Here is a 72,089-nt window from a genome sequence, read left to right as displayed (position 1 = left end):
ACCTTTTCTCTTTCCCATGCAGACTCTTGTATCAAATAACAGTCTGGTCTTGAAAACCTCTCCCATAGGAGGAATTGCATTGTCTGCAAACTACAGTGATTGTAGCGACCGAATTGCGCCAAAAATCCCCTTATAGTCTCTTTGGGGAGTTTCACAGATAGCCATGTGGAAAAGAGACTAGACTCGTATAATCCTAAACATCCGTCTATTTGAAAGATCTTGAGATCATATATATTGACTCACACATCCAGGATCACTTGACATTTCAATTTTACAACCTGCCCATATCTTCATTCATTTTCGACCCGTCCTGCCAAAAGAATAGAGATAAATAGACGGGCTATTGAATCACGGACACAATGGAGCACATCCTCTGCGGCCGGACCCCTAATGTGCGAATTCCTCCTACGCTTTCACTGTTACAGCCCAGCCAAGCCCATGTTAAACACTGGCAACATAAATCACGGATTCAAAAGAAAAGGCACAGCTGCTCCTCGCACAGGTGCACGAAATTCCCAACCTCGGAACAGGACAAAGTGTCGGAAGAGGAAATGAGGTCGTGGCTTTCTTTCCGGCTGCGTGTGGGTGAGTCCACATGTGCATTAGTGTGCGAAATAGACAATTACTGCCCCAGGTAATAATAATACATAACCAAATCTGTGCACAACCGACTAGTTTGCTGCAAACGTCATTGCACTGTTTTCCGGGGGAACAAAACTAGAGTCATCAAAAAGTTAACCATGATTATTTGTGTTTCATGTCCCAAGCTATTGATCAGGGCTTTTCCGTGACTACACCTTAAGATGACCCGTTTGAGGTTTGCATTACTTCATTTATAGAAAGCAGGACATGTGAATGAGTAATGAGGGGTGAAAAAAAAAAAGCTTGTGCCAGGGACTTTCCACCCGGAGTTTCTAATGCGTTTCTCAGAACACTTGAGCTATAGGCTGTGAAAGTGCAAATGCATTTAATTTGACCTCAGAGAGATTTTGCTTTACTTTCATTCTCTCTCTGTGGCTTTCTAGACAGCTGCAGAATATGATGCATTATTATGTAGATTTCTAACAGATGTTATTAAAAATTACCACATTTCCAGACAGGAGAGTCACCCTAAAAGATCTGGACACTTAAAGGGATAGTTCACTTTGAAATTAATTTTGGGTATGTTTTAGCTTACCTCAAGGGCATCCAAGATGTAGGTGTCTTTGTTTCCGCAGAAGTTTCAATTTTGATATTTTTAGGTCAAACCGTTCTTGTCTGTCAGTCATATAATGCAGGTCTATGGTCACCACCTCAAAGAGCATGCACAGAGAAGTCCAAATTAAACATGATTTAATGACTCGTAAATGTAAGTACACATTGATGGCCTAAGACACGAAACGAGCGGTTTGTGTGAGAAAACGAACAGTGTTTATATAGTTTTTACCTCTTGTAACCACAGCCACGTCCAAGTGATCTGAGGGTGCCGGCGCTTCGGTCTGTGCGTTACAAGAGGTAAAAACTATATAAACACTGTTCGTTTTCTCACACAAACCGCTCGTTTCGTGTCTTAGGCCATCAATGTGTACTTACATTTACGAGTCATTAAATCATGTTTAATTTGGACTTCTCTGTGCATGCTCTTTGAGGTGGTGACCATAGACCTGCATTATATGACTGACAGACAAGAACGGTTTGACCTAAAAATATCAAAATTTAAACTTCTGCGGAAACAAAGACACCTACATCTTGGATGCCCTTAAGGTAAGCTAAAACATACCAAAAATTAATTTCAAAGTGAACTATCCCTTTAAGCAGTTTGAACAATTGTGGTTTACAATTCAATATAAAATTTGGATTTGTGAATTTGTGTTTTATTTTGTCATTCAGGGTGTGATATATATGTAATGTCATATGTAACTATCTTTTTATATAGATATTTCTTTAATATATATATATTCTGTAAGATATCTATGGCACCAGGGAAGCCCATTCTTTCATTTCAACTGATTTTACTTTGTGCTTTTTTTAAAACCTGATTTTGAAATTTGATCTCACAGGAAGGAACTTGTCAAAGTCTTTGTCAAACCAAGTTTAATTACCAGACGGCATCTAAGTGTGTCTTTAAATGTTTAGAATGCCTGAAGCCAAACATTCAGGTTATATGCCCATTGAGGCGCTGCTTAAAAAAACGGATATGGTGCATTATAACTGAATACCACACACACACACACATGTCACAACTACAATAGATGAATGACTCCATTTGTCAGCACATTTGAATGCCATTTTAGGAGTCTGTTCTTTCACGGGGTCTATGACTGGCTCTTTTTGTTACGTTGCGCGGTCACGGGTGAAAAATGTGAGGTATGACTCAGGTGAGGGCTTACCTGACTGTGAGGGCAAATTCCAAAAAAAGATCAAATATGATATTGACACAAGCATATTACGATGTCATACAAGCGGGCTCGTCAATGGAAAAAAGTACTAATTATTTTTCTTTTTTTACCCTACAGGTGTTTGTGCTCAATTTATTGATGTTCTCAGAACATTCTGGGACTTTATTTTGTTATTTTATTTTTTGTAATTTAATAGTGAGTATAAGTCTAAACTATAGAATAAAGATAATGAATAATACTGGCATGATTTTGTAAAAAATAAATGGAAGTTCAAATGAAAGGAAAAAGGTGGTATCAAAAGTAATGGCAGGTAAAGTTGTCTCAAGAATCAGTCATATGATTGAGCACTATATGACTGTGGAACTTTAAATGCACAGTCATATTTATGAATATGACTTTATGAATCATTAAGGCAGTAATGATTCATAAAGGTATGTCAATTTTAAGATCAAACAAGTGACTTTGTGGGTGCAGCTTATCTTTTAGATATGGTGCGAAAGACGTTTCCGTTGTAAACCCAGCCCTGAGTATACAACACTCTCCGGTTCCTCCTGCGGGACTGTGGAGTTTGATGGGCTCGCACAAATTTCTAGTGTTTGTTTGAGACACCGAAAGTAAATACTGTTGATTGCATTGTGTCTCTGTGTAAACCATAACAACCATGAGGTCTTACAGGAAGGATTACACTTATATATAAATATTTAAAGGAATTGTGTCCTTTTTTTTATTTAAATAATCGTAATAAAAAAAAAAATTATATATATTTTTTTTAAATTAAATACACTCAATAAAATGCTTAAAAATAGATTGAATTGAAAATGTGTGTCATTGATATGTTTTAATAAATACACATAATTAAATACTTTATAAAAAATTGTATCCTAATTTTTCTAAAATATGCTAAATGTAATGCTTAATAGAAAAATATTTAACAGAAGAAATTGTCCAATTTTTCTTTATTAAACTAAATGCTTAATAAATTAGTAAAAAAAAACACATATCAATGAAAATTAATAATTCAAACAATCGTAATAGAATAATAAAACAATTATGAAAACAATAATATGAAAAATGTCCAAAAATGGGTGTTTTATTTATTGAATAGACTAAAATTCTTAATAATAAAAACATTGAAATGAAAATTTGTGTCCTAAATAGGTTTCATTAAATAAACACATAATTAAATATTTCATTAAAAATAATTTTTTAATTAATCTAAATGCTTAATAAATGTATTTAAATAAATGTGTAAATAAAAACAATTGTGTACTGAATATTTTTTTTATTAAAAAATCTTAATTATATATATATGTATTTATATATTATATATGTGTATTATTATAATATCTTAATTATAAGATATATAATTAATTATAATATCTTTATTTTTATATATTAATTATAATATCTATCTTAATTATACTATCTTAATTATAATTTATATATTTTTGTGATAAATACAAACATAAAAAAACCTAATAAATAAAACTAATAAAAACATTTAAAGGAAAATTTGTGTCCTAAATATCTTTTATTAAATACACATAATAAAATGCTTCATAAAACTCATAATTTTACTAAAATATGCTAAATTAAATGCTTGATAAAAACCATTTAACTGAAAAATGTGTCAATTTTTATTTTATTAAACTAAATTAATAAATAAATAAATAATAAAAAATTAAAATTGTGTCCTAATTTTTTTTTTGTAAATACACTTCCTATGCTACACACGGATCCTATGATAAATGAAATGCTTATAATAATAAAAATAACCCCAAAATGTCTCCAGTTCTGTTTTATGAAACATTTACTTAATGAAATGCATAAAAAACATTGAAATTTAATGTGTGCCCTAAATTATATAAAAGCAATAATGGACAGGAGGCCAAGCTCTATTGTGAATGTAACTGTGGCTTATGAGTAATGTACCCTTATCTGAAATCAGTGAATTTATATTTCATAAAAAAGTAGCATAACACATTTCATAATAAAAACAAGCCCTTTAAGTAATCCCAAGTCATAGCTGATAGTAACAAAAAAAATTGGGATATCAATGCCAACAAATGTGTTTGAAACAAAAAGAGTGAGAAAGAAATCCAAGTACAAATATTTTGTTAATCAACACATCTCTTGTCTTTTCTCTTTTTTTTTTAATGACTCATAAACAATAAAACTCAATAAGATGATACAAAACTTTAAATAGTTATGTCATATGCTGTGTTAATGGTGAGTTATAAGTGTCTATCCGGGACACATCCAGACCTCCAGGCCCTCAGAAGAGAATACAGTGAAACTGAGCCTTCAGGGGCCGTCAGGAGCCCACAAGGGGCCAAATGAGCGAGACATACTTCTTGACTGGATGCTTCTCCTTAGATCAGTGTGTCCCTTTGATCCATAAACAACTTCAAAGCCGAGCGCTCAATAATCTGTAAAGCTGCGTAATACCAGCGAGAGCTTGTGCTCTCTCACTCTACACTGACACATGCACTTCAACTGCAACAAAGGGCCAGATACTGCTGAGTCTGTTTAACCTCAATGCATTATATCCAACAAAAAACTATGAAAATAGCATTTTGCCCATTGCCCATTATTTCTTAAAGGGATAGTTCACTTTGAAATTAATTTTTGGTATGTTTTAGCTTACCTCAAGGGCATCTAAGATGTAGGTGTCTTTGTTTCCGCAGAAGTTTCAATTTTGATATTTTTAGGTCAAACCGTTCTTGTCTGTCAGTCATATAATGCAGGTCTATGGTCACCACCTCAAAGAGCATACACAGAGAAGTCCAAATTAAACATGATTTAATGACTCGTAAATGTAAGTACACATTGATGGCCTAAGACACGAAACGAGTGGTTTGTGTGAGAAAACGAACAGTATTTATATCGTTTTTACCTCTTGTAACCACAGCCACGTCCAAGTGATCTGAGGGCGCGGGCGCTTCGGTCTGTGCGTTACAAGAGGTAAAAACGATATAAATACTGTTCGTTTTCTCACACAAACCGCTTGTTTCATGTCTTAGGCCATCAATGTGCACTTACATTTACGAGTCATTAAATCATGTTTAATCTGGACTTCTCTGTGCATGCTCTTTGAGGTGGTGACCATAGACCTGCATTATATGACTGACAGACAAGAACGGTTTGACCTAAAAATATCAAAATTGAAACTACTGCGGAAACAAAGACACCTACATCTTGGATGCCCTTGAGGTAAGCTAAAAAATACCAAAAATTAATTTCAAAGTGAACTATCCCTTTAAGTCAGCATTACAACTCCTATACAAAGATGTATAGGAGTTGTAATGCTGACTTAAGAAATGACACACATTTACATCCCGAAATGATGAGCGGTTTCCTGTCATCACGTGACTTATTGGCTCTTAGCTTGATAAGGCGGCAGAGTTTATTGTACTTTGGGTGGATCACTCGTTTTATCATCGGATCTATACGCCTACACCTGTTCAGAAGGGCAAGTGTGAAGGTTATAGCCTCAATAAAGCATTATAGGGATTGGCTTGTGTCTTTTTTTTTTTTTATACACATTTTTGAAGTCAAATATTCTACAATTTTTTGTGTTCTCAGTGGGTGCGGCGCACAACATAAGCGTGTTGCTATGCTATACAACAGGTCTATTGAGCTATCTATCTGACGCATGATCGCATGATCACATTTCTGAATGAACAAGTCACTTCCACGACGGGGACTTTCCCCTCCCTCAAGAAACGCCTGCTTATGACAAAAGACACTAAATAACTTCGGCAAATATGTAAACGATATTCCTTTTAAAATGATGGTGCTGTACTAGTGCACAACCAGATTATGATATGAAAAGTTATGAGTTTTGATAAAACTTTACAATAAGGTCAATTTGTTAGTTAATACAAATACTACTAGTTTAGGTCCATTGAATAATATTAACTGATATAACTTTTGATTTTAGCAATGTAGTAAATCTTGAAATTGAGACAGCAACACAGTGTCGGCCCAGATCCGGTACATGTGGATTCAACGCGTACCAGATGTGGGCCGGATCTGGGTTGTCTGGGATATTAACTCAGATTACTAAATGGAGTCCCACTTTATATTAAGAATCTTTAACTAGAAGTAACATTAAACAAGGGTGGAATTACTAAATTTATTATACTCAAATCAACTCAATTTAATCGAGCTGAGGTACTAAATACAAGTAAGTACATTCAACTAGATGTGTATCAAATGATTAATTTAAATGTTAGTACACAGTACACATAGTTCTAACATTTACATTAATCAATATATACAGTGCTTATTATGTACATGCATGTTTTTACATTGTACTTATTTTTTGAAGTATAATAAAAACACAGAATTTAAATTGTGACCATAATTCTTTACTGTATAACTAATACCAAAGAACCTTATTGTAAAGTGTTACCCTTTTTTTTTACGGAACTATTTTAATATAAATAATGAAGTCCAAATACAAACTCAGTTTTATGCAAATTTATTTAAATAAATACATCATGAAATAACTTAATACAACATTGGTATTCGCAGCGTTCCTTTGGAAAAATAAATAAGATGCATTTACACGTAGGCTACATATCCAGAGCCTTATCGAGGCGGTTAAGAAAGTCCAAGGATTCAGTCTTGAGTGTTTTTTGAGGGTTTTGCTTGTTGAAATCATTGCAGGTTTATTCTTCCGAAGACCTTCACAGACCAGCTCAACCACAGTCCTTATTCTGAGCACATGGGCTCCTTTCAGACATGCTTTGGTCCAAACTTCAAGATTCAGTTCGCTGTATCTCTAAACGAAACAAAGGGGAGAATGAGTTTTCCTAAATACTGTATAGCATTACTGAACTAGAAAGCCTACTCAACTATAGACTACTGATTATGTCAAACAATTGAAAAATAAAAGTTCTTTATTGGCATTATGAAGCAACTTTAACCTCCATTGAATCTTTCCATTCCAGAAAAGGTTCTGTAGAATGGAATAAGGTTCTTTAGATACGAACAAAAGTGCTATTTTAAGAACTGTTGACTGGAAGGTTCTGGAAGGTTTCATTGCTGCGAAAAACCAATTTTGGAACCTTTATTTTTAAGACAAATACATCATTTCTTTCTCACCGTGTGTGTGTTGGATTGGTCGCATCTCACGGTGCTCTAGCCTCGCATCTCTCTTGCTGTCCCAGAGAAGGGTTCTCCGATTCCTGTCGTGTTTTAAAGTCCTGAATGGCTTTTCTGTTCTGAAAGTCAATCAGAGCCATTGTGATCACGGCATTCCAGCAGTTCTCCTCGCCCGAGCACCTAAAGTCAATCTCCTTATTGTCTGTGGTAACGATCGTGAAGTAGACGAACTTCCCAGTGCGCTCCACACAGTCCACCTTCTTAATGGACTGCAGCTTGAGCTCTTTGCTCCTGTTCTTCTTCTGGTTATCGGTGTAGATGTTCAGGCTGTCCGTGGTGAGAACGCACGTCTTCCTCTTCCAGAACTGGAGGAGATTATCGCTCCTCTTTTCCAGCTCTCCTTCCTTCAGGACGTGGGAGATATCAGAGCCCGTCATGTCGGTGGCGTTTTGAGTGAGCTTCGGGTTTTGGACGAAAAGACAAGAATACGAATGTCCAAGAGCTTCGTATAATCTCCGCTGAAGTCTCCGGCCGACTGTGTGCTTCTTCATGCGTGCGTAAGATCCAGACAGACTCGAGTAGGTTTGAGGAGGAGAACGGGACCTTTTTTAAGCCTCCGCAGCCCGGCCCACATGACGTCACGTCAACTGTTGCTCGAGTATCAATGAAAGCGCGTGGGCGACAGCGAACTCGACGTGTCAGAACTCAACGAGACCATTAAAACCACATCTGTAGAAGCGGAATCAAACTGTTAATCAAAAACGTCAATATTTTTTTTAAATATTATAATAAACAATTATATTCGAATAAATAATGAATCAAGAATAATGAATTTATATGGTAATTATTTACAATATTATAATGAATATATATTTTTTTATTTTACTTTATTTTATCATTTTATTTTTATTTTTTATTTTTGTAAAGCCAACAAGTGTCCAGCATAGGCTACTATACATTATAGGAACTCCTGCAGTCCTAATTACTGTAAAAAGTATCCCAGGATGCACCTCGTGAAATTGGTCCAGACTGCAGAGATAGAATTTAAACAAAGAAGTCAAATATAAGAAATTTTATATATATTGTAATAAAATATATGTAGGCCTATATATTATATTCCACTATTCGCTTCACTTGTGATTGGTCATAATGTTTTGGATCATCCGTGTATATAGGCCTATATAAATATGCTTTAAGAATAAGAGAAAATTACCTCTAAAATTATTATAAAAAATAAAAACTTCTGGCAAATACATGTAAAATAAATCATTTTACTATACATAATTCCCATAATTCCATTTTTTGTTATTTCAGTTTTATAAAATAGTAGAGTCTTTTAGTATAATCATAACTACAGATAACAGAGTTGAGAAGATAGATAGATAGATAGATAGATAGATAGATAGATAGATAGATAGATAGATAGATAGATAGATAGATAGATAGATAGATAGATAGATAGATAGATAGATAGATAGATAGATAGATTATGTTAGCTGTTTATGGGTGAAGGCCTTCTGTTTATTGCATATCATGCATGGTTATAAATATGGATAATATGAACATAGTTTGTATAATAAGGGTTTTATTAAGGATGGGTGTGATGCATATATGACATTTTACAACTATTCCTCAAATAAACCAGAGTTGAGTAACTTATTAATGAAGTGATATAAAGTGTGACTCTTCATTTTGATGAAGTGTGTTTATGGATATTAAGTCATTTCCGCTACATTTCGTCTTAGAAAACAGCAGTTCCAAAATCCAACCTGGAGTAACAGACTGACAGTGCTATCAGACGCGCTTTGATGAAACATCTTACCCTCTCCTTTCATTTACTCCAAGTGGGATGTTTTATGGAAACGGCCAGGGTGTGTGTGTGTGTGTGAAGAGTCATCAAGGAGAGCAGTAAAGTGAGGGCATGTCTGCCGGATGACTCACACTGATAACAGAGGGAGGAGTCCTGCCTAACAAGGAGTTCTGGGATTTTACACACCCCATTCCAGCTCTGTCCATAGGTCGCTTTCGGATCTGATCATAGCCATATATTCTAGTGTGATCCATTATAACAAGATCAGAGGAAAACCCGCGGCTAGCGTCTGCTTTTTTTTTTTCTGGTTCATTGTCTAACCTCATATCCAAGAAAGGCATTTTGTCCTCTAGAACCCAATATGGTTTCCAGTGGGTGGGTGTTGATTCCAGGCAGTGACCTCATTATCTGTGGGAAGTCATATCAAGGTTTTGGGACATAAGTGGGATGATGGTTTGGATCTGAGAAAGGAAGTTTAGACTGGTTCAGAAGAAGAAACACATTTCACCTCGTTGATTGATTTACAGAGAACTGAAAGAGGTTGTTGCCTCATAGACTGAATGATTTGTGTTTTAATCCGGTTTAGCCAATCAAGTCTGTTCAAGTTCATGGCTGTCCGGTTTATGAATAACCACAATGATGTGATTCATACTGTAATCAGTCTCCACCTTCACTTCACAAAAGCTTCTTAAGTTTAATAAATCAAGCCACTGTTGAATAAGTATGTCACTGTGTATAGTGTAAAAAATAATCTAGTGTAACCCTAGAATGCATAAAGGGGGTCAAATTGACCCGTATTCATTTCCTATGGAATTCTGACTCAACAGTATTTTTGGATACATTTCAATATTTATATATATATATATATATATATATATATATATATATATATATTAACTCAAAGATTTTGTGAAATTTTTTTTGTTGTTGCTCTGAGCCAAGAATTTGTCTTAGACACAATGTGCATAGGTGAAAAGCAGCCGTGATTCTGAAGTTCACATTCCAATGGACTCTTTACTACAGTATGGTAGAGGAGTCGTGAATGGCAGGGGAATTAGCTCAATGCTAACATGCTGGCGGATGTAGAACTGCATTCATACACACATTCATGCTTGATAATATTCATACTATACGCATGCATAATATTCAGCAATATTATTGATCTGACTTTACTGACGCTGTATGAGGATTGAATGAGTTGGACAATGGCCATCATTTGCAGAACTGCTTTATAGATGAAATGAACTAATTTAATAATTGATAATCTTTATAATGAAACTGAATCAACACTGAACTGACTTCAACAGCCGGAATGCATCATTTTCCTGTTATCATTGTAAAGCTGCCTTGAACAATCTGTATTGTATAAAGCACTATGAAGTTGACTTTAAGTTGTAATACATTTTTTCATCAAAGGTGTAAATCTGATGTGAAATGTCTCTGTCTGAAAAGATCATGTTCACATGCTCTGTGGGAGAAATGTGGGAACTGAAGTTCAAACTTGAATAATTGTAAATATTTAAATAATTTAATATTCAGTGAAATATAATTTTTTAAAGTTTTACAATTCCATTCACGAGCAGCCCTGACTGAAAAAGCTGTTTCACCAAGTGCACTCTTCCTCAACGGGACAATACAGTCACCTCTTGCTGCACTCCTTGTAGATCTGTAAGCATCTGGTGCTGTGTTTACAAACTGGCGCAATACAGGAGGAACCAGTCCATGTACAATTTTGTATATAAGACAGAGATCTGTATATGTAATCAAGTTTTCGAAATTTGAAAGATTATATTTTTTTTAAACATGACAATGATGGTAGTAAATAGATTTCCTATCAAGTACTTTAAGAGTTTTTTATATATATATTTAGGGAGAGTAGGGGTTTGAGAGAAGTGTTACTAGCTTGTGACCAGGTTGTCAAACAATAAGTGATATAGGATCAAATCATTGAGTGCATGAACATCATAGCGGCCCATTTTGACATGCAGCTACGGACATATCTAAAATTTGCCAGTTTTTTTTTTATGTAAAAGTAAGATTGTTATCAATGTATACTCTAAGGTATTTAAAATCTGAGACGACTTGTAGTCTCTCCCCAGCTACCACTACATCTGGTTCTGCACAGCGGCTTTTAGATTTACTAAAAAACATACATACAGTTTTGGACATTTACAGCAATTGTGATTTAACCATGCTGTAATCTTTTGCATCGAGTTTGATAGCAGATCAGCAGCTTGAGCTGCACTGTTAGCATGTACAAAGATTACTGTAATCTGCATACAATTAGGTGTTGGCACTGGGACAAACATTTGACAAGTCATTTACATATAAAGAAAATAAAAGTGGACCCAAAATAGAGCCCTGTGGGACACCTGCAGACAAGGAAATAACACCTGATTGATGATTCCTAACAAACTGAGTCCGATGTGTTAAGTAAGATTCTACCCATTTAAAGCAACACCAAGGAACTTTTCCTCTGCGGTCGCCCTACAGGTTGGAAGCGGAATTGTCCATTACTGCTGTCGTAAATAATTTAACCTACCGCAGCCTACTGTCGCACGCGCGCGCTCGCTGTTTATCCAGCGCCGGCTTTGGAATCAACAATGGCAGACATCCCAACCTGCAAGAAGTCATTTCAGGGAGGTATATCTTGGTGACTGGATTGTTGACGGTTGACTAGCTTTCGTGAGGCACACTCGCAAGGTCTCTCGCTCTCTCCCGTGCTCGCGCTATGTGTGTTATGCGCGCAGTATGTTCTGTCTCACATGCGTGCTCTAGATTCCGGCAGATTTGAACTAATTTGCGGGCATCAGGGAGACGCTATCAATATGCGGGAGACTCCCAGGCCACAGACAATTTGAGGAAGTGGTGGGGGAAGTGACGTATGCCGTAAAGCAGTCGAATTTTGTAGTTCTTTTTGTGCTCGGGTTACTACCCGAAACCCGAAGTTACATAGTGCGAGTAAAAGTGATACAGACCACGTCAGGCTATGGCAGACGTGTCATTTAACCTATTGTAAGTCGATGTACCATCACAAGGGTCTTGGAAATATATTATGAAGGTTGAAAAACTACATGGTGTTACTTTAATAGTGCCGGACAATTTTCGTAATTGGGTATACTAATGATTCAGAGAGCTCTTTCAGCATAACAGTGTTCATACCAATGACATCTTTCGCTTGAGATGGCCTCAGAGATCGAATCCCTCACAACATCTGCCTCAGTGATATATTCTATGTTAAAAGCTGGCTCTGTCTGTCCGAGGAGTGTTCTTATATTCAGAGGAAAGACACTTGATGATATTTTCTACTGAGTCAATGAAATGATTATTGAGAGCATCAGCTACTTTAGTTGGCTTGTCTCTTAATTTTCCACCAACAACAAGTTCAATTGATTTGGCATTGTTAACATTATTTCCAGTTAGTTTTCTTAACTGGCTCCAACTAGTTTTAGTATTACCTCCTGCTTTTTCAATTATGGTCAAAAAGAAGTTTACTTTGGCTATCCATATCTCTTTGACTACTCTATTCCGTTTTTTCATTAGATTTAAGATTTTTGTTGTTATCCAAGGAATGGTGTTCTTTTCCCCCCTATGCCGTTGTCTGGATGTGAATGCATCAATTGATCTCTGCAGTTGTTGTGTAAATCTTTGACTGTCTTCTTCCAAAGATCTTCCTAAAAGTGCGTTATCCCAGATGATGCTCTGGACAGCACTCATAAACTGACCCTGCATATTTTTGCAGATATTTAAAGATTCTTGTTCTTGGACAAATGGAGTGAAACGCTAGTTAGTTAGCTTCCTGGCTATCAGGATCATATTGTGGTCTGATATATCCAGTCAGCATATTAAAGGATTTAACAATTCGCTTTGGCCTATTGCTAAATATTAGATCTATTTGTGTTCTTGTAGAATGTCTCTGGTAGGCCCATTTATCAACTGGGTAAGATCACGATCTGTCTTAATGTGATCTGTTTTAAAGACAGTGATCTGTCTTGAATTTCATCAGATGTTTCCAGAATATTTGACACATGATGTTGCAAAATACAGTGGAGAATAAGTCCAACACAACACAAAAAAACATGTGTTCTTTGAATCACCTTGAAGTACATCTACAACAGTTTATATCAAAATATATCATTACCATTTTATACATCACTGTACTGCAGTATCGTTGCAGTAATTGTCCTAGGAAAACCAAAATGAGAAAATATGCCAGTGAAACCAAGCTGAACTGGACACAGTTATGAGATGGCATTATTGATGATGAAACCAGTGAAAGGCCAGAGCCACAAAAACACTGCAGCTGTTACCTGACGCTTCTCCGGCAGGATTCCTCGCCTGTCAAACCCCTATCTCTCTCAAGAGCTCTCCTCTACAATTGTTTGGGAGACCTATTTTTGGCAGCTTGATCTCTCAGGGAAAAAAAAAAAGCTTCAGCTCTTTCCTCGCACTCATAAACGTATGTAGCCCTCTTGGCCAGGACGCACAGCGATGAGTCCCGGTAGTTATTTGAAGCATTGTTCAGATAAGCCAGAGCAAGTGTTGCCATATCGTGGGAAAAAGAACAAATGGCGCAAACGTCCAAGAGAGGCATGAGCAACTATTGTGAAACAATGCACAGGGATGAGAAGTGCTGACACGTTTGGTTCAGGAAGCCAAGCGCCTTAACAAAGCCTGAGACCTTTTAATACAAATCTGCCACAAACAAACCAGTGGGACTATAAAAATCCAAAATGCATGAACAAATTATAATAGCACTTTTGATAAATATATACATTGCCAGTTGGATCTTTATTAAACAAATCGCTTGTTCGAGTCGAAAACGAAGTTTGTTCAAGTGGGCTGTACGTAAATACCTATGCGTATAGTTCTTTCAAATAAAAAAAGTATACTTTCAGCCTACTTTTTATGTACTTCTCAGAAATTGCACTTAAGTATACTTGACTTATACTGACAGAAAAGTCTTAGTATATTTGCTTCATACTTTTAAGTATATCTCGATCAAAAGATTAAGTATTCAAAGTATGGTTTGTAGTTGTGTTTAATCTTTTGATTGAGTAGCCTATTAAATACTTTGTTTCACATTTTGTTCACTTAAAGAAAACTTACAAGTATACATGCAGTATAAAATTACTTAGCCCGTAGTTTACTGAGAGTAGGCTATACTTCAAAGTGTACATTCATAAACAAAAAAATGTGTTACAAGTATATGACTAGTAAACTACAGCTATAAGTTCACTTGTTTAGCTGCAAACGAAAAACTTAGTTGTAAACTAGTTGTTTACTCAAAGCTTTTCTGTCAGTCTTTAGTTTCCCGTCCCTCTTGTTACCTAGCTATTAGTTTATTTACTCCACTGTTCTCCCTTGTTACCTGTCTACATAAATAGTGGGTGAGCGGGGCACAACCTAACGGGGGGCTAGTAGCACACATCCCAGACAGTGTCGGCCCAGATCTGGCCCACATCTGGTACACGTGGATTCCAAACGGTTTAAAACTTTCCACACATGCTAGCATGACAAAACTTAGTGTATTTACTAGTTGCTATATCAACACTATACACAGATTTTTTTTTTGCTAAAATTAAAAAATAAATCTTTGGAAGATATCATTGAACATTACTAACCATAGCAATAGTAAATTTCTTACTTGATTTAAGGTGTGTCTCAGTATCCTGCACAACATTTTACTATACCATGCATAAACTTAGAGAATGATCATTAGCATTAAAAAATACCATTAGATTAGTTGTACGTGGCAGTTATAACAATTCACACTGACAGCATATTATGTTTATGTAGCCGCATAACTGTGCTTTTTTATAGGTTCTTGTTTTACTTTTTTACAATCCAAACAAGCTTCGCATACTTAGCATCTTACATACTGAACAGCAATGACATTGCAGGATCGTTAAAGCTGTTGTTTTTGTTTTTTTTTGTTATGTTTTATTCCCAGGTAGGAGTGACTTGTGAACCAGTGTGGTAAACCCATAATTCCTAGTATAAAGCTCGGAAGGCCTGTTCCTCGAATTGTATTGTGAGCTGCTTTGTATACAGAGCTTGACAAGCAAGTAATATAACTACTTAACTATTGTTTCAAAATGAGCATATAATAAGCCCTGACATTTTCATGAATGAGCTAACATGATCAACTGACTCAATGTTTATATCTGAGATTAGCTGTTCCAGTCGGTTCAGATATTATGTAAGTCTAATTAATGATGTCTGTCTAATCCATTTACATAAACAAACAAAAAAAGAATTATTAAGATTGATATTACCTAAAGGGATGATTCACCCAAAAATGAAAGTTCGGTCATCATTTAGTCAGCAGCGTCACTCCAAACCTGTGCTTTCTTCTTCTTCCTCTTCTTCCTCTTCTTCTGCAGAACACAAAATAGATATTTTAAACAATGTTTCAACTGTTTTTTGACCATACAGTTAAAGCCAACGGGGAGCAAAATGCATGATCACGATCAATATGCATGATATTGGAAAAACATAGCATTGAGATACTGTATTTAGTTTTTCTGCAATATAAATTGTGATATGAAACAATGCAGGTGTTTTCACTAGAATACTATACTGTATAATGTGTGTCAAAATGTCATTCAAATGACCAAACATTTTTTGGTCCCCATGAGGAAAACAGTTTATGAATCATACTAAGTGATGTTTTTTGAAAATGTAAAAATGCAGAAAGTTTTGTGTGATGGGTTTAGTGGTTGGGTTAGTGTAAGAGGAGAGAATAGTTTGTACAGTATAAAAAATCATGTCTAAGGAAAGTCCCCATAAAACATGAAAACACAACATGAGTGTGTGTGCGTGTGTGTACCATCCTTGTAGGACTGACCAGTTAAGGCAAAACTTGAACAATGTGGGTGTTTTTGACTTAATCAATACAACTATAAAAAAATAATAATAGTTATTATTTGTTTTGTGTATTATTGTATTATTTGTACCGTACAAATAATACATAGAGTATTAAATAATTTTTTTATAGTACAGCTATACAATTACAATACTATTATTTACATCTTAATTACTTTTTCAAACATTAAACCTAAGCTGATGATGCAGTATTTCAATGTATCAGATCAGGTTTGTTCATTTACAGAGACCAAAGATGCTGAAACACTGTATATTTGCATGTGTTTATGAGCACTTCCCTCTGAAATCCACAGTCAATTTATTTAATTGAATCACACCCTTCACGATTTAATAATTGCATTAGCCAAATTGCGATATTTATTTCGATATACACTATTTTGCATCCAACCCGATCTCACGGAAATTCGTACGTATTTTACAAGGTGGCTAATTCGTACGATCAATCTTACGTATTTTACGAGATGACCAATGAATTCGTACCCCGTGACCCCGCCCCTAAACCAACCCGTCACTGGGGTTTAGACAAATCGTACAAATTGGGCAACTCGTAAAATACGTACGATTAAGAAAAAATCGTACGACTCGTATGAATTAGCCACCTCGAAATACGTACGAATTGGTCGTGAGATAGATTGGCCGTGCATCCCTACGTTGAAATTATCTGTATGGACAAAAAACAGCCTGAAACTGCCTCTATAGTCAACACAATGTCAATTCTAGTAATCAATTTCAATATGTCAAATACCGGGGCCCTGGGCTTAAACCCAGGTAAGCCTGTGCATTAATGTGGCCCTGGATGGAAACCAAAAAAGCACTGAAATAATCAGACAGATGTTTGTTGTGTTTAGATCTGTGGGAGCATACTGTACACAGTAGTAATATATTTTTATACCCAGTGACGGCAACTGTCAGCGGAGATTAAACGGCGTCATCCGCGGCAGCTGTGTGCGGTAATACGCTGGGATAAAGATTTACGTAAACTACCAGATGGAGACAAACTGAATAACTGGTATATCGTTTTCCATAACAGAGATCTTAATAGCACTTCATTGTGTTTTGCATTACAGTATTGCAGTCATTTCCCGTTAATTATGAGCGCAGCTTGAGTTAAGGCGCCTCCTTGCATTATCAGACATCTAGATGCCACAATAAAGCACTTATTTTAGTGCCGCCCATCCGAGACAGAACACAAATCTCTCTGTTGAGCTCTTAGTGACGGTTGTTTCCGCTGTGGGACATTACAGGACCTCACACAAGGGGTTCAGTGGTTCTAGTGGTCAAGCAAACCGGCCAGCCATAAAAGACAAAGGCAGTTTGCTGGGGAAGAAACGTAGGGGTTCTTGTAAAGTGTGACTTGAAGGAAGGATTTAGGACTTCAAACTTGAAGCTCTTGAATGTGTGTGGTGTTAAGTGGTGTTAATCCACTGAGAACAAACACATCAAACTCAAAGACAAACACAAGGCGTTGTGGGATAACAAAGGGGTTCCACTTTTCATGAATAAGGTACAAATTTGGGGTTCCATTACAGTAAAGCAATAAAAAAATGTTAGATAATTAACATAAGACTAACATAGTATGAAAAAGTTTCACATAACCATGTTAAAAAATCAACCCTGTTACTGCATGATTCTTCCGCCCCTTAATTAATAAATAATGCAAAGTCTGTAAAATTGTGACACAGGAAGTCTCATAATTTGGATAAACAATTATCTTACATAAACTGCGTCTAAAAGTGTCAACAATAATAAAACAATGTTAAGATCAACACTGTTACCGCATGATTTTTTTTTTCACACTAATTCTATAAAACTGAGACATCCAGAAAGTAACATAATGTGCATAAACAATTATTTAATGTATAAATGAACACAGGATGAAAAGTGGCTTTATCATATAACAGTATTGAATTCAACCCAGTTACTGTTTAATTTCCCCTTATTAAAAATAGATTCCACAAAAATTCGACACCCAGGAAGTAACATAATTTAGATAAACAATAATCTAACATAAAATTTACATGGCATGTAAAGTAGCAACAAAAATATAACAGTGTGTTACAATCTGTTACCGCATAATTTTTCCCATAATTCTGTAAAACTGACACCCAGAAAGTGACATCATTTGTATAAACATTTGTATTTATGATCACAGCATGAAACAGCATTAAATTCAACCCATGTTACCGCATAATTTTCCGCCTTATTAAAAGTGGATCATTCCGTAAAATGTTGACACCTAGGAAGTAAAAATTTGGATAAACAATTATTACATAAAATTGACAGTGGCAGCAATAATATGTTATATGATACTTATTATATATATATTAATATGTTATGTTATACTTATATATACTGTATATAAGTGGATAAACGCCACTTTCTGAAGGCACCTCCTTGTACTGAAATATTATATCACATTATTTAACATATTATATTCTATTTTGTACCCTATTTGTGGACAGATCCAGTACAGTGAAAGTGACATAATTTGAGAGAAATGGAGACGAAGCCACAATGAATGTGACATTTAAAACTATGGGGGTGTTTGAACTTTCTCCGAGTCAACAGAGCAAACTGGATAACAGATTCTTTGTTCGGTCTTTATATGAAGTTGTTCGGTCTGTTATAATACATTTATAGATATAAAAATGGAGAAAAGGTCAATTTAGTGTAGTGCAAAGTAGACTCTTTAATTTAAAGGTGCAATGTGTAATATTTCTGAGGATCTATTGACAGAAATGCAATATAAGATCCATAACTATCTATGTGTTCAGTGGTGGATGAACCTTACTCAATGAACCATTATGTTTTTATTACCTTAGAATGAGACATTTATATCTACATAACCCGCAGGCACCCCTTCTATGAAGGTCGACATATTGTGACGTCATGTTTGTACCGTAGCCGACAGCGAACACACAGCGCTACAGATCGCGTTTCGTCACTACCTTGAAAGAGAAGCAGCAGAAAGCTAGAAGCCATGGACACCGTGAGTAGTGACTTTTCTCTTGTCAGTGGTGTAAAATATGTAGTTGGATTATGAAACTTAGTTCTTCTCCCTCGCTGTGATGGCTTTGAAAATCACCGGATTAGTACTATTGACCATAAAACAGTAACGTTACAGGAGTCACCAACCCGTCGAAGTCGATCGCAAAGAGTTTTCAAAACCAGAGAAAAAAAAAAAAATATTTTTATTCACTATTATTTATTAATTTGTGTGTAGTAAATGGTGTCTAGGGGATGCGGAGGCGCGCGCTGTTACAATCACGTCCTTTTTGCCGCGCGCACCTTTGTGCTCATGTGCAGGGCGTGGCCACAAGGGTGTCACGGGGTGGCAGCTGCCACCCTAAAAAATAGCTTTGCCACCCCATTTGCCACCCCAGATGACAGCTCGGATACGGAGGGGCGGACGTCGTTCTTCAATCGATTGGGTCACGAAAAGTACTTATCAAATATGATCTATAATTCACAATAGTTTTAGTTTTAAGTCTGGTGTCTTTATTATGTAGATAAAGTGCATTTCTGCCCCTGCAGCAGGCTAGTGTAAAAGGCAGATTGGTGAATCCACGGGTGACGGAGCGCAGCGGGCGCTGCTGCAGTCACTTAGCCTAACTGGACTCGTCTCGGAGGAAGAATGCGGTCGTCCTGTCCAGACTGGACTCCGGAGACGAGTAGCCTAGTTGTGAGAATCTCCACGAATACGAAAGCAAACTTTTCATTTAAATCGCATATTCTGACAGGTGTAATGATATTGAAATTGTCATTCAAATCACAGTGATTTCAGGAGACAAAACTTGACAAAAAAAGCATGTGGAGAAATTATATGTGTTAATTATATAAATGTTTTTAAATTAATATATTAAAAGCTTTTTATTTAATTTTACATAAACATAATTAAAACATATATTCAACATTTAACATATCTCCAAGATGATCTTACTTGGTTTGGGATTAATTACTAATTGCTATTAAAATGTAAATGTATCAAAAGCATAGCCTAAGCAAATATGAAAATGGCGAAGCAATAAAATGTCTGTGCAAACTAAATTATATTTATTGGGACAGTGTTCGTCATATAGTGATGTCACTGGCATATCTTCACCCCTCCCCCATTCTTTAATCTTTTCGCCAAAAATACCACGAAGCCCGCGACCAACAGGCTGAAGCTTAAGTTTAGACTTTTCTCTTTTTAACAGTGGTGGAGGAAGTAGGCCTACTGATCTGAGTACTTAAGTAAAAGTACAAATAACCAGAGACATATTTACTTTAAAGTAGGCTACCACAATGAAAACCCTATACTTAAGTAAAAAGTAGGCCTACCTGATTTTAAATGTAGGCTACGTATTCAAAGTATAAGTAGCCTACCACAGTGGCCTAACAATTTATTCTCTTAATGTCTATATTCTCATGATTAATAAAACATTTAATTAAACCCAAATTGTGCCGTAAAGTCATAGTTGGCTATGTATGGCATACGCAGGAATGAATACAGCTTTAAAGGGATTTTGCGTAAGGCTTTACACTAAGCAGAATCCTTTGTCGGCTGATCGGTGATCGGAACTAGCGGCAATTCCTTTCACAGTCTGCGTTATTTCAGCAAGAATGGATGAACGTTAGGCTATTGTCAACATCCAGTCACACAAAGACATGCAATCTCTACCTGGTGAAAAGGGAAGGCGTCTTTCTTTAAATAAAAACATTTTACAGTTAGCCTAGTAGGCCTGTCTTTTAGCGTATTCTTAGCCTCATTATTGTTAGTATTTTTCACAGAAACACAATATGACAAATTAGTCTCGAGCACCACCAACAGCCCATACTTCTCTAAAATATCCTCTTAATCTGCACCATCGGTTTCATAAACTCGGCGTTGCGTTTTAAATCCGAATTATTATTATATTATATAATATTATTATATTTATTATTTTACGTTTTTCAATCAATACATTATAACATAAATAATGGCTTAAAACCTGAAAGAAGCAGTTTTTTATTGTTTTGTTTTTATAAACAACATCGTTATGTTTCGCTCCTCTGTCTGCGCTTCAGAGAGCATAAATCCGCTAAACTTATGGAAAGTTTTTAGATTTATAGATTTATTTGGAACTATTTTCATTGGCGATATATAGAGGAAAATGTAAGTCATGTAGGCTAATATTAACGACTTGTTTATTTTAATTGTATAAAATCAACGTCCTGCTGATGTTCGGGACAGCACTCTTCCTCATCTGATAATGTTGATTAACTAGGCTATTGTAGAAATAGAAAAAAAAAAGGATAGCCTAGGTTAGTTAGTTAGTTGCGTTACGTTACGTTCTATGGTTACGTTAGGCAAGTGCTCAGCTGCTGGCGCTTTGATCGAAAATGAAGCGGTCTAAACCCTCTGGTGCACAAGGACGAAAACGGAGAAAGCAACAAGATAAAAAGAAAGCCCAGTATAGAAGTAAGTCTTCTCATCTCAAACGTCAAGGTGTCAAACGTTCTGGCCATCGGGACTACCGGGAGATTCCCGCGTGGCCGACGTGCTTTTTGGGCCGATACAGGCATAGCCTACTTCTATTTTTCTATTTTTGTTTTAACGGCCCATAAAACTCGTTGGCCTAACTCGGTGGCCCATTCGTTTTGTTTTGTTTTGCTTAACTGGCGGCTGGGTTACTTCCAAATGGATAACTTTCTTTCAAGTATAGAAATGTGTACAATATTATGAAAGTTTCCTTTATTTTTCAGTGCATTTGTTTTACAATATACCTATGGCTATTACTGTCATGGGATTAATATTATATCTATTATTATGTAGTAGTGTAATGTAGACAGACACTGTAATTAAAAGAGGTTTGAATTTTTATTTGTTCAATTTGCACATTGAATATGGGTTGGAGCTTTTAGTTTTGGACTCTCAAAGTGCACCAGATTGATGAATTTAACATTAAAATGCACAAAATTTTCTTACGGGGGAAATACCCCCGAAACACCCTTAACCTTGTAGCAGCCTAATAGATTAGTAATAATAGTAGGCCTAGTGCTGGTAGTAATTGTAATCTACTACAAGTTATGGTCAGATAAAATATATTTGTACAATGCAACTATGATATAAATATCCTTGAACGTTCTTTGTAGCATTTGTATGAACAATTTATTGTTTAAGTTTTTGAGTGACTATAAGAGCATTTTTGTTTAGTTTAATAAATACTTATAATTATTTAAGGGGGGGGACTCAATATCGCCTAGGGCAACCAAAGGGTTAGAGCCGGATACTGAAAGCTTATTTGCCTTAAGCTGATTTGTTTAATCAAATTTGCCTCGACAACCGGCATAATAAAAAATGACTACATTTACATTATGTGCATCTGAGTTATGCATATTAGTAGGTAAATGATAAAAAATAACAAATGAACTTTTTTAGCTTCATTGTTCATTTTAAATCTCAGCCTCCCTTGCCTCTTCTGATGGATGATACACTGTATATATTTTATTTTTTAGAAAATTAAAGGCCCGGGTCCTTGATTTTCCGCGTTCCACTCCATCTCGCGCACAGTCGTGTCCGCACAGCTATTAGTTGGTGGACCAGTGTGACACTGCACAATTTCTTATTTATACTCTACCAGATGTCAAAGAGCAGTACTGAGTCGTGTTGTTGTTGAGCACGCACCGTTAGTGCGAAAACAAAAATTGGCCTACACATGGATGTCTGTTGAACTTCAGATAACAAAATGCGGAATGTGGACGACATAAGTTTACATTGGGCTTAAGACAACAAGCTTTCAGGTTCTTGTACTGTATGTTTACTCAAATAATCTCTTCCCTTTCTCTTTCTTTCATAGTGTTTCACAGATATAAATTCCAAAAAGTATTGTTCACTTCTAGTTCATTTTCTACATCATATCCAACATCAAAATGAGTTTGTCAACCATGCCCACCATTTTTGAGAGTGCAGAGCAGTCTTCATCCACTGAATTCTCAGATGAGCTCACTACGGCCCTTGCTGCGGGACGGTGGTGGGCGATAATGGAAGTTTCAGACCCCATACCTGAGGATTATGAGTACGGGGACTCCATCTCAGGCCAGTGGGGGGAAACAGTGGAGGCAGGAGAAACATCATGTCCCTCATCCCTGGTCTTCTGTAATGCATCTGAGAAGCCTCATTTCCAGTACTGGGGTTCCTCAGATGCAACACGGAAGACCACACCACAGTGGAGGCAGAAGACGATGCAGGGAGAACCCTTCTCTTCCAGATCCACCCAGGCCCGCCCAGCACCTGTGCCCGCCAAATCCACACAGCGAGCACCTGTGCCCGCCAGATCCACCCAGGGAGCACCTGTGCCCGCCAGATCCACCCAGGGAGCACCTGTGCCCGCCAGATCCTCACAGGGAGCACCAGTGCCCGCCAGATCCACACAGGGAGCACCAGTGCCCGCCAGATCCACACAGGGAGTACCTGTGCCCGACAGATCCACACAGGGAGCACCTGTGCCCGACAGATCCACACAGGGAGCACCTGTGCCCGACAGATCCATACAGGGAGCACCTGTGCCCGACAGATCCACACAGGGAGCACCTGTGCCCGACAGATCCACACAGGGAGTACCTGTGCCCGACAGATCCACACAGGGAGCACCTGTGCCCGACAGATCCACACAGGGAGTACCTGTGCCCGACAGATCCACACAGGGAGCACCTGTGCCCGACAGATCCACACAGGGAGCACCAGTGCCCGACAGATCCACACAGGGAGCACCTGTGCCCGCCACTGTGCCCGCCAGATCCACACAGGGAGCACCAGTGCCCGACAGATCCACACAGGGAGCACCTGTGCCCGCCACTGTGCCCGCCAGATCCACACAGGGAGCACCTGTGCCCGACAGATCCACACAGGGAGCACCAGTGCCCGACAGATCCACACAGGGAGCACCTGTGCCCGCCACTGTGCCCGCCAGATCCACACAGGGAGCACCTGTGCCCGACAGATCCACACAGGGAGCACCTGTGCCCGCCACTGTGCCCGACAGATCCTCACAGGGAGCACCTGTGCCCGACAGATCCTCACAGGGAGCACCTGTGCCCGACAGATCCTCACAGGGAGCACCTGTGCCCGCCACTGTGCCCGCCAGATCCACACAGGGAGCACCTGTGCCCGACAGATCCACACAGGGAGCACCTGTGCCCGACAGATCCACACAGGGAGCACCTGTGCCCGCCACTGTGCCCGCCAGATCCACACAGGGAGCACCTGTGCCCGACAGATCCACACAGGGAGCACCTGTGCCCGACAGATCCACACAGGGAGCACCTGTGCCCGCCACTGTGCCCGACAGATCCACACAGGGAGCACCAGTGCCCGACAGATCCACACAGGGAGCACCTGTGCCCGCCACTGTGCCCGCCAGATCCACACAGGGAGCACCTGTGCCCGCCACTGTGCCCGCCAGATCCACACAGGGAGCACCTGTGCCCGACAGATCCACACAGGGAGCACCTGTGCCCGCCACTGTGCCCGACAGATCCTCACAGGGAGCACCTGTGCCCGCCACTGTGCCCGCCACTGTGCCCGCCAGATCCACACAGGGAGCACCAGTGCCCGACAGATCCTCACAGGGAGCACCTGTGCCCGCCACTGTGCCCGCCAGATCCACACAGGGAGCACCTGTACCCGCCAGATACACACAGGGAGCACCTGTACCCGCCAGATACACACAGGGAGCACCTGTACCCGCCAGTTTTGAGAAGGGGGACCTCACCTCATCCCTGGTCTTTAGCGATGCACCGGAGAAAGCTCAGCACTCAAATTTCTCCGTTACAACAATGGCCAAGGACCAGTGGAGAATGTGGAGGCAGAAAAAGATAACATCTGTGCCTGCTGGGTCCCCAAAGGAAGCACCTGCCCCCATAGGGTCCCAACAAAGAAGAAAACTCAGGATCCCTGAATATTTAACATTTAACTAATTGTACGTATGTACTAATTGTATATCTTAAATGAGTATGTCTTATATGAATGCATGTATAATAAAAAAATATATATATATATATGCATACTGTGTATTTATTTATTTGTCAATGACAACACATTAATTAGTGTTATTTAAACAGATAATTTTCATCTGCTGTCACTGGGCTGATTAAATTCACACACTAAGCCAAAGAATAACATTGTAACAACATATATAAATCATATTTACCACAATTTATGGCTAAAGACAATGGCTATGTAATACAACTGATTCACTATTTCAGTATACATTTTCTTGCAACAATAGCCTGACATCATCAGATAAAAGTTTGTTTTATTTTTATGACAGATTTAAGTCCAAAGTCTTTTACTATACTTTACTTTTATCAGTGGAACTTTTGTATACAAAAAAAAAAATTCAGATATTTTAGGAAGCTTCTGGTGCATATTTGGTGCATGTTTCACTAGTTTTGCTTTTGCTATGTATACTTAAAGATTCAGTTTTTCTGGAAATTGTACTTCACTCATAAATATTTATTTCTATAAATTATGCGTAAAACTGAACCTCTTGGCTTGCCATAATACTAACCAAACGTGTTTTACACATCCACCCCACACCACTACTAAACCTACCTATGCGTTTCCTATGCACCGCACGTAAAAACTAATTTTCGCGTATAAATTGCACGATAAACGCACTGCGTGCTATAGAGACGCATATAGTGTTACCGGGTTGATATATCTATGGCAACCAAACGTTGAGACAAACGTGCGACGAACAGACGGTCAGGATTACGTTTTGGCAGGGGAAAAACTGATCAGAAAATGTAACAGAACGTTGTAGAAATGTAGTGGAGTAGAAAGTATAATAATTGCTGCAAAATGTAACGAAGTAAAAGTAAAAAGCATGCACTTATTGATTCTACTTAAGTAAAGTACAGATACGTGAAAAATGTCCTGAAGTATTTGTACTTCGTTACATTCCAGCGCTACTTTTTAATGCACAGAAACAGGTAAAGTCAATCATGTGTCTATCTTACTCGTTAATCTAAAAAAGTTACCTGAGTGGTGGTTCTTATAATGACTTATTATGATATTTTCAATAAATATCTTCAATCAATGGAAAGTTATCGTTAGCTCAGGCCTATACGACGACATTGTCCGCAACGACAGCCTATGCCTAGTGTCTGTTGTAAATGTGCTATATAAATGAAGTGGACTCTCATAATCAGTTACAGTATTATACTGCATCTTGCAGAATATGCATAATTTAATTTAATGCAAGTTTTATCGTTTGGTAATCAAAATATTCTGGATTCCTTATCTTTTTTATCAATATGAATAAATACATGCACTTTGACTACAAAGTAAGGGATCAATTTATTTTATTTACAAGTGTTTGTTTCTACCAGTAATCTCCACTAAAGCAAGGGCATTTTTTTTCCATGATTACCCCATTAATATGCATACACACACATTTTCATCCACACATATTATCTCTCTCTCTCACTGTTAGAAACAGACTGAAAATGATTGTACTTTAAAGATTTCTTATCCAACGTTAGTATTACAGCCTTCATCTTTAAGTTGAAATGGCTGATGTTCAGAATTTACTGTTAGCCCTCTCTGAACATCAGAAATTCATGAAAATAAGCATATGTCCCTCATAACCAGTATAACACTTTTTTATTTTTTTATTTACATATATCATGGGAAGCCTAGTTGCCACCCCTCATTCTGCTCTTGCCCCCCCAAATATAAAATCCTGGACACGCCACTCATGTGGACGCGTAGAGTATAAACAATGTACAAACTTTTACTACCCTGTTAGAAAAAATATGTAGTTGGATAGTTTCATGTGGTTCTTCTCCCTCGCTGTATTATGGGTTTGGTTTGCTATGTGGGGAGAAATGTGCTGGTTATGTTTGTGAGACAATCAGCTGATTACTATTATATTATATATTAAGACCCTTGATCCTCACCTGACTATGGCTTTGTAAACTTTATCCATGATGTGGTTTATAATGGACCGTGGTACAGAAACAGGGACAATGTTACACACTCTTGGCTTACTCTGGCTATTCTCTTCTGTCTCAGATGACGATATGTTTGTCCCGTTTTAAACACCGTAGCTTCTTCGAAAGAGAGGGGTGAGCAGTGGGCTGAGCCATTAGTGCAACTCGCAGCCGAACCGCTAGATGCTGCTAAATTCTACACACTGCACCTTTAATCCCACACAACCCATAAAATAATTTCGTAATTCATATTCATCAAAAATCACAAAATATTTCTCCACACCGCAATTATCATTACCCCCATAAAAGTACAATACGACATTTTTGTTGTCTATTTCAGTGGTATGATGTGGTCTTAGACTTACTGACACCTATCAAAAGTTTATTGAAAATAAGAGTTTTAAAGAGAAAAAAAAATAGTATTTAGCTGGTTATGTGATCCCAACATGGCCGCCACCATGAGGGTGGACCATCCTTACATGGAACAGCTTGTAGCCTCCTAAAAATCAAAAGTGATTTACATAATTTAATTTGTATTCATTTAAGAAAGTCCTAATCATTTTTTAGATTTCTTAGGGCATTTTTAATCAGAGACATGCCGATATTTGCATATCACACCGTGAGAAGTTAGAGAACTGCTTTCACGAAAAATGACAATAATGTAATTCCAACCATTCCATGATGATAAAAAACCAGCAGTGAACACCGGAGACAAATGCTGCTCATTCCACTCTGAAGTATAACAACGACTTAAGATAACTTTGAGCAACAAAAGAACTGCCGAAAGAAACCAGAGCACGAGGTGCGGAAGTGGGAACGACACCGCACAGAACCGATCCCGCTTTATGGAATCTAAACAAGCGGATTACACACTTGAGAAAGTACTAGGAGAATGCCAGGAAGTATTTGACACAAAGCCGCCTCACATTGGTGAAGTAGTTCATGAGCGCCGCACTAGAGCTGTCATTGTTGAGATTCCACACATAGCTGACAGTTTACGGAATCTGGTTCTGTGGGGGATCAGCTTCCCAATCATTTCCACCTAATTGCGCTCACATTGTAATTATAGCCCTCCATGGTTATTTCAAGCATTACATTTCTCTTAAACAGGACAACGTACACTACCAGTCAAAAGTTTTGGATCGGTAAGATTTTTAATGTTTTTAAAAGAAGTCTCGCTGCTCACCAAGGCTGCATTTATTTGATAAAAAAAAAAAAAACTAGTAATATTGTTAAATATTACGACAATTTAAAATAACTGTTTGAATATATTTAAAATGTAATTTATTCCTGTGATGACAAAGCTGAATTTTCAGCATCATTACATATCCTTCAGAAATCATTTTAATATGCTAATTTGATGCTAAAAAAATCATTATTATCAATGTTGAAAACAGTTGTGCACATTTTTTCAGGGTTCTTTGATGAATAGAAATTTCAAAAGAACAGCATTTATTTTAAATATAATCTTTTGTAACATTATAAATGTCTTTACTGTAACTTTTGATCAATTTAATTCATCTTTGATGAATAAAAGTATTGATTTATTTTATTTCCCCCCCAAAATAAAATAAAAACGCTTACTGACCCCAAACTTTTGAACGGCAATGTTAAATGTTACAAAAGCTTTCTATTTCAGATAAATAATGTTCTTTTGAACTTTCTATTCGTCGAATAATCCTGAAATAAAAATGTAAATAACCGATTTCAACATTGATAATAATGAGAAATGTTTCTTGAGCATCACCTGTGATGTGACACAGAAGACTAGAGTAACAATTCAGCTTTGGTCACAGGAATAAATTACACTTTACTATATATTCACATAGAAAACAGCTGTTTTAAATTAAAATAATATTTCACAATATTTTGTATTTTTAATTAAAAAAAGGAAGCTTGGTGAGCAGAAGAGACTTCTTTTAAACAGCACTGTTCTTGCTGAGGTGTTGTACAGTAGGCGGTTGTCAAAGCGTTGATATTTGGTTGCTAGTGCATTCTGGGTGATTGCTTACTGAGAGCCTACCTTCAGGTTTCTATGATTTTCTGGTCCTTATGATATGGGTTCATCCCACTTTATCCACCAAGTGAAAACGGTAAAGTCAGATTTCACAGTTATGCACTTTTATATAATCCTTTAAGAAAAAGAGCAAGTCTTTGCGGCATCACGTCGCACAACATTTAATAGAATCTTTGTCTATTTTGTACAAAATGGAAACAATGCATTACAAACCAAAGAAGTTTCAGATAAGGCTATGGCTTTCACACAGTTCAAACGCAAGGTAAAACCTGCAATAGCTTTAAGATCTGCTTGTTAACATTCTCAATACTGTAACTGATGCAATTCTGTGCATGAATGCAAGCAACTCGACACATAACCACATGGCGAAAGAAAATATGGTTGAAATCCCATGTCAACGTGCATGGCATGGATATGCGTTACGTCACGCAAGGATTGGGAATTCGATGACGCCCATCCCTGGAGACAAATCATAAGAATTCTATAACCTCACACCATATCGTCCAGCAACCAATGAGCAGGACGATGCACATCAAAACACTTTAATAAACTACATTGTAACAGCGTTATCGGAAAATTTCAGTTATGTCAAATTCCAGAAGACAGCAGGCTCATTTTGTTGGCAAAAAACCCTGAGTGACGCTACACTGGACGATGCCTTGGAGTTTATATCATCTGGGGAGTGTCCATAAACCAGCTATGTTGCAAAAACGGCTAAGGTTGCAAATGGATGCTAAGAATTCAAAACACATGGCATCTTTGCTGGACCTCAGACACCAGCTCTAGGCAAACATTTTGATAATAGAAAAGGTTTCTTAGTCAAAAGAAAAACGTAGTACATTACGCATTTTCTGGGCTAAATTTTGGAACTTATGAATGAGAACACGGAGGTCATTTGTGTAAAAGTACACAGTAGAGAAATAAACAAACATGCATTTCCTAAACAGTGTTTGGTTTCCTATTGCATTAGTGTGGCGAGTCCACGAGGAAATTAGGCCTGCATCCACATCGTCGAATTGTCCGACGGACAGCCGAGTTGTGCCGTGGCTGTCCGTTCACGAGTCTTACTGCTGTTTGCACTCTGCAGGAGGAGGGTCTTTCTGGAAGAACAAGACGGAGATAAAAGATTAAGAGCATTAGTTCAGGCACTGGGGAACGGGAAGTAGTTCAATAGTTTAATTCGGTCATAATACATGCTTGGTTTGGTAAAGGTGAAGTATGAAATTTCTGCACCAGTAGTTGCATCAAACGTAATTGCAGAAAAATTGTTTCCAAAAAGGTTTTGGCACCACCCCTGTCTGCCATTGGTTAGTCCCGCCCCCAAATCATGCTATAGACTGGCTCAGGTATGATGTCAGAACCTGAAAGTTCAATTCGCCGCTGGTTCCTTTGAGATTTTCCTATGGGGTTTGAGAATGGGTTTTTATCCATTTATGAGTAAAATAAAGCCTGTGGTAAACATAACTTAATACATTGACGTTTTGTTCAACAGCGTAAATTACACGCACACTCACCCCCCAAGCTGATTAAAAACGTACGTTTTCAAAAATGAACATAACTGCTTCAAAATTCATGTTTTCGCTATGGATGTGTTATTTACGTTGTAGAACAAAACGTCAAAGTATAGTCAAGTTATGTTCACCACAGGCTTTATATTACACATACACTATATTGCCTAAAGTATTGGGACACCCCTCCAAATCATTGAATTCAGGTGTTCCGATCACTTCCATGGCCACCGTTGTATAAAATCAAGCACCTAAGCATGCAGACGCTTCTACAATCATTTGTGAAAGAATGGGTCGCTCTCAGGAGCTCAATGATTTTAAGCGGTACTGTGATGATAGGTTGCCAAATGTGCAATAAGTCCATTCTTGAAATTTCCTCACTACTAAATATTCCACGGTCAACTGTTAGTGGTACTATAACAAAGTGGAAGCAATTGGGAACAACAGCAACTCAGCCATGTAAAATCACAGAGCGGGGTCAGCGCATGCTGAGGCTCACAGTGCGCAGAAGTCGCCAACTTTCTGCAGTGTCAATAGCTACAGGCCTCCAAACTTCGTGTGGCCTTCAGATTAGCTCATGAACAGTGCGTAGAGAGCTTCATGGAATGGGTTTCCATGGCCGAACAGTTGCACCCAAGCCTTACATCACCAAGTGCAATGGTGTTCGGATGCTGTGGTGTAAAGCCACCGCCACTGGACTCTAGAGCAGTGGAGACGTGTTCTCTGGAGTGACGAATCACGCTTCTCTGTCTGGCAATCCGATGGACGAGTCTGGGTTTGGCGGTTCCCAGGAGAACAGGACTTGCCTGACTGCATTGTGCCAAGTGTACAGTTTAGTGGAGGGGGGATTATGGTGTGGGGTTGTTTTTCAGGCGTTGGGCTTGGCCACTTAGTTCCAGTGAAAGGAACTCTTAATGCTTCAGCATACCAAGACATTTTGGACAATTTCATGCTCCCAAATTTGTGGGAACAGTTTGGGGATGTTCCTGTTCCAACACGACTGCGCACCGGTGCACAAAGCAAGGTCCATAAAGACATGGATGAGCGAGTTTGGTGTGGAGGAACTTGACTGTCCTGCATAGAGTCCTGACCTCAACCCGATAGAACAATTAGAGCGGCGACTGCGAGCCAGGCCTTCTCGTCCAACATCAGTGCCAACACAAGGTGCGCTTCTAGAAGAACGGTCAAAACACATAAACACACATAAACACACTCCTAAACCTTGTGGAAAGCCTTCCCAGAAGAGTTGAAGCTGTTATAGCTGCAAAAGGGTGGGCCAACTCTATATTAAACCCTACGGATTAAGAATGGGATGTCATTAAAGTCCATGTGCATGTAAATGCAGACGTCCCAAAACTTTTGGCAATATAGTGCAAATCGAATAAGCCCATTATAAAACCTCATAGGAAAATCACGGATGAACCAGCGGTGAATTAGTCTTCCAGGTTCTGATGTCATACCTGCACCAGTCTATTAAGCCAGAGGTTAATATGTCATGCCAAGTATTTTACTGTGAAAAAATTAAGTACTTCACCTTTAAGGTTAATTTAGAATTGAGAAGTTTAGTCTTCAATGTCTAAGAAAAACTTCACAAATGTCATTTTCACACTTTTGTTTGTCCAATTCCAAGTCTGATTGTCGTGTCCTCCTGTCTGATCTGCTTTTAAACTTACGTTTACAGGGAACTTCTGTGAAATACTTTCACCAAAGTACTACTAGAAAGTAGGGATGTGCGAGACTATTCGACTAAACTGTGTTTCTACTGCTAATCAATCTGGAGCGTAAAACAAAATCATTTAATTTTACCTCTGATCTTGTATGCACTCGTTTTATACCGATTTAAAGGGGAAACTTTGTGAATGAATCTTGCTTGACAACAAGATCCTATATTAATATCTTAAAAAGAATACCCTTAAATATTCTATAGCTGCCAGTATACGTCAAGCTTTTAGTACCGGTTTTGTGTACAGCTACTTTTCATACACGACATGTGTGTGTTCAAACCTGGATGCACAAGAGGTTGAGTTGTAAAGAACAACACTATCTTGGCGTGTGGACTTATGTTAACTAACTTTTATTTGAGGAATATTGTTTATAATATGCTATTGAGTTTGTATCTATTGGTCCTGCACTGCCTGTTGATTTTAATAAATGAGTCCATGTTGGCTAACGTTGATTAACTGAACGCTTACGGTAAGTTTAATGTACAGTGAAAGCACATCGCATGTATCGTCGCTGTCTCCATATTTCCTCTTTTTTTTTTTTTTTTTCATAAATCATTACTATTGGTTACCTTTCACGTCTGTCTTTGGGTTTTGCAGATATTTAACCAATGAAAAGTATTAAAAAGAGCTTGTGACTAAACTTCGTAACTCCATTGTTGCTGTAAATTTTGGACCGTCTCTGCTTGTTTGTAATGCAAGGGTAAATAAAGGACTGGTTCTTTGAATAAGTAGTGTAATTATACTATAAAGGCTGATGTTTTGTGTGTTTAAGGAGAGGAGAAGAGTATCTTAGTCTAGCATTTGTCGTCGAGTCATAGCCAGTACTGTCTTAAATAGCCTGTGTGTAGAACTTCATCTTTAATAACATGAGATTTTGGTCAAATAGAAAACAGAAAAAAAAACGTATCAGCCACATAGCTACAATAAACTTTATAAAGCGTAATGTGATGCACTTACTGCCTCTGTTACTCGTTCTGATGATGGACAAAAACACATATGTTCGATATTCTCCAAAGTTCGCTGGTTGTAACTCCATTTGAGCTTGATTTTGGTAAAACGTTAATAATATGATGACACATGCAAGTGTTTGACTATAAAGCCACAATATCAACTTTGACAACATAGTGTTTAACTATTTAAAAAAACCTGTTTTTCCCATTTTTCGAAAAGTTGTGTTTTTGGAGATACGAGGTCGCTTTTTGATTGCTTTTTGATTTTTGTTAGACTAGTCTGTTACAAAAGTTCTATTTAAACGTTAATGAAAGTAGTTGTGCTGCACATCTTTACTAAACATTATTGATCATCGTCTAACATCAACAAAACCTGATATCTGAACTGTAGAAAGTTTTATGTAAGAAAATAACATTGATTTTTATTACTATTTTCAATTAGGAAAGACACATGTAAATGTACATAATTACTAGTAGTAACAGACTGCGGTTCACATGAACCGAATTCCAGACTGCTGTTTTCAAACCAAACATGACAGTCAGTTAACCTTTGATCCACACACAACCCTCTCATGTGAAAGTGACATAAGAGTGAAAGCAGAGGAGAAAGACTGGAATAAAAATAAAGGGAAGATGGGAAAGATTGATGAGAAAGAGAGCCACATCCCTTTTGGTGTCTCTTACCTAGAAATGCATGAAGTGAGAAATGAATTATGCCTGTAAAGGGGAAGTGGAGGAACAAACACACAGGTTTACACGTCAGGCATGCAACCGATTATGAGCACCATACAAGTTAATGCTTTCAATCCAGACCACTTCAATCAAACACAGATCAGCAATAAAAGTCTATTTAAGTATTCAGACACAGCTATGTTTGGAACAGAACACTACTATCCAACAATGCAAATTTCTCAAATTGCTAAAAGTTGAGACATTTTTGCATTAAAATCTGGATTTCAAATATAAACAGTAAGTCATGTGTAGCATACTATGTTTGTGGCTGCATATTTCATACTGTTATATATATATATATGGTAACAAATTACAATATGGTTCATTAGTTAACTACATTAGTTAGCATGCACTAATAATGAACTGCACTTATACAGCATTTATTAATCTTCTTTGTTAATGTTAATTTATTAAAATCTTGCTAACATTAGTCAACCCACTGTGAACTAACATGAACAAACAATGAACAGCTTTATTTTTATTAACTAACATTAACAAAGATGAACAAATACAGTAACGAATGTATTGCTCATGATTAGTTCATGTTAGTTAATACATTAACGTTAACTAATGAACCTTATTGTAAAGTGTTACCACTTTTATTTATTTATATTAGGGATGTGACGGTGAGAATATCTTCCCACAGGTTAATCGACGTGTGACAACAGCGGTATCACCTGTGTTTTTTTTTTTTTTAAATCGATCATTTAAAGGCAAACGTAAAATGCGCGCGTTTGCACGGGCATTAATCATGGTTGGCACGGGCATTAATCATGGTTTGCACGGGCATTAATCAGAGCAGCACTGTTTTGTTGTTGTGTCGAAACTAAAATGTGCACGGCCACACGTGTATATATATATATATATATATATATATATATATATATATATATATACACACACACTGAACAAAATTATAAACGCAACACTTTTGTTTTTACACCGATTTTTCATGAGCTGAACTCCTTTTATTGTGGCCAGCCTAAGGCACACCTGTGCAATAATCATGCTGTCTAATCATCATCTTGATATGCCACACCTGTGAGGTGGACGATTATCTCGGCAAAGGAGAAGTGCTCACTAACACAGATTTAGACAGATTTGTGAACAATATTTGAGAGAAATATCCCTTTTGTGTACATAGAAAAAGTCTTAGATCTTTGAGTTCAGCTCATGAAAAATGGGGGCAAAAACAAAAGTGTTGCGTTTATAATTTTGTTCAGTGTATATATATATATATATATATATATATATATATATATACACACACACACACACGTATATACAGTATGGAAGCATACAGTATGTACTTATTTTCCAGTATTCTATTTAAAACAGCCTAATATCCTAGCAGAACTTGCAGACATTGATTAAAACATTAAAATATTAAGTGGCCTACTGAAATCTTGCCCCAAAATCACATTGCTCAAATTAAATCAATTGCAAAAAAATTAATTGGGAAACAGAGGATTTAAATTCTCACCGTGGTGTTAAAATCTCCCTCATCCTCTTCTTCACCTTCCTCATCCAGGTCCTGAATGACAATGATATTTTGCTTTTTAATTTTTTATTGCCCAAAAATAAATAAGGCTGTCTATCGAATGATTCTCACCTCCTCCTCTCCCTCTTCAAGATCCTCCTCTTCAAACTGCAAAACGGCATGGAATTACAGAAATATTATAAATCAAATGTACTCACAAAGAAACAGGGTGATATATATTGAATATTTAATTCAATATTGCCATTGAGGTTAATTTATTTGTGATTAAAAATGATAAAAATCAACTGAATAAAAATAAAAAAGGTGACCAGTCCCACGACCCAAGCCTAAAATAAAGTTCCAGAATAAATCCCAATAAAATGAAATACTATATAACCCTTTAAAGGGATAGTTCACCCAAAATGAAAATTCTATCATTAATTACTCTCCCTCATGTTGTTCCAACCCCGTAAGACTTTCGTTCATCTTCAGAACACAAATTAAGATATTTTTGTTTAAATCTGAGAGCTGGATCACTCTTCTGTCTCAGGCTTCTTAAGGGATCGAAACTGACCGGCCCAAAAGTTATGAAAGACATCGTTAAAATAGTCGGAGTGACTACAGTGGCTCAATCTTAAGTTTATCAAGCGACGAGAATACTTTTTGTGCGCAAAAAACAAACAAAAACAACGACTTTATTCAACTAATCATTTCCTTCTCTGTACGGCCATGATATTTCACGTAGTGAAACTACGCAAAGCTTCTAGGTTGCACGTCACACGTACGCTCACTATTGGCCGACGCTGGTCATGTGTGTGATGCGTGACGTACAACCTAGAAGCTTTGCGTAGTTTTTGTTTGCGTAGTCATTGTTTTCCGAAAATGAACGAAAGTCTTGAGGGAGAACATGAGGGAGAGTAATTACTGAAAGAATTTTCATTTTTGGGTGAACTAACCCTTTAAGCCAAAGCAGAGCAAACACATACAGCAAGATATACAGTATTTTGAATATAAAAAAAAAAAAAACTATAATCAATCCCATTTTTCACACGATTAATAGTCAACAGAGTAGACGTACACTATCGTCGTCTTCTAAGGCCTCTCCTGTGAAATAAAGCACGGCTCTGGGAATGACCCTCTCCCGGAAGAAGTGCCCGGTCTCAAAATCTGCAGCTAGAGTGAAGTCCAAGTCTTCATCCTGGACACAAACACATGCACAGTGAGCAGATAGCATACTTTTTTCTTTCTTTTTTTGACTTAAAAACTTAAAGGTGTCTTTTACTTTTAACAATCACAGGACTGAAAACAGCATCTCCTCATTTCATATTAATGAAATGCGTTCAGTGTGTGACATTGAGTTTACAGAAGCTAACTAACAAATCATTCATCATGACTGTACTTGTGTTTAAGCAGCTACATGTACGTTACTATATGAAGAGTTGACCGTAACTGACGCAAGGACTCTTTCAATGTTTCCCGTTCGTGACGTGTTTTCTAAACTTGCGCTACAGTATGTGTTTGTGTAGGCAGCTGAAAGACGTGTGCTGAATACTGCAATGATTCACATGTTTACAAACACAACAAAACACTGAGAACGCAAGGAAGTCCCACTCACCATTCCATCAGGTGTCGCTAGAAAAGAAAGGAAAAAAGGATTAATACTAGAACAGGACAAGAAATAGTAAACAGATCATTTAAATTGTGATATTTTATGGTATTTTTGATCATAACATACATACATACACACACACACACACTCTCCAGCCACTTTATTAGGTACACCTGTTCAACTGCTTGTTAACGCAAATATCAGCCAATCACATGCAGCAACTCAATGCATTTAGGCTTGTAGACGTGATCAAGACAATCTACTGAAGTTCAAACTGAGCATCATAATGGGGAAGAAAGGGGATTTAAAGGGATACTCCACTTTTTTTGGAAATAGGCTCATTTTACAACTCCCCCAGAGTTAAACTGTTGAGTTTTACCGTTTTTGAATCCATTCAGCCAATCTCCGGTTCTGGCGGTACCACTTTTAGCATAGCTTAGCATACATCATTGAAGTGGACAAGACCATCAGCATTTCTAAAAAAAAATGACCAAAGAGTTTCGATATTTTTCCTATTTAAAACTTGACTCTTCTGTAGTTACATCGTGCACTAAGACCGACGGAAAATGTAAAGTTGCGATTTTCTAGGCTGATATGGCTAGGAACTATACTCTCATTCCTGCGTAATAATCAAGAAACTTCACTGCCGTACCATGAGAGCAGCAGGCGTAATGATATGACGCAGCGCCTGAAAATAGTTCCGTTGTGTTGACGGAAGGTGGCCTATTTTCAGGCGCTGCGTCATATCATTACGCCTGCTGCTCTCATGGTACGGCAGTGAAGTTTCTTGATTATTACGCAGGAATGAGAGTATAGTTCCTAGCCATATCAGCCAAGAAAATCGCAACTTTACATTTTCCGTCGGTCTTAGTGCACGATGTAACTACAGAAGAGTCAAGTTTTAAATAGGAAAAATATCGAAACTCTTTGGTCATTTTTTTTTAGAAATGCTGATGGTCTTGTCCACTTCAATGATGTATGCTAAGCTATGCTAAAAGTGGTACCGCCAGAACCGGAGATCGGCTGAATGGATTCAAAAACGGTAAAACTCAACAGTTTAACTCTGGGGGAGTTGTAAAATGAGCCTATTTCCAAAAAAAGTGGAGTATCCCTTTAAGTGACTGAGCGTGGATTTTCACACACAACCATCTCTAGGGTTTACAGAGACTGGTCCGAATAAGAGAAAATATCCAGTGATCTGCAGTTCTGTGGGAGAAGATACATTGTTTAAGCCAAAGGTTAGCAGAGGAGAATGGGCAGACTGGTTCCAGCTGATAGAAAGATAACAGTAACTCAACCGTTACAACCGAGGTCTGGAGAAGAGCATCTCTGAACGCACAACATGTCGAAATCTTGAAGCAGAAGACACACCGGTGACACTCATGTCAGCTTACTGCAGAAAACTGAGGCTGCAATTCACACGGCTCATCAAAATAAGACAATAGAAGATTGGAAAACGTTGCCTGTTGTGACGGGTTTCAATTCTGCGTAAACAGCATGAAAGCATGGATCCGTCCTGTCTTACATCACCGGTTCAGGCTGGTGCTGGTGTAATGGTGTGATATTTACTTGGCACTAGGGATGGGAAGATTAACCGATATGTATCGATACGCGGTCATGCGCGTGCACGATGCGAGTGCATCGGTAGAGCAGCAGAGGATGAATTAAATTTTGGAAGCAAATCGAGATGCATCGGTTTTTGCGAGATACAGCTTATCCTTTTAATACAGAATGTATTTCTTTATTTATTTAAGTGTTGTGAAATAGTTTTTGGCACATAATTTAATCGACCTACATAAAGTAGGCCTAAGCAACGGACTTTGCGGGTGTGTACACTATAACTCAATGTATCAGCTGCGCGGATGAAGCCAGTGATGCGCCCAAAGGTAGTTGTCGGGAAGCCCGAGGAGTAAGCAAAACAAACATGTCAGATGCCGAGATAATTTATCCTCCACTGAGTTTTAAATCTAAAGTTTGGAAACACTATGGATTTTACAAGAAAGACGGACGACTTGACAAGACAAATGCAATTTGTAAATTGTGCCGCGCATCTGTAAAATACACGGGCAGTACGACTAATCTGATATCTCACTTGAAGCGGCGCCACGGTGTTGTTGTGGAGGAAGCATCTGCCAGTGCCCCTGCATCCTGCTCTGATTCACCTGTAGCTACCAGCTCCAAAAGTGGTGAGAAAAGTATTGAAGGTTTTTTCCATGCACCGCTTGCTAACAATTCCGCGCGCTCCACGGCAATAACAGATGCTATTGCATTGTTCATCTGCAAAGATATTCAGCCCTATAGTGTCACGGAGAACGAAGGTTTTAAACACCTCCTCCATGTTTTGGAGCCTCGTTATAAGATACCAAACCGAAAGCTATTCTCCGATAAACAGATTCCTGCTCTGTACGACAAAGTCAGAAGAGAGATAGAGGAGTCTCTGCACAAAGCCCAAAGAGTTGCTTTAACAGTGGACGGTTGGACATCTTGCGCTACAGCATCATATGTAACGGTCACAGCACACTACATAGATGACGGGTGGATTCTCAAAAACCACGTTTTGCAGACCAGAGTGTTCAACGAGGCTCACACAGGGAATAATCTAGCCGTTTTACTTCAGGATGTTTGCCGCGAGTGGAAGATCGAAGAGAAGAGCCCCGCGTTAGTCACAGATAACGCCAGAAACATGATCCTGGCTGGTGCTGGTGCCAAAATGGACCCACACGTGAGATGCATCGCCCACACATTGAACTTGGCATCTCAAAAAGCCTTTAAGGTGGACAGTGTCTCTGTGCTGGTGGTGAAAGTTAGGAAGCTTGTCACCTTTTTCCACAAAAGCCCCAAGGCAACTGAAGTTCTGCGTGAAATACAGACCCAGTTACACCTGCCCAACCACAACCTCATCCATGACGTTTCCACCAGATGGAACAGTACCCTCGACATGTTGGAGCGTTTCTGGGAGCAGCAGCCTGCTGTGCTGAACACCCTGCTATCCAGGAAGATAAAGAGGCGTGAGGCTATGGCCAGTTTGACAGAAGATGACATGACACTGATCCCAGAGATCATCAAATTAATGTCACCACTGAAAGTGGCAACCACACTCCTCAGTGAGGAAAAAAATCCCACCATCTCCATTATCTCTCCAGTCCAAGCCAAATTGCAGAGACAATTCCAACCAGATGAGAGTGATCTAGAGGTTATTTCCCATATGAAAGACAGATTCAGGCAGGACTTTGATGGCCGTTATACATATCTTGAAGGCACTCTCCACTGTGCCTCAGCACTTGACCCCCGTTTTAAAGACCTGGCTTTTCTGGATGACAGTGATGCCAAGGATATGGTATTCATGAAGATAACAACAGAGGTGGTACAGATGAATGGAGAGGTAAGAACATTTAAAGTAAGATTGTTATTGCAGTTTAGAACTAATAATATATGATTTGAATAATATGAATAATATATGCATTATTTTACATGTTTATGCATTTTTAAGGAAGAGGTCAGTGACACAGCAATGCCGAATGAAGACCAGGCAACAGGCACATTGGAAGAGGACCAGACAGCTGAAACAGAAGGCGACAAAAGCCCTTCCAACGAGGACAAGACAGGTTGGTTTAAATGGAGACAATGCCAAAAATGTACAGAAATATGTAGTGAAGATTCAATTTAGTGAACTAATTTTCAGATTGTAAATTAAAGTAATATTTTTAGCACAACTGATGAGCCTCCTCTGCCCTCTTCTGTAGATGATGCCCCTCCAAAGAAAAAGACTGCCATGGACCAGATGTTTGGAGATTTCCTGAGTGCAAGACCACCAGCAAAGACCATCAGGGAGAAAGCTAAGGATGAAATCTTAAAATATAGAGAAAGGGACACTTTAGGTTTGGATGGGGATGTGTTGCAGTGGTGGAGACTGCAAGTAGATCTTCCACTACTATCAGCTTTAGCAAAGAGATATCTGTCCATCCCAGCAACAAGCGTACCAGCTGAAAAGAGTTTTCAGCACAGCTGGAGATATAGTTACAGCTCAGCGTAGCTTGCTTCACCCTGATCATGTTGATCAGTTGATATTTCTGAAGAAAAACCTTTAACTGAAGGTGACTGACCGATGTGCACTATTCTAAAAAGCATTTTTTTTTATTTAGAATTTTATTTAATTTTTATTTAATTTTATTTTATTAGCCTGTTGTTTACAGTGACAGTGATGTTTCAAAGTAAAAGCAGCATAACACTGCTAGTTCATAACGTTAACTTTTGAATATTCAGTGGCAAAACATCTTTGTAAAACTTATTTTCATAGTTGAAAACTGAAATCACAATTCTTGTTGTGCAATGGTAAGCCTTCTTTCTGTTGAAAGAGTGCACATATTTTTTTTTAGTATGCATTGCACTTATACCTTCTGTTTATCTTGGAAATACTTAAATAATATGTGCCATGTGTTCTAAAATGGCCCTCTACTGTAAACCGACACTCAGGCTCTGAGAGAAAAGCCAGTTTGTAAAAAAGTCTTGGTTTTACTTGGTTAATAAATAATCAAACTCATTCAATGGCACCGCATCCTCTTTCACATCACCACATAAACTTGATCTAATTAGCTAGTGCTGAAGTATCGCATCGTATCGTGATAAGACTGTAAATCGTATCGTATTGCATCGCAAAATGCTACACATGTATCGTTAATATATCGGATCGGATACTTTGTATCGAGATGCATATCGGATCGGCATTATACCTTAGATGCCCAACCCTACTTGGCACACTTTGGGCCTCTTAGTACCAATTGGGCATCGTTTTAAACGCCACAGCCTGAGCCTACCTGAGTATTGATGCAGACCATCTCCATCCCTTTATAACCACAGTGTACATCTTCTGATGGCTACTTCCAGCAGGATAACACACCTTGTCAAAAAGCTCAAATAACTCAAACTGGTTTCTTGAACATGACAGTGAGTTCACTGAACTGAAACCAGATCTCAATCCAACAGAGCACCATTGGGATGTGGAACAGGAGATTCACATCATGGATGTGCAGTCGACATATCTGTAGAAACTGCGTGATGCTGTCATGACAATATGGAGCAACGAAGAATTAAAGGCAGTTCTGAAGGCAAGAGTCGGTCCAACCCGCTAGCGAGATCGAGGTGTACCTAATAAAATTAGGAGGTGTGTATGTACTTGTAAAATGGATACCGGTAATTCCGGTCCTTGATTCTGATTGGTTGAGCCGCGTTCAAAGCCGTTGTAAATTACTCAAAAACACACCTGTGACCGCGTTACAGTGTTACTGTGCAACTGCCGTTAGTGATTCTCTGTTGCTGCATGTGTTGCTTGGCAACCTCTTTGGAACTACATTGCTTGGTGGAGGAATAAATGTGTTATAACGTTATATTTTTTGTTGCTGGTGTTTATTTTATGAATAAAATAAATATTAAAATGAATATTTTTATGGAGTAACCGTTTTATAAAAGCAATAAGCCCCTTGAAGCCGTGTTTTACAGTGAATTAAGAACAGCTAAGGGGCGATGTTAGGCATGACGCGGAGCTGAGTGTGTGTATGTGTACATATATATATATACACTCACCGGCCACTTTATTAGGTACCCCATGCTAGTAACGGGTTGGACCCCCTTTTGCCTTCAGAACTGCCTCAATTCTTCGTGGCATAGATTCAACAAGGTGCTGGAAGCATTCCTCAGGGAGTTTGGTCCATATTGACATGATGGCATCACACAGTTGCCGCAGATTTGTCGGCTGCACATCCATGATGCGAATCTCCCGTTCCACCACATCCCAAAGATGATCTATTGGGTTGAGATCTGGTGACTGTGGAGGCAATTTTAGTACAGTGAACTCATTGTCATGTTCAAGAAACCAATTTGAAATGATTAGAGCTTTGTGACATGGTGGAAGTAGCCATCAGAGGATGGGTACATGGTGGCCATAAAGGGATGGACATGGTCAGAAACAATGCTCAGGTAGGCCGTGGCATTTAAACGATGCCCAATTGGCACTAAGGGGCCTAAAGTGTGCCAGGAAAACATCCCCCACACCATTACACCACCACCACCAGCCTGCACAGTGGTAACAAGGCATGATGGTTCCATGTTCTCATTCTGTTTACGCCAAATTCTGACTCTAACATCTGAATGTCTCAACAGAAATCGAGACTCATCAGACCAGGCAACATTTTTCCAGTCTTCAACTGTTCAATTTTGGTGAGCTCTTGCAAATTGTAGCCTCTTTTTCCTATTTGTAGTGGAGATGAGTGGTACCCGGTGGAGTCTTCTGCTGTTGTAGCCCATCCGCCTCAAGGTTGTGCGTGTTGTGGCTTCACAAATGCTTTGCTGCATACCTCGGTTGTAACGAGTGGTTATTTCAGTCACTGTTGCCCTTCTATCAGCTCGAACCAGTCTGGCCATTCTCCTCTGACCTCTGGCATCAACAAGGCATTTCCGCCCACAGAACTGCCGCTCACTGGATGTTTTTTCTTTTTCGGACCATTCTCTGTAAACCCTAGAGATGGTTGTGCGTGAAAATCCCAGTAGATTAGCAGTTTCTGAAATACTCAGACCAGCCCTTCTGGCACCAACAATCATGCCACGTTCAAAGTCACTCAAATCACCTTTCTTCCCCATACTGATGCTCGGTTTGAACTGCAGGAGATTGTCTTGACCATGTCTACATGCCTAAATGCACTGAGTTGCCGCCATGTGATTGGCTGCTTAGAAATTAAGTGTTAACGAGCAGTTGGACAGGTGTACCTAATAAAGTGGCCGGTGAGTGTATATATATACACATATACACACACACACTTTTAATCAACAAGGATGCATTAAATTGATCAAAAGCGACAGTAAAGAAATTTATGTTACAAAAGCTTTCTATTTCAGATAAATGCAGTTTTCTTTTTTATTTATATTCATAAAAATAATCCTGAAAAAAAAAATTTTACACAACTGAGCATCAAATCAGCATAATATAATGATTTCTGAAGAATCATGTGACACTGAAGACTGGAGGTAATGGTACAAATGTTTGCTTTGATCACAGGAATAAATTACATTTTACAATATATCGAAAATAGAAAACGGGTTTAAATTGCAAAAATATTTCGCAATATTACAGTTGTTATTGTATTTTTGATCAAATAAATGCAGCTTTGGAGAGCATTAGAGACTAATATATCTGTATATAATGTAATCATATAATAAAAAAAAAATGTAACAGTATAGTAAATACTACCATGATGTACTAATACATTATTTAAATGTCCTATTTAAATTTTCATTCATACCAGAATGCAAAACTTGCTTATTATTGTTAATAAGAATTTGGGGTGAAAATGGTTATTTGTCATTTAACAATGTAAAACTGTCCCAAAACAGGCTTCATTTTCTTTCTATTTTTGTGACCAAGACATGATCCTGACAGGTTTTGTGAGACTCAGCCATACAGCCGCAAGTCATACTTTGAAAAGGTCCTGATCAAAGTCCGGCCTGAAGGAGACGTCTCTTCATGTGGACACCTTGGACCCGATGTCAAGGTTTGAATGAGCGGCCGAAGCGTGCTAAGGGTTTTCTGTTAGAGCGGTGTCCTAAATTAATAACTAATGATCGTTGCGAGGGAAGTGAATAGATCAAAACTAAAGCCTAAACAATCTCTGTTACTTTAATGTCCTGTTATCACTGTGAAGCTGCTTTGAAACAATCTATATTGTTAAAAGCGCTATATAAATGAAGGTGACTTGACTTGACGGATGCTTAATATTCAACAATATTACTGATCTGACTGTACTGATTCTTTTGAACTAGAACTGAACGGATCTGGATGACATCATTTTTTGCAAAACTGCTAAATAGATTAAATGAACTAATTTAATAATTGATGATCTAACTGAATCAACACTGAACTGACTTCAACAGCCGAAATGCTTTATTTTCCTGTTATCACTGTAAAGCTGCCTTGAAACAATCTGTATTATATAAAGCGCTCTATAAATAATGGTGACTTGAAACACAGAAAGCATTACATCATTCAGTTACAGCCATTTCAGTGTAAATGCCACTCCTAGGACAGGAATGTTGTGGAAATCACCTCAGTAACAGATAAACTACACACATCCAGTAATCGTGTCGCTTTCCCACAGTCTGTGTGCAGGACGGGCGGCATTCTTCACAAGTCGCGGTTGACGGGAAACATCGCGCTTAAAAATCTAAAGCATTTTTGGACGGCCGCTTGAGGTGAAGGAAACACTGCAATGTCATGGCGGTTGAAGATACACATTCCTAGGCTTTCTGACTGTGTTTGGCTATATTAGAAACTGAAGAATCTCCTCAAACAATCAAAAGCAATGTTGTAGCGACTGCTTTCCTTTGACCTGTATTATAGAGAACCTTCACAGACACACGCAATACACATATTTTGGCCTTAATATGACTGTCAGTCATACATAAGTAAAACAGGTTAGAAACAGGTACGATTTCTGCATCTTTCGAAACGCATTTATTAAAATGGCTAAGAGCTGTTATTATATAATAGAGCTGTTCATTGTGAAAATGGACTCCGTTCACAAAAATGTATGAACATGGTTAAAATATGGCTAGCATGTAGAACAAGCAATATTCAATTAGTTAAAATGTATGAGACTAATTTATTGATCGATATCCAAACTTGATTATTGCATTTTTTTTTTTTTTTTTTTTAAATGCCTGACAAATATGCATCACATTTGTTGGTTAAAACGGTGTAATCCAATTTTCATATGCAGTTCAAATACATACATCTTAAATTTTGACCTATATTTATCCATATTTGTTTTAGAGAATGACTTTTACAGGCTGACGGAAGACAGTTTTCTTTGACCGCACACTTTCTAAAATCAGCCAATCGCAACCGCAGGTCACTGACCCCTATTGGTTCTCCTCTGTTTACTTAATTTTCTTTCAAAATTGGATTCAAATATATGTTTGTGCCTATAAATGCAAACCTGTCCATCACTAGGGAAACATTTTGTCCTGATTGAAAAAAGAAATGTCAGTTTAAATCGACACTGAATTATCAAACACAACTAGGTTTTTTGTTTTGAGGAAAATATAATTGTCACCAGAGATGCAATGTAGTTATTGAATTCATTTAATAGCAAACACTGCAATTAAGGTGTGATACGAGTAAGGTTAGGGTCAGGTGTGGTGGTATGGGTATGTTTAAGGGTGGGTTAAGGTGTAAGAGAAGGTCAACAGTGTAATTATAGATGTCATTCCAGAAATTAAATACAGCTGTAACTATATTACGGTATATCTTAAATGTACATACAATGTAAAAACATGTATGTACACAAGTGCACTGTATCAAATTATTAATTTAAAGGTTAGTACATAGTAGGTCAAGACATCTAATATAAAGTGGGGCCAAAAATTTGATTGAGGTGTATTTTTGCCCAGACCACTGCTGAAGATTCACAAGCTGAGTTGTCAATCGCCATCTGGAGGACGTTTGTATTACATACAAAATAGTTTGAGTTGGAAACATTTGCCACCCAGTGGATGGTCCACCAATCCAGACAAACATAATTGTGTGATGCCCCCTGCTGTCCAGAAGACACTAAAAACTACATGTGTAGCATCTAATTAAACGTGTGTATGCCAGCAAAAATAGAATTTGAGAGAAATTTCACAGTTTTTAAAGTCCCCATGAAACCAAAATTTGGCTTTTAGTAAGAATATGTTAGCCTTACTGTTATCTATAAGGTATCTATCAGATTCAAAACAATGACAAAGTTCTTATTTAGAAAATATAGGCATTAAAACTCACAGTCTCTCACTTCCAGCAACATGGATCAGTGATTTTGATGACATCACTCTGCATATTTCTGTCCAATCAAATGCTCTCTAGAATCTGAAGCGTCCCGCCCCCTACATTATAAATAGATGCTGAAGCTGTGGCTAAAATCGGCCACTTGTTCACACATTTACTATTCTCTACATGATGAATGGCACACAGTGCACTATATAGGGGATAGGGAACGATTCAGAGTAAATATGCTTTCCATTGGGCCGAATGAAGTCTGGTTTCCCGGTAATGACCGCAGCTCCGGTCCAGAGACACGATACACAGAGCGGATCATGTGATCGAGTCGCCGCAGACCAGAAAACGTATCGGACCCATTTGAATTTTACACCGAATGCTATATATTAAAACGATATGGAGAAACGGTTAGAGATTAGAAGGGAAACTGCTGCTTTTTCCCAGAGCTCAACGGCTCTGGCTCTCTGTGATATAGACTAAATGCTAATGGCTAGGAAAAAAAGGGAGGAGCTGCTCGATATGTTCCTCTGTGTCTTCCTGTTTAAGTGGAAATTACGTCAAAACACTGTATAACGCTGCGTGCTATACAGTGGACCTTTAAGGTTGATATTCCTCATGACCTCAAACACTTAGGGGGCGTTTCCACACTTGGCAAGTTTGGTTCGATTAAAACTAACTCTGGTGCGATTGCTCTGTTAGTGTGAATGCTTCCACCAAACAAGCGGATCGAGACGCACCCTTTCATAGGGTCTCGGACCACTTCCAAACGAACTCTGGTGCGGTTCTACTGAAATATGAACGCAACATGGACCAAAGACATCTAAACTACCCACAAACAGGAAGTGAGGTCACAAGATGCGACCCAAAAAATGGACTTGGATGAATGATCATCCAATCATATTTTGAAAAATCAACAAACCAATTCAATAAACCAAACCAATTCACTACCTGATATAGATAATAAGTATATTTCAAGAGCCTTTTCATGAAACGCCATTAAACAAGAAAAGATGCCAATCCATTTGAAAACACACTCAATTATATTAATCCCACGATTTCAGTCTAATTAAATCATACAAACAAGACCAAATTACTCAGTCTCTCGTAATGCTAAACAACGAGATCTGTTTAGGTTGTTTCTCGAACTAAGATGAGGCTTAATCTGTTGTTGTACCGTTTATGGCGATTCTCTATTCTTCTGCCTGGGAAACCAAATCCCAAAAAAATATATGAAGAGTTTGGTTCCAAAACGCGAAACGCCATTTTTTTTAAAAAAATTAGTTACTGCAAAAATCAGTATTGTATCTGGTTGGTATTGAAAAGTCAATGTTTAATTGTAAGTAAAATGCGGTATCCGCCGTGTTAATCTGTCATGTTTTCTCCCTTTCTTTCCAAACCGCGACAAACGCCAGTCTCCCTTCTCTGCAGAATGCGATATATCCGCTCTCAACCAATCACAGCGAAACATTCCACGCAATGTAAACAGTAACGGCAGCGCCTTAAATACACCCGGCTTCCTAGTTTTTCTTATCTATTTTGTACTTTTCGATCAACAAACAAACAAAAAAATGAATAATTTTGACGGCATTGATGAACCTGTGTTTGTTTCTGCGGTGGGTAAGAAACCTAAGGCATCGAAATCGAATAATTTACGTGAGGAGATTAAGAAGACGAGGCACTCGGGAGGAGGAAAAATTTTTTCAATCTTCATACAGTTCTTAATAAAAATAGTATACTAATAAACTTACGTTGTTGTGTATTTTTAACAGTTTCAATATGAAAAAAAAAAAACTTTTATATTGATTCAATGGATTAATTGCATTTTGGGGGGAAAAATTATCCGATTTTATAATAAATCTTTGAAAATCAAAACCTGGATTTAATTTTTGTTTTGTTATTATGACCTACAAATGCTATGTGAAAGTTTGAAACAGAAAATAGTGGTTTTCATCTTTCCACTTTCTTGGTAAAGAAAACACATTTTTACTCAAATTAATCTAAATGGATTTATTGCGTATTGGAAGCAAACTCTTCATATATATATACATACTAAATTCAACCAAAAGGTTAAAAATGATGAATTTATAGTTGCAGTGTAACATACCTTTAACCGGGGAGAAGAAGTTGAAGAATGAATCTTGTGGAATCTCTTTGGTGACCATCCGAACGGTCCCTCTTCCTTTGTGTTTCTGCTTCTTTTTAACAATTTTTACGGTCACATCTTTGCCTTTTTGCCAGTCAATCTTACAACTAAAAAAAAAAAAAAAAAAAAGGAAAAATGCATAATTTAGAAACACTGGTAGTCCAGATTTATGTAAAGAACAGAATCAAATGTAAATGCCAAGTAAAAATGTTTAATTCTCTCCCAAACAAGCCACAAATTGATGTGTCATTCATACAAAATCAATTCTACACTACCGCTGAAAAGTTTGGAATAATTAAGATGCATGTGTTTAAAAGAAGTAAATACAGTGATATACAGAGGTACAGTGGCATTTTGGCGTGCTTTCAAAGAATGGTTTGACAAATCAATTTGAATTCCATAACTTTTTGTTTTTGTTGGCATGGTCTGAAGATGATCTGGTTAAATTTTCGTGAAAATCAGAGCAACGGCCTAGGGGGGAATTTGAAAAAGAAGGTTTTTCAGAATTTTTACATGACTGAAAAAGACGTCATAGATGTGAATCGATCATAGACGACGATCGAATCGTCTTGATGTTTCTAGCTCTTACAGTTCAAAATGTATTAGCATAAACGTGAGAAAACATTCGACCAGTTGGTGGCGCTAGAGGGTTTGGATTAGAGACTCCAAATTGGCTATGGTGACAGTTTAGACTGTCCTCTAACTGTGTGCCAAATTTCACAACTTTCCCACAAGCGGGTTTAAGGGCTGCCATAGACTTCCAGAGCGTAAGAAGAAGAACGCCAACGGTTAAAACAGGTGCCCACACACCTTTGGTGCACAATATTATTGTTTTAATGTATTTTGATCAAATAAATGCAGCCTTGGTGAGCACAAGAGATTTCTTTTAAAAAAAACAATAAAAAACCTTAATTTCAAACCTTTGATTGGTAGGGTAGGTAAAGACTTAAAGACTTTTGGTCAGGATATCTATTAGAAACACCACTAACTAGTCCTCCATCTCACCCTTCACAGTCCACGATCTCCGGCCCCTCGAAAGAGAACGGATCTGCAGCGTCCGGCTCTGATTTCATCTTGTAGACTTTAGTGAGGACCGAGTTACTGAAGAAGCTGTTGGGCTCAAAGTGGAACTCTAACGTGAAACTCTGTTTTTTGACAAACAATTGAACAATTTTAAAATTGACACCTGTATATATTTGTTTATAAGTAAACAGAGGCTAGTTTAGCTGGTTTGACAAACCATTGGCTGTCCAGGCTCAGAAAATTTCACAGTGATGTCCTGCAAGTGTTTCAGGATTGGCTCATCATGCTCCTACAGGAAACAAAAAAGGATCCCAGGAGGGTTAGACTAAGCTGGCATGGATTCAACTTCGGAAATCACTGTGTGAAATGGAAGAAACATGGCTGAGAGAATCCGCAAAACACCGACAGATCTCTGAGGATACAGCCTCTGTACAGTCCTACTGATCACTTGATTATTTAAATGAAATCAAGAAGATTATACATTAAATGACAACATAATCAGATAACATGTGAATTGTGCATGTACCGATACAAACTTGCATATCCTCTAAGGCAGGGGTTCTCAAAGTTTTGATAGGTGAGGGCCAATTTAGGAACCCAACATTGAACTGAGGGCCGCCAAAGTGGCGGGGGAGAAAACGAAGAAAAAAAAACTGAAAAGAAAATCCCATTTGAAATTATTTTAATGACCAGGTTGCATCTCTACAGTTTACATTAGTTGCAATAAACACATTTTAATTCATAACTGAGGCTAAACCTGGCAAAACTTGTGAAAATTTTGGGGGGGGGGGGGAGAGAAATAAACTTTTAAAATAGAAGCTTACCAAACAAGTCATCATCATCATTCATTTCTATCATTGCTTGTCAGTCGCGTTTCCATTATTGCAGATTTGCATATTATTATCTATCTTTTTTAACCCGTAACTGAAAAACGGAAAATGAACGGTTGTTGTCTTTTTAAAACGCAAAGTTGAACAACATTTTAATTTGAACTGGCTTCACCAACTGCGGCGCAAAAAAAGTAAATATCGACAGACTTTTTCAGATTTTTGTTTAAATGACTGTTTGCCCCTTTATTAAACATTTTAAATATTCACAAATTAATATGGAAAACATGTCGATTTTACTGGTTTTCTAAGGCCAAATTAGAACCTGGAATTTATATTTTTCCCGCAGTGATGAATGAGAAGAGCCATATAGCCTGTAGGCCCTACGTGTCTGATCTAGCCTGATTTATAGGTGAGTTATAGGCTAATGATAATAAATGCGTCTGAAAAAACAGCGAGGCATTTTAATTGTTTATTAATAAACTATTGTTTTCTAAGTGTCGGCTAAAAACATATCTCCATCTCTGCTGTTAAGCAGATGCGCTTTTAGAGAGAAATCCACCTTTCATACGGATTACATAATCAGGTATTTGCTTTCGATTCGAGTTTGTTTGTTTAAAAGTGCACATTTTAAGCTTTAGCCTACATAGGCTATATTTTGTTTCAGTTCTCGCGCTCCAGTTCACGGAGATCATGAAAGCGCGTAGTAGCCTAGGCTACTGATTGTTTTATTTTATTTTACAAAAGCACGTTTTCTTGTTATGAGTTTACACAAATAAAAGTAGTTGCGAATAATGCATTATTATTTTCTGTATGACCAGAAATGATCGACTAGTTTAAGTTGTTTCCACTGTTGATAGGAAAATGCAAGTGTTCGCGCCCGCGAACATTTTGAAAGGTAATGGAAACGCGGCTATTAATAAGCTTGACATTGTTAAGATTATTATTAAGTCACATTGAAAATTGATTACTTGGTCAACATACCCTTTTAAATTGCAATGGGATTTGTGGTGCTGGTTTCGGTTGGCCACGATTCCTATTCCTGTGTAGACAACCACTGTTCCTGGTGGGCTTGGCAGTGAGGTCAAGTGCGATCGGTCGGTCGGACCATGTAATTACCGCTTATGCCTATGGATGCCGCTAAACACCACTAAACGGAGATATTCATTTTTTCAAAGCAATAGTTTTAACAGTTTTACAGATGTTATCGCGGGCCGCCAGAAATGTTTCGGCGGGCCGCCATTGGCCCGCGGGCCGCACTTTGAGAACCTATGCTCTAAGGGCTTCCTGTCACAAAAACCACATCCTCTGTAAACCACATCAACCCTTTATGCAAAGGGTCAAAGCAGTCATCATTGATTTATGCAATGCCCTTACAGTAGTAATAGGACTAGAAATTTTAATGACATGTCATCAGCTGAGGCTATTTTCATGACAAGAGCAAAGTTACAAGAATAGAGTTGCGTAAATACAAAACAAAAACCAAACTAAAAATAGAGTAGTTTAAAAGATATTTTAAATGCACATATTATAAAAATTCTAATACTTCGTAGGGTAAAATCTAACTAAAGTCCTTAAGTGAGCTTTTTATAAGAAAAAAAAGTAAAAAAAAAAAAAAAAAAAGGCAGGACCATCCAATAAAATGCAATGTTTATGTTATAAAATGTATAGCTCTAGCTCCAAAATCTGGCCACAGTGACCCAACAGTAAAAATATGTATTATTATTATTATTATTATGATAAAATGTGTAATGATAATATTAGTATAATTGGCCAGTAGTTCATGCTGTGCATAACAAAAGCCCTAAACTGTGGCAAATTTACTTTTAAGGGCCCCAACATAGCTCTCCTTGGGTTGCCACCTTGTCGTGGTGGAGAGCCTTGCGTGTTCCGATGAACCTGAGAGCAATGCCGTCTGGAGCTTAAGCTCCTGGTAGGGTCACCCATGGCGGTAAGGTCGAGGGGGAGGTTCCAGACAAAGAGTGACCCAAAGGGATATACCATCATACCTCAACAGAGAAGGAAAACTCTGTACAGACTCCATCACCACTGCCTTGTGGTTAGCTCCAGGGAAAGCAAAAGGCTAAGGGAGTAAACCCCAAAAGAAAATCAGGAGTGGATCCCCTTTGGCGGATGGTGAAGGAATTTGTCACCATCCGGCAACTCCTGCAGCTGCGCTGACACTGACTGTATTGGCTCGCCTTTCAGCCAGATCCTGCCAGCAAAGCCGAGAGGGGGGTCCTGACGTCTGGGCAACCCAGTATCTCCATATTATTAGCCCAGGCCTGCACCTGGAGAGGTCACTCCAGCTGCACTGTTTCAGTGCAGAAACAACACGGGGAGCAGCAGTCTACCAGTGATAAGTCATGGCTCATTTGGCGTCGAGCCAGGCGCTAGGGGTTGCTCCCGACGGTGGGAGGAATCATCATGTTCCATTGGGTCGTTACCGCCCGCCTTAACCAGGGCAGCCCCCGGGCAGTTAGGTACTACCCCGCCTGAACCTGCTTGCTTCAGCGGGTGCATGGAGCTCAGACAAAATCGACAGGCAGGTTGTAAAACCCAGCACCAGGAAATAATCAAAAGACCAAAAAAATCACCAGCCCTGCGGCTGGCAACTTGGAATGTCAGAACATTGTGCCCCGGCCTCTGTGACGATTTCTTCAGCAAGCCGACGACGCTAGAAAAACCGCTATCATCAATAACGAGGTGTTAAGGCTCAACATCGATGTTGCCGCCCTTCAAGAGACACGTCTTCCATACTGTGGAAGTCTAAAGGAGAGAGATTACACTTTCTTCTGGCAAGGACTGGAGCAAGACAAGCGCCGACTCTATGGGGTCGGCTTTGCAGTGCGAAATTTTCTCTTACCATCAGTAGAACCTCCTTCTCAGGGGACTGAGCGTATCCTCAGCCTCCGTCTCACAACCTTCTCGGGACTCTTGCACATCTTCAGCGTCTACGCCCCCACACTATGCTCCACAGCTGAGGATAAAGATGCTTTCTATTACGAACTTGAGACTAAAAATCGCGGAGATTCCACCGAAAGACAACCTGTTCATGCTCGGAGACTTCAATGCCCGGGTGGGCGCTGACTACATCTCCTGGCCACAATGCATTGGACATTTTGGCGTTGGCAAGCTAAATGAGAACGGACAGCGACTACTTGAGCTATGCTCTTACCACAATTTGTGCATTACCAACACCTTCTTCCCCACTAAGCCCCACCACAGAGTGTCTTGGAGACACCCCAGATCCAAACACTGGCACCAGCTTGACCTTATTGTTACTCGGAGACCCATGCTCAAGCACGTGCTCGTCACCCGCACGTATCACAGTGCTGACTGCGACACGGACCATTCCCTGGTCAGCAGTAAGGTGCGTTTTCAACTTAGACGAGCCCATCGCTCGAAGCAGAAGGGCCGCCCTCGCATCAACACGGCAAGAACATCAGTGCCAGAGCTGCGGGAATGTTTCGCCAGGACCATTGATGAGGCCCTGGAGAACTGCCCTGTAGACAGTGTTACAACGCGATGGGAGTACATCCGTGACACCGTGTATAAGGTCGCCTCAGACACCTTTGGGAAAAAGGTGCAAAAGAGTGAAGATTGGTTTGTGGCAGGGATCGAGGTGCTGGAGCCTGCCATCACTGCAAAACGTACCATTCTCCTTGAGCACAAGAGACAGCCTTCTGCAAGGACGTTGGCTGCCCTCAGAGAGGCACGAAATAACACAAAGAGGATTGCCCGAAAGTGTGCGAACGACTACTGGCTGAAGTTGTGTGGCGATATTCAGACTTCGGCAGACTGTGGTAATATCCGAGCCATGTATGAAGGCATGAAGAAAGCGTTTGGTCCCAATGCCATCAAGACTGCTCCCCTAAAATCTACTTCCGGCGAGATCATCACAGATCGCCGAAAGCAGTTGGAGAGATGGGTTGAGCACTACCAGGAACTGTACTCAAGAGAGAACATTGTTGCTGACACAGCCATTCGAAATACCATGCCTCTGCCCATCATGGAGGAGCTTGACTCGCCACCCACCATCGAGGAACTTGGGAAGGCCATCGATTCACTGGCCTGTGGGAAAGCACCAGGCAGTGATGGAATTCCATCAGAGATTATCAAGGCAGGAAAGGGGAGCTCTCTTCTTGGCCACCTCCACAACCTCCTGCTCAAATGCTGGGAAGGGGGCATTATACCCCAAGACATGCGAGACGCTAAGATCCTGACGCTTTATAAGAACAAGGGTGATCGCAGTGACTGCAATAACTATCGTGGGATCTCCCTTCTCAGTGTTGTGGGGAAAGCCTTTGCACGTGTCATCCTTAACCGCCTACAACTGCTCGCCGATCGTGTGTACCCAGAGTCGCAATGCGGGTTCCGAGCAAAACGGTCAACAATTGACATGGTGTTCACCCTTAGGCAGCTACAGGAGAAGTGCCGTGAGCAGAGACGTCCTCTGTTCCTTGCCTTCATAGACCTGACCAAGGCGTTCGACATGGTCAGTCGGACTGGCCTCTCCACTCTCCTACACAGGATTGGATGCCCCCCCCAAGCTCTTGAAGTTGATTATATCATTTCATGAGAATACGATGGGCACAGTCCAGTATGGCGAGTAGTGTTGTCACGATACCAAAATTATTGTTTCGATACCGATACCAAGTCAAGAATTGCGATTTCGATACTTTTTCGATACTTTTCCTGAAAAGGGAGAAACACTCTCAAATATCATTGCTGTGCTTTATTTTAAAACTGGGACAACATTCCAATCATAACACACTAATAAATGAACATTTGAACAGCAGATAGGCTATAATAACCATTTGAACAAAATATGAAATATGAAAAATATAAAAAATAAATTAGAGCAATGACATTCAAGGTAAAAAAATAAATAAATTTAGCAGCATTATCTCAGTTATCATAAGAAACATAAGATTTTATCAATAGCAATGCCACTGACGATTCTGCTTATCGATCCGATTCTTTAACGATTCTCTTATCGATTCATGATAGCATTGTGTGGAAAAAAGTAGTCATATGCTTTTTCGGGGGGAAAAAACAAGTGTTTTTATTTGTTTTATGTAATAAATGAAACCTTATTACAAAGTGTTAACGATTAGTTATACACCGATTCAGACAGATCAGTTGTTTTAACCATTCATTAAAACGAATCGGTTCAAATGAGTCATTAGTTCGCGAATTGGACGTGTCATTATCGGACGTGTGCGCGTTGTGTGATTATCCAGGCGGTTACATCCCACTGTCATCACAGAAAACATTTCATGACTGGATAGTTTTTTTCGTTTATTTAAAGTGTGGTTTATGTCAGCTGAATGTGCGGAACGATTCAGAGAAGATAAGGCAACGTATTTTACCACAATTTACACCCAGCGGTAATTCAGAAAAAAAAAAGAAAAAAAACTCCGAATGCTCCACATGAAACTTTAGTCTCCCGACCTTACCATCGTGTCGAATTATTTTGATTAATATGTGCGAGGGAGAGAGAGAGAGCAAGACAGCGCTTAGTTTTGAGACGGTGAAGCCTTGTTTATTACCGGGGCTCGCTCACTCTCTCTCTCTCTCTCTCTCTCTCTCTCTCTGCTCGTTCAGTTCACGCGCCCTGTCACACGCGCATGAGGAGAAAAACGCAGACGTCCATAGGGAGGCACTGGAAGCGTGCGTTGCACACACCAACATGCAATACTCTCTTACAAATCTGGAACGCGGTCATTCTTAGAAGTATCGATACTAATAAATTTAGGTATCGTGAAGTTTTTAATTTCCGAGTATCGCGATACTTTTGAAGTATCGGTGCACCGTGCAACACTAATGGCGAGTCATCCTCAGACCCTTTTCCAATCAAGTGCGGTGTGAAGCAGGGGTGTGTTCTGGCGCCAACACTTTTTGGCGTGTTCTTCTCCCTGCTCCTGCGCTATGCCTTCTGCAACTCTGAAGACGGGATCTTCCTCCATACTAGGAGTGACGGGAATAGGGCTGGGCGATATGGAGCAAAAAATATATCTCGATATATTTTGCTATATCTCGATATTCGATATATATCTCGATATCTTTACAGGAAAATGGATGTGAATACAACTCAAAATATAGGCCTACAATCAATAGAAAATTAATTTTCCATAACAGAATGTAACCAAATGAGAAAAATTAAACACAGGGCCTGAATTTAGTCATCATTATTAATCACGTGATTCATATACAGAAACTGAATAAAGAAATCAAAAGGAAAATAACACTGAGTAGTATTTTAGTCCTGAATAAATTAAATACATAGGTTATTAATCCTGATTCCTTTAACTTAAAGCTATCTTTTGTTGTATTGACAACAAAATGAATGACACACATATGGCTGCCGTCACTTTAAGAGCTAGTGCACGGATCCTGTGTTCATTATACTGGCATGCGTTTTATGCTTATTAAAGACAAAACCGACTATGTTTAGAGTATACTCACGACGACCGAAATTGACAATTTTGCGTGTTAAAGCAATATAATCCGCGAAAAATAACTTTTGTTACTGGCCAGCTGTTCTTAAGGCGGATTTTCTATGAATGTGCGCATAGAAAATAATCTCTCAGAGAGCGCGCGAGCACTGATTAGTTTAAAATCGCTTGAATGTTTAAACTGGTAAGACTTAAAAAGACGTGCAAATGGTAAACTTCAGTCACGATGCACTGCTGGCCCGATTGTGCGAGTGAATATCCATCATGTCCCGACTCCTAAACGCGAGTGTGTTTTATCGCCGCAGCTCTTGATGCTTGCCTTGCACAACACATTATGAGAGACGAGAAAGAAGCGGCACCGCTGAACACTCACGCTGTTTGTGAAATTGCGTCTGGCAGATAGTTGTTAAAAGAATGATTTGATTTTATAATCTGTGTGGATTACGATTGCGGGAATTTCCCGCATTATAAATGGGAGACCTGCGGGAATGATTAGAATTATGCGCAATACCCGCGCCGAAATTCGAGCCCTGCAATAGTTTAAAACAAGACGTTTGTAGTAGCCTTCTGATTACTGGAGTCCATTAATCGAACTTCCATGCCTCTTATATAGTAATTATATATTGTAGTATGTAGGTTACCAATTTACTAATGCAATTAATGCTCACACTCGGTTTCTCTCGTGCTCTGTCGCTCGCGCGCAGACACACTCGGAGTTCTGTAGCCTCCGGGCTGGTTGCGGATGAGACAATTGTTGAATGAGACAACACGCGAGGTGAGGGGGAACAAAAGCAAGGAGGCGGGGGCGAGCACAGCACAGAGAAGGCAAACTAGCAAAGTGGCAAAATCAGGATTAAATATAAACAATATATCGATATATACGATATGTCAAAATCCATATCGTGTTTAAAAAATATCTCGATATATTTTAAATATCGAGATATCGCCCACCCCTAGACGGGAACCTTTTTTCAACCTTGCCCGCCTCAGAGCAAAGACTAAAGTCCGCAGGGTACTCATACGGGAGATGCTGTTTGCAGATGATGCTGCTCTAGCTGCACACACTGAGGGTAGCCTCCAGCGACTTATCACCTGTTTTGCAGATGCATGCACAGAGTTTGGCCTTGCCATCAGTATCAAGAAAACCAAAATAATGGTGCAAGATGTCAACACCACTCCTGAAATCACTATCAGCGACCACACCCTGGAGGTAGTGGAGAATTTCACATACCTTGGCTCCACCATCTGCAGCAACCTATCCTTGGATACTGAGCTCAATATAAGGATAGGCAAAGCAGCCACCACCATGGCTCGACTAGCAAAGAGGGCTTGGGATAACACTCTATTGACACTCAAAACAAAACTGAAGGTGTATCAAGCATGCGTCTTGAGCACCCTACTCTATGGCAGTGAAGCTTGGACAATATATTCTCGCCAAGAGCAAAGACTGAATGCCTTCCATATGCGCTGCCTCAGACGACTCCTGAGCATCACCTGGCAGGATCGTATCACAAACATAGCCATCCTGGCCCAGGCAGGTATGCCAAGTATGTTCACCATCCTTACACAGAGGCGACTGCGCTGGGTTGGTCACCGGTGCAGGATGGATGATGGTCGTATCCCAAAGGACGTTCTGTACGGGGAGCTTGCCACAGGAACACGACCATCTGGATGGCCAACCCTGCGCTACAAGGACGCCTGCAAGCGAGACTTGAAAACGTTGCAGCATCTGTCCGGCTGATTTGGAAGCAGTGACATCGGACCGCGAAAATTGGCGATCCACCATTAAGACTGGTGTCCTTTTAGCTGAAGAAAAAAGAGCAATGCAGTGGGAGGAGAAGAGGACTCGTCGGCAGGAAAGCGTTCAGCCTGTTCCCATTGACATCACCACTGCTTACACCTGTAGCAAGTGCCACCGGTGCTGTTGCTCCCGTATCGGACTCTACAGTCATAGTAAAGTCTGCAACCAAACCACAGACTGACCTGGGTGCAGATTCTAAACCATTGTCTCTCGAAGACAGAAGGATGCCAACAAGTTCATGCTGTGCATAACAAAAGCCCTAAACTGTGGCAAATTCACTTTTAAGGGCCCCAACATACTTCACGCAAAATCAAATAAACTGGTGCGACGTCATTTCAAACAACATCAGGCCAAAACTTGGTTTGTTTGGTGTTCGTTTCTGGAGTTCGGACCAGCTTGCCAGCGCAAACTACCATTGGTCAGTGGTTATGATGTAATAGGTAGGTGTGGCTCTGAGTCTCCGCCTTCTTTGACGTGGAAATCTTCTCTGGTTTAGTTCTGTTCAGTCCCTCGAGGTCAGACGACCACGGGTAAAAATATGAACATGAAGTCGCTTATAGTAGAAAATAAAGTTGTAATTCTAATTGAAAGCGATAGTGATACGTTTTTTTCATGTTTAATACTGTAAAGCTGCTTGATTTAAAGCAATCTATTGTATTTAAAGTGGTATATAAATAAACGTGACGTGACTTTACTGGAGTGCCGAATTGCAGAGCTTGTGCAAACATATCTACATTGTTATGATCAGATGCTTTCTTAACTGCTGTTTTCTCACTGCTCTCATTTTTGTTTTGCGTTTATTTTGTTATTGAAAGGAAAGCGCACAGCTCATATTTACATATTAATCTAAACGTCGCTCTCAGCAGTGTGGGCGCAGTTGGGATGTTTGCTAACAGTTCCGTCGAAGAAAAAAAAAGGACCTTCGCAGTGAGTATATCAGGGCCTTAAAGGGATACTCCACTTTTTTTGGAAATAGGCCCATTTTACAACTCCCCCAGAGTTAAACTGTTGAGTTTTACCGTTTTTGAATCCATTCAGCCGATCTCCGGTTCTGGCGGTACCACTTTTAGCATAGCTTAGCATACATCATTCAAGTGGACAAGACCATTAGCATTTTTCAAAAAGAAAATGACCAAAGTGTTTCGATATTTTTCCTATTTAAAACTTGACTCTTCTGTAGTTACATCGTACCATGAGAGCAGCAGGCGTAATGATATGACGCAGCGACTGAAAATAGTCCCCAGCTCGGTAACTTCCAACGTGACCGGGACTAAGTGCCTGCGCCTGCTGCACTCATGGTACGGCAGTGAAGTTTCTTGATTATTACGCAGGAATGAGAGTATAGTTCCTAGCCATATCAGCCTAGAAACTCGCAACTTTACATTTTCCGTCGGTCTTAGTGCACGATGTAACTACAGAAGAGTCAAGTTTTAAATAGGAACAATATCGAAACACTTTGGTCATTTTCTTTTTTAGAAATGCTAATGGTCTTGTCCACTTCAATGATGTATGCTAAGCTATGCTAAAAGTGGTACCGCCAGAACCGGAGATCGGCTGAATGGATTCAAAAACGGTAAAACTCAACAGTTTAACTCTGGGGGAGTTGTAAAATGAGCCTATTTCCAAAAAAATGGAGTATCCCTTTAATGCATGGCTTATTGCTTTATTATTTCATCAAATTACTGTTAAATTCCATTTAAAATTCACATTGAAACCCAAATTAGCATATTTTTCACACTAATCAACCGTAACTCATTAACCCCAAACAGGTCCGAATGTTAATCTGATTGCAATATAAACATGTCATCTGAGAAAGCTTTGGTGAAAACATTAAGCAGAAGTGATGTGAAAGTTCACCTGCAGCATTTCTCCAAGCATGTCCACATGTTTGAAGATGGAGAGCCAGAACTCCGGGATTCCTTTCGGCTCGACGGCGCTGGCTGAATCGGCCTGCTTCTCCTCCAGAGCAGCTTTTTTCTGCAAATCTGCCTGTGGGTGTAAATCGGTTTATAAAATCGACCATTGGCACGCAATCTCTAAATGAAAAGTTCAATAGCTGAGGGCTTCCATATAAAGGTTTGCCAAGAAAATAGGTATTTGCAATTGATATGGTGTGGTTTCAGGATTCTCACAAGTATCTACTTACAGCAAGCTCCTCTTCCTCCTTGTCACTTTGCCACTCGCATTCCTCATCTGTGGGTTCGACAGCACCAGTCACAATCTCCCGTCTCTGAACAAAGAAGCATTGTGTTATGTGGCATCATTTCAAGGAAACAACACTTATAGCAATCAATTCGCAAACAATTATGTAAGACAAAAATGAAGCATATTTGCCTGTCCAAAGAACATTTTTATAATTCTGTTTCATGCTGGTCTTGAAAATATGTCTTTGGACAGCCCTGTAACAGGAAGGCTGGCCTCCCTGTATTAGCATTGTGGGTAAAAGTTGAACTACTAGCTCATCACCAGCCAAGGAAATGGCCATGCTTGCATGAGACCGGTCGGCTATTTGTTGACTTAAACACTCATACACAATGCTGTTTATATGGTGTTTTTAATATGCTTTAAGACAAACCATGTGTAAATTCATAAGTCAACAGCATTGCTGAGTATTTTCTCTTTAAATCTGCAGTGAACCAAAGACAGTCTCAGAAACGCGGTTTTAAATCGCTGGTGTTTCTGACGTCAAACTACTTTATAACCAATCAGGTCAACGTGTGATCATCAACGACTGTATCTGTGAGCTGGTGTGAGTGAGTGGAGGCGGGGCTCATTTGCATATTAATAGAAGCAAGTATACTAAATGAGACAGGGCTTTAGAGTTACATTCAAGCTATTTATAGGCATTAATAATTTTTTAATCAAGGAAAAAACATTTAAATGTGTCATTTTGGTGATCAAAGATGAGTTTTAAGGGATAAAATGATTGACTACAGGGGGACTTTAACCCTTTAAGTGTCACCCCCCTTTTTTTGAATATACATGAAAATGCACATTTCGAACTTAAATGGTTGTAATTCAAGAATGCTTTGGAATATAGACGTAAGATTGGTCTTGTTTTAAAGAAGACATTTGGCAGATTTTTGTAGAAGTGAAATAAATTAAGAAAGTGAAACAGAAAAAAAGTTATAGAAGTTTGAGTTTATGAAAATGTACAATGCAAAAAATTTAATTATCCATATTTTATATAAAATACATATTTTTAAAACCTGGGCGACTAAAACTGCAAAGAAAATCAAAGCCAAAAATCTGAACAAGTTGTGTTTAAAATTTTAGGTTGATATCTCAAAAAATGAGCTTTCAGTAAGATTTTGTTTGGGCGCAGTACCAAACTTTTTCACTAGATGACAACCTTTGAGTCTCCATTACTGCCCATATAAGGGCGCCTCCATTTCCAAATGTGTTTTGAGTGATATGAACCATTATTTCCACAATTTTCATACAATTTATGAAGTAGACATCCTATTCAGAAGTAATATGAGAAGTTTGGCAGATTTTGATATGATTTCAACCTCTAAGAAACATAAAAAGAACACGCATGTGCGTTTTAGCTTCCTGCCACATCATATAATTTTTTTTTTATATTTAAAAAAAAATTCAGACCTTTTTTTCTAAAATAATTGAATGAATGCTATCTTTTGAACTCTTGGCATGAAAACAAACTGAGGTTTCTACCCTTCTTTCATGATTTTTTATATTCATTGCTATTTCAAAATAAAGGTCTGAACACGCCTTAGGAGTCACCAAATATGGAAACTAGAGATTGTAAGCTTTCAAATGATATATAGTTTGTCAAGATTAGTTTAGGTTTAGTATATGATATTACTGTTTTAAAAATGTAATGGATTTGGGCCCACCGGTGGGCCCGTGACACTTAAACCAGCTCCAACCTAACTTACACCGAGCGTGTTTGAACAGAGATTCGGAGATTCGTTTGCATACCTTGTCAAACATAGGCTGGTAAAGCCCAGCATACTTCCTCTCAAGCTCATGGACCTCTTCGTAGAACTTGGCCTCTATGTTGGCACTCTGGAGCTGGAGCCTCTTTAGGGCATAAACTCTTCTCTTTACGCTCTTGGGCAGGAGGTTGAAATTCGGTATTCTAGATAGCCAAAAGTTGTGAAATATTATTACAATTTAAAACGGCTGTTTTCTATGTGAATATATAGTAAAATGTAATTTATTCCTGTGATCAAAGCTGAATTTTCAGCATCATTACAAAAGTTTACGAAGCACAAGTTTTTGAAACTTCACAGATATTGTACAAAAGAAATTTAACAAAATGTTAGGTTTATCAAATACAGAATTTAAGCCACCAAATAGTGTGAAAATCTGTGATTTCATTTATCATCTTAGCTGTCTAAAATCATGAGGATAAAATTGCTTCATACCTTTCTACTTGTAAAAAGCCCTCTGGTTTGTCGGACTGAGGAGGTTTATTTCCTCCTTTCCCTTGAAAAAAATGAAAGCAATTCTCTCATATGTATAGCGATCATGGAGATAGCTGTATAATTTCAGGGTATTACTGCTTAAAAAAAACATAATAAATTATTGTAAATTCGTATAGCTTTTTTGGTAAAGAAAACTTAGCATTTAATGAAAAATATGCTTCTTTCTGGGAAACATAAAAATAAAATGATCCTAGTTTTAGAAACGTTATCCTAGTTTTAGAAATGTATACAATCGAAACGTATATAATCCTAGTTTTAGAAACGTATTTTTTATGTTTCCCAGAAAAAAGTCAAATTTTCATTGAACGCTCTATATATATATATATATATATATATATATATATATATATATATATATATATATATATATATATATATATATGTAGCGTGTTAACGGGGGTTGAATAATTTCGATTACAACTGTGTGTGTGTGTGTGTATATATATATATTTATAAATACATATATATATTAGGTGTGGAACAGTACACAGAAGTCAAGGTTCGGTTCATTTGTTTATTGTGGATATCTATGGATTACTCCCTTGGATAAAAGGCGGAGCTACAGATTATGTGTCCCTAAAGAACCCGCGTATCTAACAGTAGTTCCGCATTACATTAATTAATTTGCACGCAAATTTTATTTATTTTTATACCATGTATTCTCCGTGTAAATTCACGCACCGAACCGCAACGCCCGTACCGTTTCGGTTCAATACGAATACATGTACCGTTCCACCCCTAATATATATATATATATATATATATATATACACACACACACACACACACATACACACAGTTGTAATCAAATTTATTCAAATCTCATTGCAAATCAGGTTTATTGGCAAGATTTACAGACTTTCAGCCGTTTGCAATAATAAAAATCAAACAAAAGTAAAGTGTCTCTAAATTCCACTGAAAATGCTTTTAATGACTTCTGCGGTCTCAAAATTATTCAACCCCTTCATGGAAAGCATCTTTAGTACTACGTAGAACATCCTTTTGCTGTTATGACCTGCTGGAAACGAGATGAGCAATGGCCTCCAGTTCAGTAATGTCCTTGTGTTTGCATGCTGCAACCTCTTTCTTCAAATGCCACCAGAGATTTTCAATGGGGTTCAAGTCAGGTGACTGTGATGGCCACTGTAGAGTCTTCTTCTGCAACCAAACCTTGGTGGAATTTGAGGTATGCTTGGGATAGTTGTCCTGTTGGAAGGTCCAATGACGCCCAAGCTTCAGCTTCCTCACTGACAGCAGGATGTTTTCTTCTAGGATTTCCTGATACTTCGATGAATCCATCTTGCCCTCCACACGCTGCAGGTTTCCAGTGCCAGGGGATGTAAAAGCCGCAGAGCATCACCGAGCTCCACATGCTGAACTGTAGGCAGAGTTCTCTTCAGCATATGCTTCACTCTTCTTCATCCAGACCCGCTGATCCATAAGGCCGAAAAGTTACAGTTTTGTTTCATCGCTCCACAGAACAGAATCCCAAAACTTCTATGGCTTATTTATATGATTTTGAGCACTTTTCTTGTGCTTTTGGGTCAGTAGTGGTGTATGTCTTGGGTGTTCTGGCATAGAAACCGCATGCGTTTAGTCCGTGCCTATACTGTGCAAGCTGAAACCGAGTCTTGCTGCAGGTCTTTTGCAGTAACTCAAGGGTTTTTTTTTATTTAGTGCCTTCACTATCTTTTTGTATCCTGTTCCTTGTTTGTGAAGGGCGATTGCACGTCCATGTTCTTCGAATGGGCGGAGTCAGGGCCAGCGTTGGAGGAAAGAAGGAAGGACCTTTTGAGTTGTGCATTTTCAAAATCTGCCGGCCGTTTTGCAAATCCCATACCCTACCTTTAAACATATTTCTAACATGCAGTCAAACGTGACACTCAACAAACCGAGCCAGTTCACAGATTTCATGTGTTCTAGCTCAAGCACACCTGGTGCAACTAATGAAGCCCTTGATTGGTTGCATCAGGTGTGCTTGTTACAACACCTGTTCTGCAGATTTGTACTGTTGTGAGGGATTCTTTTCAGGGGGTTGAATTATCATTAAAAGTTGCATTTTCAGTTGAATTTGGGGAAACCACTTGAAACATTTGTTGTGTTGAGCAATTTCAATTACTTTTGTTTGATTTGTTCATTGCAAACAGCTGAAAGTCTGTAAATGTTGTTTATGAACATGATATGCAATGGGGTTTGAATAATTTTCGATTATATAAACACAAAACACTAAAAACCTACCTTTGGCTTCACTCTTTTCATTTTTTCTATCCATTTTCACTCCTCAGCTATTTATCAAAGAAAAAAAATAAGACAAGTAAGTCAAGTGGCATGCTCACATTGAAAAGGCATATACTGTGCTCCAAATTATTATGCAAGTGACATTTCAGTAGGATTTCTGTACAATAAACATTCAGATTTTAGTTTTTCAAAGAAAGTGTTTGTTTTACTCATATCATTTGGATAACTGGTATCAATCTCAGAGAGGCTTGTTAAGCAGTTTGCCAGGTCTACTTAGGTAAATGGAAAACCTACTTAAAAAAGTTATTCCACATTATTAAGCAAGTCACAGTTTTCATGCAATATGGAGGAAGAAAGATCTTTCTGAAGATGAAAGCATGAAATGGTGCAATATTTTGTGAAAACTGAAAAGAGAATATCAAACTATCAAAAGATTTGTGAGTGATTCAGAGCACAGAGGAACTCAGTCAGTTAAAGGCTCATTACAGGGATATTTCACCCAAAAAATGTAATTCTGTCATTATTTACTCACCCTCAAGTTGTTCCAAACCTGAATGCATTTCTTTCTTCTGATGAACACATCAGAATTCCATACTATGGAAGTCAATGGGGTCCATCAAAATATTTTTCAAAATATCTTTCCTTTTGTTCATCAGAAGAAAGAAATTAATACAGGTTTGGAACAACTTGAGGTTGAGTAAATGATGACAGAATTAATTTTTTGGGGTGAAATATCCCTTTAAGGGAAGTTTCTGTCAAACAAATTAATTGTATTAAAAAGGCAGATAAAAAAAAAGAGCCATGGTTGAGCAGCAAACATGTATTTGAAGTTGCTAGCGTCTCTAGAGTCTTAAAGGGATAGTTCACCCATAAATGAAAATTCTGTCATTAATTTCTCACCCTCTCACATCTCATGTCCTTCCAAACCCGTAAGACTTTCTTTCATCTTCGAAAACACAATTGAAGATCTTTGTGATGAAATCTAAGAGCTTTCTGTTCCTCCATTGACAGTCACCGCAACTACCACTTTAAAGCTTCAAAAAGTTCATAAAGAGATCGTAAAACTAATCCAACACGAATCGAGCGGTTTAGACCAAATTTTCTGAAGAGACTCGATCGCTTTATATGAGCAACAGATTGAATTTAGGCCTTTATTCACATATAAACAATCATCAACGCACACATCAGTTGTGGTAAACAGAGTCTCAAGTTAGCTTGACGTGCAAGAACCAATGAGGTACAATCTCATGTTTTTGAGCTTCTGCAAGAACCAATGAGGTTCATTCTCATGTTACGCAGCACTTTTGAGTTTTATCAAGAACCAATGAGGTTCATTCTCGTGTTACGCAGCACGTTTGAGCTTCAGGAAGAACCAGTAAGGTTCATTCTCATGTGTCATTTCAAGCAGGTTCGGTTGAGCTTCTGTTTATGTTCGCTGATTAATGTTTATTGGAATAAAAGCCTGAATTCAATCTGTTCATCATATAAAGCGATCGAGTAATTAGTTTTACGATCTCTAGGTGGTAGTTGCGTAGCTGTCAATGGAGGGACAGAAATCGCTCAGATTTCATTAAAAATATCTTCATTTGTGTTCTGAAGTTTGGACTGACAGGAATACGACAGGAGTAAATAATGACAGGATTTTAATTTTGGGGGGAACTATCTCTTTAAGAACATCGGCAGTAAAGTTGCATTTTAGACACCCCTTACCAAAGCTCAAAGAGAAACGTTTACAGTGGGTGTAAAAAATATGATTAATAATAATAATAAATTATGTAACATGTCCTTTCTGTATTTGTAAGATGCAGTAATCACGTAAAAGTATGACTAACACCAGTATGGCTTGAATTACAAGTAGGTGATGAGGATGATTATGATATGAGTGGTTTGCAAAACAAGTGGATCAGTTAATCATAGCTGTCAATCATAACACGAAGTGTGCATCACAGAAAAACATATCCTATGAGTTATTAAAAACACCTTTAAGTGTCTTTTTCTTTCCTTGTGATAAACCGATAATTGTATTTTATCAATGTCAATGTCAAGTAAACTGTCTATTTGTTGGTCTGTGTTTTTTTTATTATTATTTTTATTTTTTTAGAAAAACTACCTAAAGAAAAACTCTGGTAAAAGAAGAAGCCTGAACAGCCGTAAGTTAACACACCAGAAGAGCAGCATGTCTTGTTGCTGTCACTGTGCTGTCATGCATGTGTTAATGGCATGGTTAATGGCAGTTAAATGTCCCAATGCACATGTGCAGCATGCATATCTCTCAATACCTCAGTTTCAAACCTTATAAAGTCTTGCGACGAAGTCGTTATAGCTCTTTAAAACCACATAGACTATTTCCAAACCACGAGGCTTCAGCTCTAATCGCGATTTAAAAAAAAATGTTTTCTTTGACTTACCCCCACGTTACGCTCCAGACGGTCCTCACGCTTCTAGCAGACGGAGAAGTGCGATGGCATGTCGCATCATCCTCAACTCTCATTGGACGACTGGCTGTCATTGGTCACGTATACTGGCCAATCAGAGGCGCGCCTCTGTATTACGAAATATCATTGGTTGCGACTGTCTCAGTTAGTCAGAAGAGCGCATGTTGGAGTGTGTGTACCGTGTAGCGTACTCGTATCAAATACTATTTTATCACGTATTGAGTAATAACTACAAAGACTAATTCTGCGTCCTAAAAATGTAACAGTTCTCAGATCTGCAAGATAATGCTTGTTAACGAATGAACTTTCACTTCATAAACTATTTAGCTTGTATTTCATGATACATTTAAAATGCTAACAGAATGATTAAGTTAGTGTGCAGTCGTGTGAAGCGGTGTAGTCAACCCTTACGAAAAATAAGGCCTACTTCAAGTTAATTTAATTCAGTAGGCTACTTTAGTAAAGTTCAAGTATATTTTAAATATACTTTATGTAGTAAGTAGCCTATACTATCAATGTACTAGAAGTGGCCTACTTGTAAGTGTACAGTTTCAATACTTGGTTGGGACTATTTGCCCACTTTTATTGTATAAAAGTGTACTAAGTGTTACAGTATAGGCTAGTAAACTTTGAGTACACAAGTAGTTTACAACTAAGTTTTTAGTTTCCACTGCAAGTGAACTTATAGCTATACTGAATGTTTACTAGTCAAATACTTGTAGCATATTTTTTTAGTTTATGAAAGTAGCCTACACTTTGAAGTATACTCTCAGTAAACTACTAGTTTAGTAATTTTATACTGCAAGTAGCACTTGTATGTTGTCTTTAAGTGAACATAACATCATATTTATACTATTTATATATTATTTTTGCACTAGTATACACTATGTTCCTATTTAGGGATTTTTGTACTTTAACTTTTTCTATTTTAAAAAAATGTTATTAGCTTCATGCTTACTTTTTTTAATCAACACTTGAATGTGGGTAGCATACGTTTAATTTAAAAAAAAAAACACATTTTAAACAGAAAGCTGAGAAAATCGCATTTTTGTCAAAGACTACGTCCGGATGGGATTCAGAGCGATGATCAAAACACAGATGGAGAAGATCGAGTCCATCAACACCCCTGTAAAGCCCGGCTCGATCGGCCCAATGGAGGCATCCGGTCAGCGGGTGAAGGTCTCTGCGTGTACTGTCTTTTCTCATGGCAAAGTATTTTTGATTAAATGCAATACATTTTCTCATATGTATTCTCTAGTTATTTCATCTGACTCCATCAATGAAAAGGTTTTTAATGATATCTGTGCATCATTAAATATAAGCGAATGTTTGAATATTCCTTTAACTCTTCACTGGAAATAATGTCAAAGTCAGTTAGAATAATCAAATGTAAGAATTTATTATGTCAGGTACACTCAAAAAAATTATTTTTGCTGCTTGTTCAAATTGCTTAATTAAAATGAGCTTAAGCAACACAATTGCCATACATTTTGTCCAAACTTAATTTGATTGTGTTCAATCTGCTTAAATATAAAATTTAAGTTTCCGTTTGTGTTGGATTACATGAATGATTTGTGTTGCATTAACTGAAACTGGGTGGTGCTTGTTAGTTCCCAGCATGCTTTGCACATGACTGAATTAAGAGAGAATAACTGTTTAAATTAAGTGTTATTTTATGTGTTTTTGAGAAAAGGGGAAGACTTGATAGTGGGATTCAGAGCGATGATCAAAACACAGATGGAGAAGATCGAGTCCATCAACACCCCTGTAAAGCCCGGCTCGATCGGCCCAATGGAGGCATCCGGTCAGCGGGTGAAGGTCTCTGCGTGTTATTGTGTTTAATGTTCAATTACATTGCAATTATTAGTACCATCTAATTACAGTGGGTTACCATTGTGGAGAAGAGTGGAGCATTTGGTTAGGCTGAAAACTGATTCAACAATACTCACAGCGATTTCTTAGGTTGATGAAGCATGTAAATCTTATCATTTAAGATGCTAAAAAGTGCTGTTGGTAGCCAATAGTCTAGAAATGTGTTAGTGTGACACTAAAATAAATTATGTTGCATTGGATGAATGAATATATGAATTTGAATACCTGAATCATATCAGGGAGCTTTTTTAAATTCGCTGACAATATTGAATTAAGCTGTGCCCAACCATAGTAAATAAGTTGAATCAACCTTAATACATTAAGTTGACCCAACTAAGTACATTAAATTGGAATAACAGAATTGCATAATGCTGAAATAAAGCAAGTTAATCATGTGGAAATCCTTTCCATGATTTTTTTATGTTCATTCAAAGAGTTATTTTTTTACATATCTCCGATTATCTTTGAACTGATTATGAAATTGGAATGATATGTTTATAAACATATCATTCCAATTTCATAATCAGTTCAAAGATAATTAAAACATAAATGCTCTGGAATAAAGAGAAGACGAACCCGACATTTAAGAAATACGTGAAGCTGAGAGTCTCGGCCTCTCCCAGCCTCACGGGCTCATCTGAAGTAAAGAAAAGGCCCCGAGCCTTCTGCTGCATTTCATTATATAGACAGACCTCATTTCAGATGAGTTCACAGTGGAAATTTACCTTAAACTCACTGGGGGCAGAAGTTGATTTACATGGAACCATTTGCTAACAGTGGGAATTTGCATTGAGCTAACACCTTCTGGGAGCAGGAGGGTTTAACCATCCACCCTCTTTTGTGTGTATCTCTAAACTCTTAAAAACCTTATTACCTTTCGTTTTACTTATTTGGAAATGAGACATTTGTACCAGTCGCACTGAGACATTTCAAATGAGACTAAACATGTATAATACTCGATGATAATCACTCACATTAATCCATTTAGGTTCTTGTGTGAGTTGGGGTGATCTTCGCATGGGGGACGAGGGGGAGAAATGTAGATTAGGATGAGGGAGGTGAGACCTTCGTCTCAATAGTGCACGAGGGGGAGTTCAAGTGTTCATTTTCAGCAAGGTCCTTTGTCCACTCGAGGAGTGGTATAGTTCCTCAACCAGTTTTTCCAGTCTTACACCCCTAAAGCAGTCGTTTCCTCTTCATAGACATTTCATGAAGCTAGTTATTTTAGTCGATAAAGTTTACGCGAACGCATCGCTTCGCTTCAGAAGGCGTTTATTAACCCCCAGGGCCGCGTGGAGCACTTTTATAATGGATGGATGCACTTTGACGGACTTCCAAAAAAATAAAGCTTGGAGGAGCCAGGACATTTGTGTTCGTCTGAAAGAAGAATGTCATATACACCTGACTTCAGGGTGAGTAAATCATGGGCTAATTTTCATTTTTGGGTGGACTATCCCTTTAAATCAACACTCATATGTTGGGTGGATGCTGAGAAGACATGCTGTGGTAGAGACATCAGACAAACTCTCTTTCCTCCAGGCACAGTCATGCACTATCCTCCCGAGGACAGAATGAAGGGCGAGTTTCATGGAAAGCCGGCGACGGTCTGGTCTCTGGGATCCTCTTGTTCAGAATGCTGTGTGGATACTTTCCATTGTTTCGACTTCTACAGGACCAATATGAACAGCTGGTACAAACCTGGCTTGACAGAAGGTGATTTGTTTATTACTTCAAGTATTCTAATCCAAAACTTTATAGGCTTTATAGGAGATGGCCGTATAGATAATGCAGGAATTTGTCGGCTTTCTAACCGGATGATCTTACAGCTTAGAATAATGAAAGCGGATGTGAAGTTTGCGGTAATAATCAGAC

At 38.5% G+C, this 72,089-nt stretch overlaps 2 protein-coding genes across 6 annotated transcripts; both read right to left on the bottom strand.

Moving 5' to 3' along the window:
* Positions 1 to 6,848: 6,848 nt before the first annotated feature.
* Positions 6,849 to 8,087, bottom strand: phlda2 (pleckstrin homology-like domain, family A, member 2). The gene is made up of 2 exons (XM_056252047.1): positions 7,491 to 8,087; positions 6,849 to 7,167 (listed from the first exon to the last, which is right to left on the bottom strand). Exon 1 carries the CDS (start codon positions 8,039 to 8,041, stop codon positions 7,517 to 7,519), a length of 525 nt encoding a protein of 174 aa, XP_056108022.1. The 5' UTR covers positions 8,042 to 8,087; the 3' UTR covers positions 6,849 to 7,167; positions 7,491 to 7,516.
* Positions 8,088 to 30,031: 21,944 nt separating this feature from the next.
* nap1l4a (nucleosome assembly protein 1-like 4a) lies at positions 30,032 to 68,416 on the bottom strand. Of its 5 annotated transcripts, none has more exons than XM_056252119.1 (15): positions 68,319 to 68,416; positions 65,911 to 65,957; positions 63,613 to 63,673; positions 63,164 to 63,323; positions 61,368 to 61,451; positions 61,079 to 61,210; positions 50,350 to 50,421; positions 50,115 to 50,254; positions 49,071 to 49,216; positions 37,171 to 37,187; positions 36,634 to 36,753; positions 35,688 to 35,723; positions 35,559 to 35,609; positions 34,028 to 34,060; positions 30,032 to 30,261 (listed from the first exon to the last, which is right to left on the bottom strand). In XM_056252119.1, exons 2-14 carry the CDS (start codon positions 65,942 to 65,944, stop codon positions 34,055 to 34,057), a joined length of 1,059 nt encoding a protein of 352 aa, XP_056108094.1. In that variant the 5' UTR covers positions 65,945 to 65,957; positions 68,319 to 68,416; the 3' UTR covers positions 30,032 to 30,261; positions 34,028 to 34,054. The 5 variants fall into 5 exon arrangements, with proteins under 5 accessions (XP_056108094.1, XP_056108096.1, XP_056108092.1 ...); XM_056252121.1 differs by having other exon boundaries at positions 35,559 to 35,611; positions 35,711 to 35,723; XM_056252117.1 differs by lacking the exon at positions 34,028 to 34,060 and having other exon boundaries at positions 36,634 to 36,746; positions 37,167 to 37,187.
* Positions 68,417 to 72,089: the final 3,673 nt, after the last annotated feature.

The sequence above is a fragment of the Rhinichthys klamathensis genome, unplaced genomic scaffold (assembly GCF_029890125.1).
Source record: "Rhinichthys klamathensis goyatoka isolate OS25496 unplaced genomic scaffold, OSU_Roscu_1.1 h1tg000092l_1, whole genome shotgun sequence".
Classification (NCBI taxonomy): domain Eukaryota; kingdom Metazoa; phylum Chordata; class Actinopteri; order Cypriniformes; family Leuciscidae; genus Rhinichthys; species Rhinichthys klamathensis.
The sequence above is the reverse complement of the archived record's forward strand: the minus strand, read 5'-3'. Positions and strand labels throughout refer to the sequence as shown.

Bases quoted from the DNA above. Each gene is read 5' to 3' on its own strand.
- phlda2 (XM_056252047.1), bottom strand. From the start codon at position 8,041: ATGAAGAAGCACACAGTCGGCCGGAGACTTCAGCGGAGATTATACGAA.
- nap1l4a (XM_056252116.1), bottom strand. From the start codon at position 65,944: ATGGATAGAAAAAATGAAAAGAGTGAAGCCAAAG. The intron at 49,217-50,114 runs GTGAGATGGAGG...TTTTTTTTTTAG, and splicing joins GAGATCGTGGACTGTGAAGG to TTGTAAGATTGACTGGCAAA. The intron at 30,262-35,558 runs GTGAGAATTTAA...TTGTTCTTCCAG, and splicing joins AGGGAGATTTTAACACCACG to AAAGACCCTCCTCCTGCAGA.